Genomic DNA, 62,767 nt, shown 5'->3' with positions numbered 1-62,767 from the left:
CCCGGCTGGCCTCGAGTACTTGAGCTGTCAAAACAACCAGCACGTGAATCGCCTGCCTGAATGCGCACAGAATGGGTACAAACGGGTATGTACGTTTCCTACAATGCTCAGGTCGTTGTGGTGCTCCCTCCAGAAACATGCTCTTAATTTTCGGGATCATGCAATATGAGTTAGGCCAAAACCGCTGCTTGATCTCCATGTCCTCCACTGTGTTTCTTCAGGAGGAGTGGGAATGGCATTTTTAATGCAAGATTATTAGAGTTTGATGGCAGATTCACCTTTTCAAGATGAATGATGATGTTTTTTCATGGTAATTTCTGCAACAGAGGCCTTTCCATGGAGTCATATTTAAAACACTTGATAATTTTTTGTGGTTCTAATCTCAGAATCTAAAATGGGCTAATTGAAAACACCGCACTGTACACACTGTGTAATGCTTCCATACCCTTCTTAAAAAAACAAATTAAAAGTGCAACTGCACAGTGAAAGAATAAACACATGTAGAAAAAAATGTGAAAAGCAGAAAAGGAGAAAATGATTTTTTTGAAAGACCATGTCTAAACACAAAATGATTTGGCAACAGGGGAGATTTAGGTTAGATATAAGGAAGAAGTTCTTCACAGTGAGGGTGGTGAGGCAGTGGAACAGGTTGCCCAAGGAAGTTGTGAATGCTCCAACCCCGGAGGTGTTCAAGGCCAGGCTGGACAGAGCCTTGGGCGACATGGTTTAGTGCGAGGTGCCCCTGCTCATGGCAGGGGGGTTGGAACTAGATGATCTTAAGGTCCTTTCCAACCCAAACCATTCTATGATATATACTTGCAGAAGTTTCTTGGCAGTACAGCCTCCTGAAGAGAGGATGTTTCACCAGCAGAGATACCTTTTTTCCTGTTGTAGGAGTTCTGTGTAATAATGAGTACCTCTGTCTTATTAAGGATGGCAGGGCGGTAATGCAGGATTGCACTAGTGCCTCATACTGAGCTAGAGGAAGGAGAAGGTTTTTTGATAGACACAACTGCCTTTAAGGAAGAAAGTGTTCTTTGGTTTTGTTAAGTAGCTGTGAAGGAGGGGGAAGGTATGTGAGGAAGGACCCTTTCAGAAGAGAGAAGTTTATTGACTACAAAGAGGAAGAATCTTAATGTTTATGATAAAAGAAGAAAACTGAACACTGCTAGTGAGAACTGAGATAACTTTTGCCTTTTTGAAGTCTGTTCTTAGACAAAATTTAAGAACACAAGAGTTGATGCTTGTCTCTTCTTATCTCACATTTTAAATGAACAAAAGAAAATATGAGATTAGAAGGAAGAGACTGAGACGTAATTCCTATGGCACCCTTCTGTGCAAAATAGGGAGCTCCAGACCAGTACTTTAGCTGACTTCTTTACCATAGCCTCTAAATAGTTAAATACAGTTGCTGAGGCTAGCTACTACCTTCTGCCACATTTTTGTATTAGTCATCAGAATACCATAATTCTACCAATAAAAATGTGAAACTGGAAGTTTTGGCTGTTGTGCAGCTGTCCCTGGAGCCCTGTTGCATCAAGGAAATCCTGAGACACTTCAGTCTGCACAGTCAGAGCAGCAGCTGCATGACTCAGAGAGTTAGTGCAGACTCTGAATTTGCCAGAGTTTCAAAGGCTAACGCGAGGAAAGGAGCAGGAGTACTTCATGCCTCCTAGAATGATGTTTTCAGTCTGATTAATCACTGAAATACTTGTTTTTAAAAAACTATTTTCAGCTTGAAAGGTTACAAATTCAGTTCTACATTAAAAATAAGGACATGATTTCAGAACAGATTTATTAGTGGTGGGTAGAGAACTCATGCTGTAGTCACAGAATAATTACACTTGGACAGCAATATATCAATCAAGGTGATCTTTCTCCCAAAAATTTGTCTTAATCAATTTTTTTACATTCCCTCCAAACCTCTACCCGAAGAAAGTCTTTGCCTAAGCACCCGCAAGTGCTTGGATTTCTGTATGTTTGGGTATCTAAAAAGAACTTTGTGCGTTTAGTATTTTTGTGTATATGTATAGGTGAACAAATGCTTTGTTCGGAAGCATTTCTGATAGCATGATAGAGAAATGCATTTATAATGATAAGAACCTACGCCATGTGTGCTCAAACCCAACAAAGATGTGTTAGTCAGGGTGGTAGTGTCTATGAACATATGCCACCACCATCCGAATCTCCTTCAGCTAGATAAAAGCCTTGTGACTGCAACCTGAGAATGGCCACCTGCAGAATCTCTTTGCTCACTACCCATGCTGCAGAAGTCTCCTTCAGTTGCAACACACGATTTCACACAGGATTTTGCAAGATTTAAAAGAGAGGAAGGAATTCCCAGGGTAGAAATTCCTCTTCCAGCGAGAAATTTTCTACAATCTCATTTAGGTTTAGAGTTTTTGTCTCAGTATAATCAGAAGAGCCTTTCCATTTTGAATGTTTACACTAAGACAGTAGGGAGAAAGAGAGGAAGGGAGCAGAAAGAAAATACAAGAGAAACAGAACAACAGCTCTATACAGCCATCATTCTGAGGCTGGGGTTTTAGTTATATCACACTGATGAAAGACAATGATACAGTATGTTGACTTTTTTCCCACAACCTAAAGCAATGTATGTATTCGTAGGTAAGGGAAATAGTGTTTTTAAACTATTCCAATTAAAACATCATGCACTGTTAAGACAAATTAATGGCTTTTCTGATGTAACTACAGTGAGCGATGCTGTACTACTTAAGTTCCAATACGGTTTCAATACAAAAAGTTAAGAAAGGCTTCTAGGCAGCAGAAGCTGACCTTAGCCCACAAAATATTCCTTGCCTCAGGCTTTTGCCTCGCTCTTAAGTATTCGAAGCACTAGGAATTTGCAGAATTGCACGTGCCCTGTTGATCTCCATACCATTAAAAGATCAGCAGCCAAAGTCTTACTGAAGTGGCTGATGTACAAATGTCAGATTTCTCTATAACATCCATAGATGATGCATTTCTAAAGATTTTAAGAATACATCACTGAGTTCTAATAAAGGTTGATTAAACCATAGACATTTATTTTGCATTATGGCATTACAATCAAGGAGTAGGAAGTCAGTCTTTCCTACAGAGACTGTAGGTATAGTTCCTTGATCTTTCATTTCACTAGTTGGATCTCCAAACTGAGGACCAACTGAAACCATCTTACCCCTTGCACACTGCTACCCACACTCAGATTTTCAAAACAAAGAAGTACTTTGGTATCCAGAGAGTCTAAAGTGAATATAAATGTTTGATAGTGTTATCTACAGTGGAGGTGTGCCCCAGTTTCAGCCACTGGTGTAACTGCATCCCAGCAAACCCTAGAAGCAGCAGGAAAATCCACTCTTTTTGCTGGGCAAGTTTACCCTTAGCTCAAATCAGGTTGTTTTTCAGTCAAAATAGTGCTTACAATGGTGTACTTCAGTTGGACCAGCATTCATATGGTGCTCAACAGCTGTCCACTGACAGATAAATCAGGCCACATTTGCAGTACAGACAAGACCTTATTCAGCAGCGTTAGCATTGATAATAGTCTCTGCTCTCTGTGGACTGAGTAACATCTCAGAGGGAGACACATTCTTTTAGACACATGAGCTTTTAGAACTGCTCACCTTCCTTATCAAAAAAATGTGTATGAACATCAAAAAATATCCCTGAACACCAGAATTCATGAGTTTATTCTTTCTCAACCTCTGAAGTGTTTATGGCTTAGAAAGTGTGAATGCTGTCATCAGTCAGGTGTCAGAAGCACACACTGGAAAAAGAAAGGCATTTCTTTCAGCCTCTATGCTTCAAGTTCCTATCAGGTAATTGTTGACTAGGAATTTCTTCTGCAAGGAGACTTTTTTTATTGCTGTTACAATAAATACATTTGGAGGCTCATAAAACAGTCTTTTGGGCTGTGTTTGAGGGATACAAATACCAGCTCATTAAGGATAAGGGCTAAACACAAGTGACTGAAGGAACTGGTCTTTGTTTACTAGCATAGTAACATGTCAACAGGGGTTAACAATTGTCCAAAAAGAGGACAAACTGCTGATCACCTTATAAGCACAGTTCTTATTCCACTGATACCATGTTTTTTTCATGTGAGACCTGGAATAACTACTTGGCCATAAATTAAGTGGGCCAAATTCAAACGGGATGCACAGGATAAATGTGTTTTTCTTGGGTTCAGACTTTATGGAACAATAAGGAAGCAAACCTGACTGCGCTTACACAGTGGGGAGTCAGAAAGTGACATCTCACTTTTGAGTCACATGTTCATCCATCCTCCTAGAAGAAGGCTGTTACATCTCTTAGATTAGATTCTCTTACATGCAGAAGCTTCATCTACCTCTATAATACCAATTAAGATGTGTAAAAAATGTCTGGGTTTGCTGGAAACATGAGAAAAATCATCCCAACTGGAGTAAACCAGGAAAGCCTTAGAGTAGATATTTATGTTAACAAAATAGCCTTTATTCTGTAACAGAATGACCTGTAGAGAACTTCCATTGTTAACATATGTTGTTCCACACTGAAGAGAGAAATCTAGCTGGTATAAATGTCCCATTATAGTCATGTCAGGAAATACTCCTAAGCATAGAGGAGGCATTCCGTGATGCGGTCCTCTACAGAGCTGCACCTGATCTAAACACTTACATTGTGCAAAATGGCACCAGCACGTACAGATTAGGCCAACAGTGTTTTACAATCATGTTGCATCAATGTAAATGATGAGAGAAGGTGCAAGGTAGTGCAAAACCAGGCCCAGGTACTCTCTCTCAGAGCGATGTGACAGTGAGTCCAAGCATGGAATTAAATGAGCAGCTTTTCAGCAGTCTTGCTTTACATGAGTAGCCAGTTTGCTTGCTTGCAAGTATTTTTCAAATTTGGCTTGAATTTGTGTGATGTGAACAGTGGCGTATCAGAGAGCCATGTAAATTCCACCATTGTAGCCTCACTACAGAACATGGTCTGATGGTGCACTGCACCCACTGGCAGGAATATTAAAGCAAGGCTATCAAGACTACCTTAATTAAGTAAGAGGCAGCACATAGTCAACAGGAAGCTGATTTACCTCAGACACACAAAAGAAGATTATGTTTTCATGGCTTGGCTATGGTCAGCTGGACTATGGCAGAATAAATTTGAGCTACAGTAAGACGTTACTGTCCCTCTTTACTGCGGACTCTTGTCTTTCTGCTGGGGTTACTGCCTTCTGCAGGACAGTCATCAAAAGGTACCATTACGGTGTAAAGTGCAGCATTTCAGAACAAGCTATGTTTCATAAGCACTTAACTGACATGCAGAGAGTATAATCTTTACATCTGCCAACTCTAATGTACAGGCAATAATTTCTATCAGAGAAGACAGACAGTCTTGGAGAAGAGCAGCCTCCCAGGTGCAGAAACATTCCCCATAAACTACACTTATCCCACATATTTATAGCATTTGGGAGAAGTTTATGCCACTGTTCTGGCATGTAAAGCCATGCCTTTAGTGACTAATAGATACAGAAATGAAGACATTATAATTATTTATAACACTTTGAAAAAGAAAACATTCATTATAGGGTTTCTTTCAAAAAGCACATATACATCTAAGCTTTATAGCTTTTTTTCTTTTTAATGATGTGGGTTTTATATAGGTGAAGTTGATATAAAGTTGACATAGTGCAATTTTAAAACAAAAGTTAGTGCAGGAGTCAAACTACAACAACAATAAAAACCAAAACAGAAGTTATACTTTTCTTTTTGGTGGAAATACATTACTGCCTGGGTTCAAAGGAAAGCATCAGATCTGTTTTCAAAAACACTTTGGTGCTTTTGAAATATATACATCCTCCAGTTAGCTCTAGGTTTAAGAGATTTAGATTTTATTTTGGGAATGAAAGTAGGATGCTTTTGAAAATAATATAGGTAATCTTAGTGTGGTGTTTGGTTTTGATGTCAGATGACAATATCTAACAAGCTATTATCAATCAAACAAATACTATCAAATTAAAAAGTGCATTTCCTTTGTTAATGTTACAAGTAACAGCAATAAATATTGGAGAAATATTTTCTTCTCATGTACATTTTACAGCACTGGTAACTCTTAGAAGTGGGCAACATCCCATTGTTCAGTCTTTCAAACAGCAGCATGAAAGGCTGATGGCTTTAAAATGGAAAAATATGGCTACTAAAACATCAGTGTTATCAAGAAAACTTGGGAAGAACTTCAGTTGAAGTGAAATAATTTCTATTTTATGACAGTAATTTGTTTTAATTAATGCTATCCTGTTGCCATCAGTTTAATGCTGAGATAAAGGAATAGCAGATGCTTCTTACTAGAGTAGCAAAAAACTAAAAATACAAAAAGCACTAAGGTACACTGGCCACACTGAACACCATAAGCATTTTATGTTTGCACAGAGGCATCCACATCAGCTTCAAAAAAACAAACAAAACAAAGGCAGGAAACAGAAACAGCTATACCTTGGTAATGAATTGTAGACATGAGAGGAGGGATGATGAAGACAAATTAGCAGGTATACCTGTGCAGTGAGCAGTGATTGTTTTTCTGTGCCTGAGGTTTCATCTTTCTTTCTTTCCAAAGATCACTAACAGAAGGGTAGTAGGGCAGAATAGGGTATATGATGTGTGTGTTCCTGTGTCTGTTTTTTCTCGTACACAGATGCACACACACACACACACACACAAAATCTTTGCACTGGCTTTTAATTTTAGTAACTCATTTAACCCAACTGGAAGAGAATCTACAACTTCATGCCTTTAACATTATAAATACTCCAAATGTTATAAAATCTATTGTAAAAATGTACATTCTGTGGTTTTATGAGGCACAGGACCTGCTAATGTATTTTCAGGGAAGCTCGTGTGTACTCTGTTCTGTCCACTGCTGGACAATGGTGGAGAATCCAGAGGTTCACGCTTGATTGCTTGAACCAAGCAGGGGTTTTTAAATTCATATGGCATTTTAAACCCCTCATTATTCTGCTCTTTCTCCTCTCCTGGGCTGGGGCTGTAGAAGTGGCTGTAGCACGCTGTGTGCATCAGGTCAGGCATGCTTTCCAAACACCCGGAGGAGTTCTGAGGGTAAAATGGGGCCACCTCCTTGTTACGTGAACCCTTGCAAGATCTGTTCAGGTTTAGGTTGTTGGGATGATTTGCTACAATGCACTGCCAATTATGCGGTGTGTAAAGGCAGTGCCTTGGCTTCTGACAAGGTGAGGCTGGCTCACAGAGGTCCAGTTCTGTTTTGAGATGCACTCTATTGGGGTAGCTAAACACCTGCTTTCTCACCGAGCCGTTCTCATCCACCCAGGCTCGGTTTTGTGACATCAGGTAGTTATCAGCAATGTTTTCAGAATCAGAATCGTACTCTGTTTTGATAGGCATCTCCAAGGGAAAGGCTGTGTCATAGAGAGACTCTGAGGATATGAACGGTCTCTGCATTTTCAGATGGTCCGTTGCATAGTTCTCCGCACAACGCTGTTGTACACCTGAGTAAGACTGGCAGCTTTCTGCGCTCCCCCAGTGGGAAGGGCAAGTTGATACTAAATTTAAGCTTTGGTCTCTGTTGTAGAATGATGCAGCTCTCCTGTTTGAACATGTATTCATTCGCTGGTTCACAGAACAAGAGCTTGAGTTTCTTAAAGTCCAGCTATTATTTGTGGTGCAATTGTTTTGGACACCTAAAACTGATGTGTTGGAACTGAGAGGTTCCTCTTGCATAAAACACTCACCGTTTGTATGTGGCTCAAACTTCACTTTTACATTATCTGGTTCATTTTTTACTGCTGTCCAGTTAAGATGCTTCCACTGGCCCAGAGTTTCAATGGCACTGTTATAGGAAAGTCCCTCCAGGTTTCCCTTCAAACTGGCAAAACCACTTAGTATCTTCAGTTGTTCATCTTCTTCCCTTTCAATAGCAGTACAGAAAAATCAGTCAATCAGAGGTTTCTAAATTGATGTTTTATGGGGTACAAATGGAGTGGATCAACATATTACAAGCAATACTTTGTTGTTAACTTAATATGGGACCCTCACACTCTCATCCATATAACCTTTGCATTTGTTCAAGAGAAAAAAAGAGTGTGCATGCATCTGGGCATCAGTGTGTGCACAGCTACCTTTTCGGTGGCACTGTTTCATTTAAGTTTTGACATATACTTACTTTTCCATTTCAGGCACACAGTTCACAGAGACCTTAAATACCATAGTACACTATGGTAACTACCTTACACTTTCATTCTTCCCTTAAAATATATCTAAATATTTGTGTGTAGAAAAATCTAAAGATAAAATGCAGAGTGTCTTAAAGGAGACGCATTTTGTTAACAAAGAATTATTTGGACATATAAGAACTTTCTGATCAAAGTGATTTGAGGGAGGACCATGGGGGTCATTTTGAGAATGCAGAGTTAGAGGAGAGGAAATAAGATGCCTAAATTAACTGTCCAGAATAGACACAGATGATCATATTGAGAATAGATTTGTTTCACACGTCAAACTTAATTTATATTGCCTTTCGTTTTCTAAGATGGCCAGTGAATTTATTTTCCATGACTTCCAGCTGAAGTACTCAATATTACAAAAAAGCTCTGGCAGACAAAGTTGCCTGAGCATTTCCAGCCTGATGCAGATGGGGTTCAAATCTTCAGGTTCAGGATTTGTCTTGAATTCACTAACGTGCTGATTCCAGACCAGGCAGGATCAGTGCTACCAAACAAACCCCTCCCGCCCTGAACAATAAGTGGACGTCTCAATAAGAAACGAGCATGAAAACCTGGAGAGTTAGTAAGGGATTTAGAAGGCTTTTTCTCAGCTCTCTAATAAGAACTGCTGCCTTGGGTATGGACTCAATGTGCAAGTATAAGGTTTTCCTGTAGAGGGAGTCCCTGTTGTTACAAAGAGAGAATGTCCCAGTGGAATAAATACGCACCAAGAAAGGAGAATATTTTCTCTTTTTCCATGAGGCGTTAAATATTTTCAGTCCTTTAATAGATATTGTTATTTCTATTATCTACAGGCTTAATATGTGAATGGAACGATACAAGTTTGCTGCAGAACTAGCTTCTCAGGAAATGGACTAATTGGCAAGCAATGGACTGATGAAAATGCAATTGTCACAAAAACTGAGACCCCAAATGAAGAATTTTACAGTGAAATAGCATCTAGTGAAAATTCTCCAAAAGAATGTATGTATGTAGGCATGTTTCCAGGAAGGCAGCATACATTTTTACAAAAAAAACCCACAAAAACCAAACTCCAAGAGTAGTAGTCTAGAATAGATGAAGTCTATTGCAGGCTATCAGAAAGACAGAACTGAATATAATCTTCATGGCCAGATCTTGTAACACATCAGTGTGTAAGAACTGTCAAGCACAAAGGAAGGATTTTAACCACTCAGAGGGTAAAAATGACCCCACCCGGAGTACTGTGTTCAGCTCTGTGGCCCCCAACATAAGAAGGACGTAGACCTGTTAGAGCAGGTCCTGAGGAGGACCACAAAGATAATCAGAGGGCTGAAGCATCTCTCCTATGAAGAGAGGCTGAGAGAGTTGGGCTTGTTTGGCCTGGACAAGAGAAGGCTCAGGGGAGACCTTAGAGCAGCCTTTCAGTACCTAAAGGGGGCCTACAAGAAAGCTGGAGAAGGGCTTATTACAAGGCAGAATGGCTTTAAACTGAAATCGGGTAAGTTTAGATCAGACATTAGGAAGAAATTCTTTACTACAAAGGTGGTGAGGCACTGGAAGAAGTTGCCCAGAGAAGCTGTGGATCCTCCATCTGTGTAAGGGTTGGTGGGATGTGGAAGGCCAGGTGGGATGGGGCTTTGAGCAACCTGGTCTAGTGAGAAGTGTCCCTACTCATGGCAAGGGGGGTGGAACCGGATGAGCTTCAAGGTCCCTTCCAACCCAAACCATTCCATGATTCTGTGCTCAAAGAGCATGCTTAACTACACAAAAACAATTTAGAAGTAGATACTTGAATAGAAGAAACATCCACTTTTAATCTGTTCCTTATAGAAGTTCATTCCCTCACACAGCAAGATGATGTCTGTGCTGTCCCAGTAAAGTTGAAGAGTTCCACCATCCTCAGGTGGGAGCTCCTCTGCTGTTCATATGGATGCTGGGTGATATGCTGCCTGCAAGGGTAACTACTCTAGAAGTTCAAAGACTTCTTCATTTATTTTTTCCACCTGTGAGACATCCTAACAGAAAAAACCTAGTGATATCAGGCCACATTTTTTCCACTGAGCCAGATGGTGCCTATTTACAACTCCTGGCTCCTGCTCATTCAGTTCACTCTCTATCTCTTCCCTCATACTAACTTAAAGCGATGCCTCAACAAGGCCCACAGGAACTGGAACAGACAATCCCACGAGGAAGGAAGAAAAGCCGATTTGAGAGGGAAGGGTAAAACACACCGGGGAAGCCCTCTTTGAATGCAAATCTGTGAGATTAGCTTCCAATCCAAGGCTGAGCCTACAGCCAACCAGAGGTATCTATCTACAAAGGTACAATGAGTAGGAGCATCCCTGTTTAGGTTAGGTTGAACATCCACAACTAAAATCATGAGCTCAACTGTCATCCATAAAGACACACAAAAAACCCAATCTTAACATCATCAAATGCTTAACAGTAGAAAAACTAGGACACTGAGTCAGCAGAGTTTCAGCTGCAAAGTAAAACAAAACCACAGAACGCATTTTTGTGCAAGAAAGTAAAAACATATCAATAATCAAGCATTCTGGCTTTGAAGTATTCTGGTTTAGTGTGTGTGTACACTCAATTCCAGGAGAAAAAAAGACTGAAGAAAGGAAAAAAAATATTGTTTAGGATTATAACAGCCATTTCATACGATCCAAGATAAAAATGGATTCCCATTTCAAAAGTAAACTAAATCCTTCTCATTTAGCTCTTCTCTTAGGTCATGACAGGCCTTTGAAAGATCTCATACATGAAGAATACATTAATTTTGCTGAAATATAGAGGGTGTTTTAGTATTGGAAAACATACTTACTTTAACATTTGCTGTTGGGCAAGGACATATTCTGAACAACCACTCCGATACAGAAGTTGAGTGTTGGCTTGAACCCAGACCCAGTGGTCTTCACTTTTTTGTACTTTGACTAGAGAAATGCCGTTTTCTCCATTATTCTTTGCTATGCAATTTAAAAGAAAATCTGTTTTAATACAAGCAGTATTTAATATTTTTTCATACCTAAACTATCGGTGAATGCTCACAGGTTTGCTTGCTGCACTAGAATCATCAGCATAAGAAAGTACAAGCTAAAACATGTCACAAAATGGCAAATTACATTAAATAAATAATTGGAAAAGCCTAATGAGGCACTTTTAAACTGTAACCAAGGATTTTTCAGTATTATTAGTTCATTATAATTTTTCCTTCTCAGTAGTAGTACTAACTAAGCGACAAGAAAGTGTGTATTGAAAATCGGTGCTGTAACAGAGGAATGGTTTTAAAGAAGTTAAAGGTTTCCAGCAGGTATGACAGAAGGCTGAGCACAGCTCTACTCAAGAAGTTTCCCATTGGTGTAGACTCACTATCAAAATTTTATCCATTGTAAAAACTGAAATAGATCATAGACTCTCATAATATTGCCACAGCCAAACATTGGGAAAGCATGAGTCAAAGCTGCAAGCAAATCATGAGTTTTAAAGACAATACTTTCTGATTTTCCTTCTTTTATGATCTTTGGGAAAAACTAGCATGTGTAACACATCATCCAGTTTTCCTCATAGAGGGATAGATGTTGTCATTAATTATTAAGATTTTGTCATAATCTTATTAAATCAAGTGCTGCCATTTTTAGGAAAATATGAGTTAAGCATTTACTGTGTTGTTTCTGTATCTGTAAACTTGGCATCACAGTATTTCTTTCCACTATGAAACAGCAGACTGATTCAGTACTCTCTTTTGAGGCAGATAACCTTTTTTGCATTATTTCAATGAAGGGGTTTTAAAGAGAAGAAAAAAGATAGCACTTAGAACAAAACCTGAAAAACCTAGCAGGAGAAAAGAAAAGACAATGTTCTTTCTCCATACGCTGTATATAATCCAGGAGTACTTTGCAGACACACCTTTGATTTGGTTTTCAGCAATCTGTAATACATTAGTGAAAGCGGCACCTTCATGATGACTGTTTCTTCCATATAAATCTGCTGCTTCACACAGCCCTGAATTACTTTTGGAACTGGAGCTGTAGAGGACAGAAAATGTGGAAAATTCCTTGTCAGCGAATGACAACACAGCAGAATCAGAGACTCTGAAAGATGTGATCTTCAAGCTGTTGACCATTTGTAAGAACTTATGTTTGAAGTACATAGTCACCAGTACTAAATAATTACCCATGTTTCCTGCATTATTCGGTTGCTCAAACTAGTGTATGACTGGAATTCTGTATTCAATTAAGAACAGCTATGTTTAGGAATATTCCGCTCATGACTTATTATATCTGGAATAATAAATTTCAGCTTCAGCTGAAACAAATTCTGTGTATATTCTGCTCTGCCTGTTGAGGGTACATTCAAGGTACATACATCATGCTGACCAGCAATGCACTTAAGAGTTAGCATGACTTCAACTTCAAATAATCATCATATGATTTGAATGGATTTCTTTCAATCTTTACTTCAAAATGCATATGAAGGCTTAGAAACAGTCCATAACACTGCTTTACCAATTTATCCCCTTATTAAGACCATAATTTAAAAAATTACTATGCAAATTTGCCCACCATCCCTGGCTAGAATGCTTCAGGCCTGAACCAAAGGAAACTCTAAAGTTAAATGCCTGCTTCATTCTTGTCAAATCCCTGGCCACCATCCAGCTAGTTAGTAAAACTTAAGTTCAGCACCTCTGTTCTAGGAGCTGAATTCTGATCATCAATTTCACCTGGGCCACAGAAAAAACAGCACGTGGAAATGACATTCCAACTCTACTCCAAAAACCTGCATAGTCCATTATATCAGCCTTCCAGTAATTTAGTTCTTGTAAAAAGGATGTATGTGCTAGAACCACGCTACACATCTGGGCAGTAAATCCACACATACATGAGCATATTCTAATTAAAAGCCAAATGACGATGCTGTCAGTGACACTGACGAGAATTTTTCTCCATGCCCATGGACTTCATTGCTGTAAGGTTATATTTAAGCAAATAAGGGAAAGCATAATCCTAGCCCCAAAAAATTAACTAAAATTCCATCATAGAAAAGTAACAAAAATAAGTGTTAGAAAGGAAATAAGTCTGAACACAATCTGTCCTGATCTTCTGTGATTGCTACCAAGCGATCAGCCCCAGGCCATTTAATGCAATTGTAGACTTAAGTGTTCATAAGCCTTCTGTTGCAAGATAAATGTACACACCAAATACGTCTTGTTTGACAATGTGTGAACACACACACACACAGATTCACCTTTCTGAAGTTTTCCTTTTTTTGCTACCAAAATACCCAAGTCCACATAATTATGCCATCAGAAGATACTGAAATTTGAAAACTATTAGTAAAATACTTTTTCTTTTCCCCTTTTGCAACTAGTAGAATGAATTACTTCATTGGTAACTTCTGATGGTTGGGAAGATGTACCAACATTCCAATTTTTATATAAAATTATATATACAGTAATGTAATACTTAATGTGTTATATATAAGGTATATTAAGGCTATATATTATAACATAGTTATGTATTGTGTAGTTTAATCCAGATAAATTATCCACTTTTCTAAGAAAAAAGATTTAAAATGGAGAGCCATTTAGTCTAATTTGTGCTTTTTACATGCTTAATAAACATAAAGCTCATAGTATAATTTAATAACTGCTAAAAGACTAATTTGAAAATACTTTGTATTCACTGCTGCTGCATCATCAGCTTTGTGTTTTGCTTTCACAAGCAGGCTTTTCATCTTCATCTCTGTCACAGAAGGGAGCAGAAGTGGTACCACTATGCAGAATAATGACAGCTGAGGTGGCAATACTGTTCCTGATGAGGACTTCTTCCTTTGTCCAAAAAGAAACTTTAGTTTGCCTTGGAACTGCATTGTCTGTTATACAAAAAAACAATAGAATTATCTTAAGCATTTAGTGTATAAATATTTAAAGTGATAATACAACATATGGACCATGTTGTTTAACACCAAAACCAGTTTTGAAACAGGGAGAAAAACTAGGAATCTCATTTTCTTCATACAATTTAAATCATGACATTTCAGAGGCATGGTGAGTGGAGGTACTATCAACAGTAAAATGAGACATTTGAGGCTGGTTTTTGTTTTTGCCTCTCCTGTGTATTTAAAGTAGAAGTTCTGTGTTATGTTCTGTACAGGCAGCATATGGTGGTGCAAACAGCTATTTCCTCTGTGCCTCACACTGAAGCTGGAACTTTAAGTTTTCCATGCTCTGTTCTCTCCAGTGAGATGGTTCCAGAGTTTCTTTCTTCTTGCCCTGCACTTTCTCTGGGAAGCATATGGACTGGCACAACCCAAGGGCTGTGCAGGCAGATGCCAATGGAAAAGATATGCCCAAGACAGCCAGATACAAAGTACATAGCTTGGAAGAAGCTATCCATCCCTGCCTCAAATCTCTATAGAATCAGAAGGCAGAGCTCAAGTTACTAACTTGAGCATCAAGCTGCTGCCTCTCTGGGAAAAAAAACTACCTACAAGAAAATGAACAGAGAAAAATCAGTCCGTTTGAGTTGGGCTTTTTCCAGAGCTCCAAGATTAAAACAGGGATGCAGAAATGACTAACTGAATTGCTCTTCAGACCTACAGCAAATAAGCTCATCTTCCAGCAAATGAGCATCTGAAACAAAAGTTGCATTTTGCTGTCTCGTGCTGATAGTCTCATTTTTGTTCCATGTGCCATTCTTTGTCATAAGAAACAACATTGGTCTTTACTAAGAAAATGAGGGAGCCATTCCTAGTAACGATACTTGAGGAGCATGAGAGAGACTTCCTAACTCTGTTTTTTATCATTTAGGGACCCTTCACAAAAGGGGAAAATGTATCATTCATTATTATTCCCGCTTCTTAAAGAAAACACTTTGTTCTTACATGTTAATCGTTGAAACTCAGGCTTGCCATCCTTGTGCTAGGCCTAGTATGAACTGAGGACAGATATTGTCCGGAAGAGCTTAAAACACAGAAGTTTATAGATTCTTTCAATTTCAAATATTACAACTTCTCATCTCCCATCACTCTTTATATGCATTAATAAATGTCTTTAGGTGTTTCTTGTTAGTGCACAGCAAATGAGAAATGTATCTTGTCCATGGCTCTCCACAATATTCATGTTCAATATTTATGTTAAAGTATTTTTCATATGAAGTGATTAGTATGTCATAACAACAGTTCTCTAAGTGAAATTATACTTACAAGGAAACCAGAAGTACTGTCCAACAAGCAGCGAACTCGACAGATGAAACAACGAGTTAAAAAGGAAGAATAATCTGTTGTCATGCTGTCATTCTCTTGTGCTTTAAACAATTTACTGAGAATATATTCTTCTCCTAGGAACAACAGTGGAAGCAATATATATCAGATAACACTAAGAACGAACGAAAATGTTCTGTAGCCAGTTGAAGAAACTGTTATGGAAATTTCTAAAACTTACTTTATGAAAGGGTGAATATTAGATTGCATCAGGTATAGATACATCTGCACATGCTTTTACCAAAAGAAAAATAAAATTAAAAAAAAAAAAAAAAAAAAAAGAGAAAAGCTCAACAATGGGATTCAGGTGAGTTTCTTCAGAAACTTTGTCTTATTTTATTTCCTGAGTTTTTGTGATTTTTCATGATGCAAAGCAGGGTAACAGATGTTGCTGGCTTTGAGATCACAGATTACAAAAAATACATTAGGAAGTGGAACAAAATGAAAGGAAAAATGCTAATGCAAGTTAAAGGCAAACAGATTAACAATGACTGATTAGCTAGTGTTCACCTGTTGCCTACTTGATTTTTAATGAAGCATTTTCCAGTTTTTGACTACAAGTTGTCCTGGTTTCAGCTATAACAGTTATTTTTCTTCCTAGTAGCTGGGGCCGTGTTGTGTTTTGGCTTTAGCCTGCGGACAATGCTGATAACACACTGATGTTTTAGTTGTTGCCAAGTAATGCTTACCCTGATAAAGGAGTTTCCAGTCTCTCCTGCTCTGCCAGTGAGGAGGGGCACAAGAAGATGGCAGGAAGCAGAGACAGGACACCTGACCCGAACTGGCCAAAGGGATATTCCACACCACAGCACATCATGCCCAGTATATAAACTGGGGAGAATCACTGCTCGGGGTAGGGTGGGGTATTGGTCAGCGGGTGGTGAGCAATTGTATTGTGTTCACTTGTGTTTATTGGGGGTTTTTTTCCTTTCCCCTTTTATCTTTTTATTCTCTCCTCTCGTTATTTCCCCTATCATTATTATCATTATTATTATTAGCACTAGTTTTATATTATACTTTAGTTATTGGATTGTTCTTATCTCAACCCATGGGTTTACATTCTTTCGATTTTCCTCCCTATCCTGCCCAGAGAGGGAGAGGGATGCAAACGGCTGCATGGTGCTGAGTTACTGGCTAGGTTTAAACCACAACACATGTGCAAAGCTTTTGAAATACTTATTTCCCAAAAGACAGAAGTATTTATTTGTACAGAAGTATGAACTCAGGAACTGAATTCTCCACTGTATTATGACAAAAATTCCAAATATTTGTAATTTTTTAGAGTTTGAAATATTCATGCATGTTTTTTAGTTTGTTTTCTGTGTACCCCCTATAAAATCTTGCAAAGTTCCTCAGATATCTGCAAAAATATAAACTGCAAGAAATTCTGCCGAAGTTTTCTGACTGTATTCCTCAGAACTTCATAAAGGCTGCTGTAGGATTTCTTGCAAATTTCTCCTCCCCCCATTTGGAGACTGTGCTTCCTCAGTTTCTTTCCTCAATTACTTCCTCACCTTCTGGTGAAATGCATACATTTTTCTGTGATCAATAATTCTTTATAAAGTTAACAGCTTCAAACCCACTGTATGTTCTCTAGTCATGATTTCAGCTTCAAGCCTCATACAGGAGAAACCTTGAGCACATGTATCCACCTGCCATTCTAGGGAAACACAGGCTCAGGGGAAAAAGTACACTGCTAAACTTTCTAGTTCTTCTGCTGACTCCTGTCTGCATAATTTTGCAGAGGAAAATATATGGCAGAAAGTGGTGTTGCCATTGTGGTACTGTACAGAAATGCTTTGCATGGGACATTTTTGTATTAATGAGAGGAATGCTGATGTCCTGATCAGTGTGAACAAAAGCTTGCTGGGATGGACATTGATGCTGTTCATTTTGCATGGGTAAGAATATCTGTAAGTACATTAGTCAAAGAAAAATAAAGGAAACATCAACTTTGTAGCCTTAATGGCACACACTACCTTAGAAATGTGAAGGATCAGGAAGAAACATCATGTATGGGACAATTACATTATAAACGGCCACTATGCAGCTTTCCAGTGAAGAATGTGACTTTACATGGAATCGACATGGGCATAAGCAGAGTGCAATTCTACCTTAATACAGTGGTGACTATGTTTCCTGTCAACATATACAATCCCACCTGTTTCTGTCTGTAGTTGCTGTCCAGATAACATCTGGGGAGGATTCATGGCCCAGTGCAGTTGTCTACAGAAATCCTGGCGATCATCCACATGAATGTAATCATATATGTTTTGGTGCATTACGTCAGTCTGAAATAATTACAACAAAAAAAGTTTAATTTGTAAGTGTAGTGCAGCAAACACTTATCTTCAGGTTGATATTTTACTTAATGTCTGGTGTAGAATATCTTCAGAGCAAAGACTGATTGAGGAAAGTTGTTTCAGGGGCCCCTGTTTTACAGCATCTGCTTTCTGACTTCACGTCCTAAGATGATTCTTTTTGTTCATAACTCTTTTGTGCATATACAAATGTGAATCATTAAAAAGTCCAACTGGCAGCTGGTGGCTAGTGGCATGCCCCAGGGATTAATGCTGGGATCGACCCTGTTTAATTTCTTGTTTAGTGAACAATGGGATAGAGTGCACTCTCTGCAGGCGTGCAGAGGGTACCAACTGGGGGGAGCAGGATGGCTACTCTGAGCTTGACAGGCTGTAAAAATGGACCGAGGAAGTTCACATAGGCAAAGTTCTAATTTTGGATATCCCAGGAAAAGAAAGATATTGGTATACAAAAGTGAGCCCAGGAGAGTGCTACCAAGGCACTAATAGGGCTGGAGCCATACATATCAAGAGAGGAGAGAAGGGTTTGTTCAGCCTTAAGAGAAAACTTCAGGAAGAACTTACTGCTGCCTGTATCACCCAAATAAGCAGGTGTAGAGAAGACAATGCCCAACTCTTCTCAAAGGAACAAAGTGAAAGGACAAAAAGCAACAGACACAAGCTGCAACATGGGAAACTGGGACTTGCTATAAGCAGGGGGAAAATAATTACGGTCAGGGTGGTTAAACACTGGAACACATCTTCCAGAGGGGTCATAGAAACTCTAAACTTGACCAGATGAGTCCCAGATCAACCTGCACTATCTGATCTCTTTGAGGAGGAGGTTGGACTAGAAGACCTCCAGAGGTCCTTTCCAATTACATGCTTCTGTTATTCTGTACCTTTATGATGTATTTATTATACATAGGCAACCAGTCTATATGTCTGTATGTCTATGTATACCAGCATTTTATACTGAAATTGAGAAAAAACTTTCAGCTAAATCTTATTTTTATGATGGATCACATTTCTGTTAACAAAAACTTTACAAAAGGAACAACATTACAAGAAATTCATCTTTACCTGTCTGATTAAAAAAGAAATTTAGTCTGAAATGGCACAGTAAAAGAACTTAATTTCAGTACTATTGTATGTCTAATCAGCAGAAGGATAAGGTGGAACAATGTAAGTGCTGCATTTTAGAAAGCCAGTTAGCAGGAGTAACCACAAGAAAGTCATTACAATGAGACTGACTATATAGTGTAAATATTAGTTAATATATTTACCTGATGAAACCCTAGATAGTCCACAATCGTTGATGACGCATAAAATATCATTCCATCTGCACTCACCACCAATGCAAAACCGTTCAGTGACTAAAGGGAAAACAATATTAAAAATAATCAGAAAGTAAAGAGTAAAATGGGTGTAAAATGTAATAATTTGAAGAATATTCTAGATCTGAAAGAAAACACTCTGCAAAAAAGCTGGACATCAAATTTTGCAGAAAGGCCTTTTTTCCTAACATGAAAAATGAATAACAATATGGAACATACTTTTTTCCTTTTTTAATAAAGTTACGATAAGTAATGTCAGTGTAACTACCATATTACATTACTGGTTTGTTATCTACTTTAAATTTTATCATTAATTCATATAATTAAAAGCTTAATAGCAAGTGTCAACTACTCTTTTTTGCTTTTAATTTAAACCATCACATTCCATAATAATTGCTTTGAATGTACATGCATTGATACATATAGATAGTACAATAATCTCCTATATGACTAGTGTAAATGCAATGAATATATAAAGTAGGAAATAGATACTTCACTGATATAAACCCATGTTTAGTCTAAAAAGAAAATCTGAATGAATTCTTATAGAGTCAATGATGCAAGGAAAGCAACCAGGAAAAACCACAAATAAAAATAAGGATTAAAGGAAATAGATGACGTAAACATTAAGGTCATCACGCTGCATGCAGACTGACTAATTTTGCCTCTCTTCCCTTGCTAAAGATGCAGTAACATATCTTGACTCCAGCAGACTTGTATTCCAAGGTTGTTCAGATGATCCTTTCATGTTTTGAGGGCTTTTGAGATGACAGTTCAAACAGCAGCTGATGAAATACTGCTATATTATTACTATCCTTGCTTCACCTTTCTCTCAATTTACTGTTGTAGCAATGTCCCTATTAATCCTGAGTTAATCCTGAAGCACAATGAGGGCAGATTTTCAATTGCCCAGTAACCAGATACACTGACATATTTTTGTGAGCTTGGTTCTCTTTTTGGTTCCTAAATAAGGACCAGATTTCCAAGACTGCTTGAAGCCTGTTCCCACTGTGACAATGGTGGGCAGAATTTCAAGAGTTCAGTGCACAATAGACTGACCTCCTCAGATTCGTCCCCAATCATAAACATGGAGCACCTTTGGAAATGAGGCCCAGTGGGACCACAGATGGTCTGGGGCTCTATTCCTCAAAGAACCTGTGAAATGATGACTGGAGAAATGTAGTGGAGAGACTGCAATGGCTCACCTACCTTTGGAAAGAGCTGTAGCAGCAACAGATTCAATCAAATCAGTGCTAACCATGACTCATGGCTAAGAACAGTCAAGTGCAAATCATGGCTAGTTCCAGGTCAGCTCTAAAGATACCTCTCCTTTCCGGAATAAGCGTTATCTCTCAAAACTAGTTGGGTTTGTGTTTAACAATAGTTATCCCTGTCGACTCTCCAAGTGCAAGGAGTTGCTGGACTGCTGCTATTTTCTGCTCTAAATAATGCCCAAATTCATCTTAGCGCCTCACCAACCAGAAGACAATGTGTCAAGATTCCTACATATTCACATCTGTGCCTTTCACTACACTGAGAGGAGCCTCCATAGATGGTATTTGTCATATCCATGTCCAATGTCAAGTGGAGACAAGAAAGCATGTTTGGCATCTTGTCTGTTTGGACTCATCTTCACAGCAATGAAACCATCAGTGATGTGATGTCATGAATGTTATTACATTTTGAACATCTGGCAGGCCTTTTAATTTGAACAGAATAAAAACGTCCACAAAGACAACAACAGGACATTTAAGGGAGCTCCTTCATGTCTGTGGCTGCTATTATGCATGTCCCAAAAGATGTTCAGTCCTGCCTGTGCATCTGGGGCAGGTAGAACTTAGGAATATTAAAGAAAGGTTCTTCATTTAAGAAATGTTCTTAACCTATGCAAATTAATGCAACAAGTTCTATCTGGGAAGGCTTAAAAAAATTACCACAAGATCTGAATAAGATCAAAGACTCTCACATGTATCATGCTGAACAACCTTAAAATGTGGTTTGTCCTGCAGGTAAGCTGGAGTTTTCCAGCCCCTTTATGAAATAGCTGGGGAGCACCTTCCTTTGCCAAAGATTGCTTTTATGAATCAAGAAATAAATACCTCTGTCTGAAAATGAACCTTCTTCATCCAGCATATTGGTACGTATTGTTTAGGCTTAGACACGTACCCTAAGAGATGAGTCTCTACTTTTCAAACGTAAAACCTGCTTCCACACAGTGGAGGATGGGCAGGTTTTTCTTTATACAAGTTTTTCTTTCACAGAGTCAGTTGGGCTGGACCAGGTGCAGCAATTTTTAGAACGGGAAAGGGAAATGGGACCATGTGTCCCATTTCTAGCCGTTTCTAAGGGTTCAGATCAGTGGACTGGCAGCTATGTCTGTGAGGTTGTGAGGTATAAGGAGGGCAGGAGGGAGCAAGAGGAAAGAAGAAGCGAAGGGAAATTTCAAGGAGGCATGTGTTTAGGTTAAGAGAAATAAGTATGGATTTGAGGGATGTATGTAAATGAAGAGAATTCCAAACTTTCCCCACTTTGTTTTTGTTCTGTTCTCAAAATGTTGATGTCCTCTCCTGAGTTAAGATCTCTTGAGTAAGCATTGACTGGTTTTCATGACCCCAAACGCAGACATCAGATGCTCTACCCTGCAGGCAGGAAAAGCAAAACCCACTTTGGTGCAACAACAACTTTTATGGAGCCGCATGAGGCTGTTGAGGCTTAACACAAATTCCATGTGTCTAAACCTCATTTTAGCTGGGAAACCTGCTGCTTCAGACACACTAAAAAGAGACAAGCTGGACATGGAGTAAAACTTCCTAACCAGTGAGTCTTACCCATGACTGCAAATTTTTCAGTTTTCTCAACATTACCCTAAAGTAAATACCCTGAGGCAGTTCAGTGTGAAACCTGACATCTGTAGGACAGAGGACTCTGAAAACAGAATCAGAGTTGTGCTGAGATTTATACTTTTCTTACCGCAGATGGGAGGATGGAGTGTGTTTGCTAACACAGGTCTGGTACCCCAGGAGTGAACAATAGTGACTGTAGATTAGTAGGAAAAGACCTCTTCTGACCTCTCAGATAAATCTCTCAGGTATCATGTACAAATTCATACTCAAGCCCTTTACAGTAATTCTGCATAGAGATTTTCCATTATTCTGGCCAGAATCCTAGTGATTTGTTAGACTGAGTGGAAGAGAGACAGCTTCAGTCCATGAGAATGAACAAAAACTATTCCCAGCTTTTTTGTTCTAAGTTACACATTACACAGGACAACAAAGTATATGGCTCCACATATGACTTTAAACATTTTCAGTTACTTAAATGGAATTCTCAACAATAGCTTTCTCTCATTCCCAGTGAACAGGAGGCTGCACTCTTGTGCTGTGTCAGAACCACAGCAGTCATCTGCCTGGGTAATCCATAACCTGGAGGGACGAAAAGAGAAAGGGGATGTGGACCAGCTTCATACCTGTGCAGGTTACACTCCCTAGTGTAGACATGTGTCTGCCCAAAACACAGAGGGGACAGCACAGAGAAATAAAGGCAGCTTTCCTCAGTAGAAATAATGTGAAGGCAGCTTTCAGTAGAAATAATGGAAACCCTGAAACAGGGCTCTTGGATTTAGAGGAGGAAATAACTGAACTCCACGGCTCAATGTTGATGTTATTTGCCTTATTTTCAACTGGTGTGTTTTAATCAATAAAGTCTACTTGCATCCTATTACAGTTACTAGCAATTTTGCATATACTGACACATGCAGAGGGGGACACATCCAACACATAGAAACATACGCACATAAACAAAGACATGAGCGTGGACATTAGAACTTTTGCAACAAAACACAACTAACTTCAAATCTGCAAAAAATACGTGGTTATAAACTGCCATTTGGTAAACCATATGGATTCAATGACAGATGGAATTTCTAATGCAGGATAATAGCTGAAATATGTGAGACAGCCTTAAGTATGTATTGTGAACATTTGTTTGTTTGTATTTGGCCTTTTAAAAAAACTTACATGAGTTTCCTACATTGTACTTTAAAAATGAAATCATGTGGGTATTTTTTTTCCCAAATGGAAAAAAAAAAAAGAAGAAAAAAAAAGAGCTTGGCACCAGACAGGGGCCTGTGTTCTTTTGAAAGAACATGTACATCCAATTATGTACTCACGAAAAGCTGCACCTGCTACTGAAACAAAAAACAATTAGTCTATCAGTTCAAAGAATGTACAACATTATTCTGGTGCCCACAGTAGCCGGGAGATGAAAGTTATCAGTTCCTTCCATTAAGAAGTTTTTGAAACATTATTAGTCAAGAGGTTCTCTTTGGGAATGAAGCTAAATATTTTGAGGAAGGTAGGACTTCCTTTGGCAAGATCCTTTATATATCCTGATTTTTTTTCTGATCCCATAGCAGAAAATCAGCCAGCAAATACTTCAAAGATATTTTGGTCAAGGTCATGGCATAGTAAAAATGGGGGGGGGGGGGGGGGGGAAGAGACAGAAAACAAGTTCCAATACACATTTCTCTTATTACTCTTCCTTGAAATAAAGGAAAATTCACTAGCATTAGGTCTCCAGAGACCATGTTACTATGGTTACTAAAGTACAACAGTCAAGGCCTGCAGCCATGCCTTGCTTTGAACAGATTTTCGAGTCACGCAACTTGGGTACTAAATTTCCAGGGTCAGTTGGCTCGCAGTTTATCTGGAACAGCTTCACTTAACAGTGGATCGCTGAGGTTTTGCATCCTATGTGGGATGGGGCCATTTTCTGGTGATCTAAGTAAGCAGCAATTTAAAAACTTGGGAAATACTTGTTCTCGTCTTATGAACATTAGGAGGAAAATGCAGACAGTTAATGTGTCTTCCGTCTTTAACTGTATTGTTTAGTGAATCAGTATTTCTTTCCACTGGTGTTTTTAGGATTCATAATTGACCTTCTCAAAAATCCCTCTGAAATCCCTGAGGTTCTCTTTATAAACTGAATAAAAAAGAAAAACAAGAAAAACAAGAAACTCTTACAGAACCCTGAAATAAAACCCACATAAAAGACCATTCAGAAATACTGTATTTGGTGACATCAGAATATGGCTTTTACTCAACGAGTACAGTATCTCTTAGCCCTCCGGACTCATACATTTCTCTGATATCTACAAAGCAACTTCAAAAGGAATATTTCTGTGAGTAAGCACTATTTCGTGCAAAGGGGGAGTGGCAGGATTGTTTTCAGCATTCAGTTTTGATCAAAGCCTTGCATGTACTGCTTAGTTTTCAGGCGAAAGAAACAAAACAGAAGATGAATTTCCATGATTTGAGCCAAGGGAGGAAGTAAATCCTACAGGCTGAAGCCTACAGCTGTGGGTTTATATGGGAAGCCTGTAAGAAGGAAAGTGCTCAATGTGATTGATTTGATTTCATAGCCAGCAGAAATGTTTCTTTTCAAATACGAAGAAATACGTACATATGATCAGCATGCCCCTTTCACTGTTTTTGTCTTCCCAATTAAAATAAAGTTCATGTTCCTGCATGTCTCTCTGAGCCTGCATGTCACTTCAGCTCCCTTAAAGACAGTATGGAAACTCAGCATCTAGTGCTGTGCTACCCAGAGCAGGGCCTGGCAATATTTTCTAAGATTGTTCACGTTGCCAGAAGAATTTGAGCCTGGTACTCCCATTTACTGTTGGAGGGAAGAGCTGTGCCATCGAAAAGCATGGACGATTGTAAAACATTCAGCTGGTGAAATGTCTCTTAATTCCATTTTTCAGTATCCCATCACTTCCACCAAGGAATTAGGGCCACTTTGGACATTCTTGTTTATGTATGTGTCTTCAGTCTAACAAGGGAACTGGAACACTGTGGCTCGTCAAGAGGCAGCAGACAAAACTGGCCTCCTGGAAATCAGTTAGGAAAATGTAAGTCATTGGGCTCTGGTAAGTGTGAGCTATAAACTTTCAAGAAAACACCCTGGAGGGTGAGATTTTAATGTGTGCACACATGTAAATGAATTTTACCCCATGGTGATGTTGCTTTTTATACACTTGATATGTAATAAGTATTGGACGCAACCAAGAACAACTTTTGCCTTTAAAGTTGTTTTGATTGCATAATGCAAAATTGTAAATGTAGCTTTTCTTCCCTTATACTTTCATTCTAAGCTAAGTTTTTGTAACAAAACTTGCTTAGTCTGTGTCAAGTCCTTGGGTTAGGACTTCTCTTCATTACGATATGCATGAACCACCGGGCTCTGATGAGCCTAGCACTTTGAAACTAACTACTCTGCCCAAGATGGTACTGAGAAATGATAGTTGAAGCATCGTTTGATTTTGTGTGTGCGGAAAGCTGCTGTGGTGCACACTAGAAAGAGATACATCCCAATGGAATCCCATTGTTTTCAGAAGTACCAAACACTGGAAATGAGAATGCAAGATTGTATGCTTCCAGAGCAGAGCAGCGCTAATGACTTACAGCTTAAAGACAGGTTAGAGAAGGTTTTGTTGCTGCAAAAGTGAATTTATGGGTGACATCATCCACTTCAGTACAAATCTGTTACATGGCATATTTGCTTAGATATGATATGTTTGCTGAGTTAAAATTACTAACACCAACAATGCTTTCTATTGATGGCAAGGTTGGTGGATTTTTTTCATGTTTAATTTTAAAAAAGCCATGATTCTTTTCTTTGCATTACCAATTAGGATTTCATATGGGAATTGAGTATATGAATACTACCTGAGATTAATGGACATTATACACGTTCTGGAGACTATTTATAGTAATCTAAAGAGAATAATATTAAAATCATTAATTCCAAATTTGTCAGGAAAAAGGACATTTTATTTATTAATACATAGATATATGTATTGTGATTATTGGATATGCTAGTGGGCACTTGGATAAGTAATGTGCAATTTACTTTAGCAATTATCATGAAAGAATACTAATGTAGGAGATAACTTCTTATATCTTTTCCTTTGTCCTCCTCAATTAATCATGATGTTGAATTTAAAATTGCGCTCTACTAGTAATGGAACCCTCCTGCCGATGTTCTTTCACAAATACCGTGCCCTGGACTGCACTTGGAAATAGAAACAATCTTTATATTGATTTAAGCAGTTTCTCATTTCACTTCCTCAAAAGCAGATGTTGTATTCACAGATGGAAGCAAAGCTGGGGCAATATCGTATCTTCAGTGCAAGTTCAGCCCTTTCTTCTTTCTGAGTTCTGCAGCTGCTCTGAGCTTTTCAGTCTTCTCTTCAACAATTTCAATATAGAAAATGCAAGCCTGATTAATTTCATTTGAGAAGACTCAAAATGAAGCATTAATTGCTCACTACTCTGCACTTGCAATAACAAATTTAGTTAGGTAGACTTTGCAGTAACAAATGTAGTAAGATTACCCTTTATCTTCCACAGAAATAACTTACTGAAAAGAGTCTCAAATAATATTTATCCAACATGCTGGACAATTAGACATATGTAAGTACCAAATGTCTGGATTTTTTTTCAGTGTTATTTACATGTAAGTGCATCATGTCCTGAAAAGAAGAAGCCGTCATAATATTCCATCCGCAGCTGACTTTCATTTGTACTTGCAAACTGTTAGCGAGTATGAATGGCAGACGTCTCTTTCTGTAAGGAATCAAAACCTAAAAGAGACAATGTTGCAGCCTGTGTATTGTAAACAGATTGTGATGTCCTAATTTCATAGCACTATTTTTCTGAGTATTTACTGCTATATATCACATTTTCTAACACAGAACTATTTCAGGGGTGGGGAGAAGAGCAAAACAATCTGTATTTCACATTCTGTTCCATAATACATGCTAAACCAGCTTTTTTTAAACACCATTTCAGGTCAGTGGATTTTTTAAGGAGTGTGGAATTCCTGAATTTAACTCTGGAAACTGTCTAACTGTACACGTTACCATCTTATGCATGTTTTATATCCTGTATAAAACACACCCTGTCCCACACTGGCAGCAAGGGTGAATTCTGCTACTAATGTGTTACATTGCCCCAGAGCAGCAAGCAATACTTTCTTTAAGCTAGATATCAAGTGGATGACAGTGCATCAATTGTCTAGAAAGAGATAAGGATGGAAAGTTACAGACAACTCATCTAACCAGCAGCAATGACTGCAAATCTTAAGCTGAGTTCTAAACTAGATTAAGCCTTCCCCAAGGGTTCCCCTTCTGTAAGCCCCTGCTTTAGTCTGAGAGTACATTTCTTTTCTTCTTGCTAAAAGAAGCCCAATCTCAGTTACTGGAGAATTCTGGGAGCATTGCAGTGCTTGAAGGAGGGGTGAAAGGTGTAGAACACATTGGGTAAAATGCCTGCTGTTGGCCACCATCAACTTTTGCAGCTAGGAATTCCTGGAAGAACTGCAATTATAGTGGGATATAAAAACTATCTCATTTTTCTTTTTTGTACTCATAAAATGTCAGGGACAGTTAAAATCAGAATGATGGTGATTTCTCTTGAAGTTCTTGGAACAGGAACAGAACTATTTTAAGGGTGCCTATCTGTCCTCCTGTCTCCAAATCAATACTGTATCTGTGTTAACAGGAAACAGTGTATTTAATGGTCAGCATAATGCTTTTTAACAGCAGTTTTCTTTTCACTTCAAACCCATCAAATAGCATACTTAAGTTTTATTAACTGGGGTAGGCAAAAAATAAAATTGAAATGTACTCGGTATTTCTCATAAGAAATGTGTGTTTTTCTTTTGAAACTTTCATTAGCACAAAACAAAATCACCGCAAATTTGCAAAAAGTCTTAAGACAACACACAGTCTCTCCTGGACCTGCTTTCTTGCTCATCACTTCATCTTACTGGGAAGATAGCATGGCTGCAGCTCGTTAGCTTTTGAGTTGAGAATGAGGAATATACTGGAAGTGTCAGCTGTAAGTACAGATTAAGCTACTAATTACTAATTTCACTTCAAACAGTTGAAGAGCAGTTAAGCAATGTAAGGTTGCAATGATCTGTGGTAAGAGACAGGTATTATTTAAATTGTACTTTTACTTCATTAGTTTTTTTCTTTTTTACAATATATGACCTGGCCATCTTCAAAAACAGGGCACTTCCTCAAAAGCAAATGATCCTGCAGAAATTTGTGTGGAAGGAACAGTGTGTTACCATTGCCTTCATTAGTTGAATGCAAGAATTCCAGTTCTAGTAGCAGACTAAATCCTGGTGCATCTATACGACGCAGAGCTTACATACAGATATTGAACCTATTGATTGGTGAGACTAGTTGCCAAGGATTAGCTCTGAAGTCTGTGAGAGAAAAAAAAAATACCCTAATCAAGCTGAAATGGGAGAATATGTTTTGTTGGGGAGGAAGTCATGGGGCCTCTGGACTGTCTCCAGAGGCACCAAAATAGCCTCAGCAGAAACAGAGGAAATGGCTGTGAAAAGTGAGCTCGGGTGGAGTTGGCTGTGATAAACAGTCTGGAGACAGCAACAGCGGCCTGAAATTCAGATCCACATCTGGTCTGTGCCCAAAGCTTGTTCAATCTTTACCTCAATGCTGCTGATGGACAGCTTCCCTATCCACCGGTACACCTAAAATTCTCAGCTAGGCCTCCTTATACGACAGCAAGTTTGCCTCTGCTCTCCCAAACGGAAGGCACTTATCTGATGCCAGTGCAAAGCAGAGAGGATGCTGTCTTTCCTCTCTGCGCACCTGTGCTGGCTGCCTGCTTCCCCTGCTCTATCACATTAAACATAATCTGCTTGCCCTGATTTTCCAACCTGCTCACAGCTTGCTTTCCCCTCAGTTATAACCTGTCATTTCATGTTGGAGAAGCCAAGTGCTAACTCTCATCAGTCCAATGTGTTACCCTTACCCATAGGCAAGCTTTGAAAACAAGCACTTTATGGTGTTTCCCATTTTGCTAAAAGGCTCCACACAAGCCTCTGTAGAGGTACCTGATTTTTCTCCTTCAAACCCATCCTTAAAACTCTTGCAAAAGTCCTGGCAAAGGTCAAGCTGCTTATACACTATGAGTACTGTCAACTATGGTTACCATTTTGGTCGTTATTCACCAACCGTATGCTGAGCTGCACCAAAAGGAGCATGGCCAGCAGGTGGAGGGAGGTGATTCTTCCCCTCTAATCCACTCCCATGGAGCCCCACCTGCATCCAGCTCTGGGGCCCCCAACACAAGAAGGACATGGACCTGTTAGAGCAAGTCCAGAGGAGGCCACAAAGATAGATAAGAGGGACTTTTTACAAGGGCAGGTAGTGACAGGGCAAGGGCTTTAAGCTGACAGAGTGGAGATTTAGATTAGACATTAGGAAGAAATTCTTCACTATGAGGGTGGTGAGGCACTGGCACAGGTTGCCCAGAGAAGCTGTGGCTGCCCCATCCCTGGCAGTGTTCAAGGCCAGGCTGGATGGGGCTTGGAGCAACCTGGTCTAGTGGAAGGTGCCCCTGACGGTGGCAGGGGGGTTGAGACTAGATAATCTTCAGGTTCCTTCCAACCCAAACCTTTCTGTGATTCTATGCTTATTTCCACACACCGTGTTGCCCATTGAAATGCACTTTCATCACTTGTCTCATATTTAGGCTGCAAATCTGAAGGGAGAGGATCACATATTTTTGTTTTGCTCTGCCCCACTGTTTAGTGCCACCATCTGTATTTCAAAAACCTCAGCACTATGGCATCATCATGATCATTATGGTCATAACAGTAGCATTAAGGACTGGAGAAGAGAGTAGATGGTGTTTAGAGGTCACAGGCTTTTCTGTCCAGATTTGTTTGAGAAGAAAAAAAAATAATAAAAAAAGGAATAAGCAAGAACATTAGTTATTGGTTTAAAGGGTAACACAAAGGATGTGTTTTGCACAAAGTTGTGGCCATGCCAAATTTCAAGTCTGGATTTTAGTAATATGCCTATTTGCAAAGGAAAAATAGAGGGACCAGGGCCTCTGGAATGTTTCTTTGTGTTTTGCCTGGCTGTGGCAAGGAGAAAGTGAAGGTACACATGTGATAAAACAGCAAGTTACTCCTGACCCCATTTATGGTGCTTTTTTTTTCATGGATAAATTCTTTGTAAGTCATCCCAAGTGACTAATGTCAGCTTAAATCATGTCATCTGAATTACTGGAAGAAGGTTCATGTTTAAAAACAAAGGAAAGCAAAAGGGTTATTTGGGTAATTTTTAAAAGTTGTATGAACTTGAAAAGAGACTGGGAGAGAATTTCCTATTTTGATGGCTCCATTTTAAACCAGCAGATTAAAAGGTGATCATGAGCTAATGTGATTTACTTTTGAAGGACTGTGCTAAGAAAGTCAGCACTGTTGGAAGCTGAAAAGGAATTCAAGACCAGGTAAATCAAAAAGTCTTTCTCTACCAGTTTTTGATTTCTGAAGTCCATGTCTCAGTCATAGCTCTGTTTAACAACCATGCACTTTTGTTTGACTCCCAATTTTCCTTTTCAAGTTTAACTAAAAAATAACAGGAAGAATAAGGTCTCTTGCTCTCACACTGAAATTCAAACTGCAGTACCTTTTTCAAGAACACAGTTTTATGAAGTACTGATTACATAAATCAGTTTGGAAAGAGGAAGTAGGATTACACCAACAAGTTCAAAAAAATTACAGGAAACCAAGTAGGAAAAGGGTTTCCTATGTTATTTCCTTATTCAGAGTGAAGAACAGCACCAATAGGATGTCTTCTAATGTATCATTTTCCAAACCCTTTGGAATGAAACTTGAACTCTAGTTCAAGCCGCTGGGAAACACCTTTTGATGCCAAAATGTGCACATATATCTCTCTGTTCAAAGTAACTCCCAGAAAGCTTATTATGTGCAGCCTCTTCTAAGGTAACGACGTAATGTTAAATAATATGCTTCAAGTTTGCATTGTATCACATCCTGTATCCTTTACTTAGATAAAAAGACTGACTTTCATTGCTTTTGATTAAGAAGCCTTGGGCTCTATTTGGTATTTAAGTTAATGAAAAAATCCTCACTGACTTCAACAGGAACTACCAAGACATGATTTTGAAGAAGGTTTTGGGTTTGTTTTGGGTTTTGCTGGTTTTTTGGTTCGGGTTTTTTTTTTTTTTTGTTAGGCTTTTTAGTTTTGGTTGGTTTGGGTTTCTTTTTTAATAAAAGACCATATGTCTCTGATTTTAAGATTTTTTTTTAGGATGCCAGGCATCTGACAGTCTTTGTCTAAAAGTTTAAATAAGTGAGTTGTAAGCCTGTCCAGATCCCTTTGGAGAGTCTTCCTACCCTCCAGCACGTCAACACTCCCGCCCAATTTGCTGTCATCTGCAAACTTACTTAGGGTGCACTCTGTGTCCTTGTCCACATCATAAAGATAGTAAACAGAACGTACAGTGTTACTGAGTAAGAAACACCAGGATAGTACGATGACTGGCACTGTCAGTGCAGCCATAAAGAAAAACATGAGACAAAACCACAGAAATGTGATTCTTGTGCCCCAAAGCCTTAAGAGTAGAGGACGCATGTGGAAATCTGTCTCTGAACTGGGCAAAAGAGAGCCTTGGAACATCCTGAAAATAACATGGACCTTTCCTGAAAGATTGTGAGCTGCTGGTAAGCACGAAAATGACAAAACAGGTCAGGTCTGGCCTTCATCAGTGTTCATCAGTGAGATGGGGCATGAGAGAACCAGGCAGTCTTACTCCATTAGCACCTGTTTGGGAGCTGCCTGGATCATCCGTGTTTCTTTAAAATATTGTGACATTTTGGATTTAAAGCACTATTTTCAGACCTGAAAAGAAGTATGTCCAGTACATCTGGAGGCAGAGATACAATAAATCTTCGGCTGCTACCTCCAGGAGTGGAACAGAAGACCAGCAGACATAACAAAGAAGGAAAGGAAGCCCATCAAGCCATCTTCTTAGCAGCAAGGGTTGAGATAGAAATTTGAGCATCAGTGACTTCTATAAGGAGCAAAACAACCTGCAGGAGCAACTGTGAGGTGGTGAATAAAGTCCAAGTGACAATTATAGGAGGGTACCACTTAGTACATGGGTAATGATTACACAAGAAGGAGTGTCAGTGGTGATGATGGGGCCACTGCCTCACTGCGTGTCATTGAGAAAACAAGTCCAGATAGGGCCTTCCTCTCAACAACAGAGATTTAATTCTTCCAGTAGATAGTATTACACACGAAAATTACACATGCATTTGGGATGAGGAATTACCTGCACAACGGTGTAGACTCTGAGTCTGGACTTGAGACTGTGAGTGCAGCATAGCTGGGGGGAAGAGTAGGAGGTGGCTAACAGCCACTAGATGATTATTGCACTCGAGATTATTGCACTCGAGGCTATTGCCTAGATACCCACCAGTGATTCATTCTTATTTTTCCAAGACACCGTTTTATTGTGTTTCTCCACCCCATCACCCCATAAATTCTTTCTGGATTTATTGACTGCCAATACTATTTATTTTCACAGTTTTCTGGATACGGGTTTGGCCCAGTGTTCCTTAAGTATTCAGTAACAAGCTTCAGAAACTGAATGTGGCCCTTTTCTGCCAGAAGGCATGTGGCACAAAGGCTGCAATGCCACCTGTCTTGGAAAATACTTTAAAGCATAAAGTTAAAAGCCATTACTGCAGTCAAACAGAGTCTGAAGTCTCCAAGGAGAGCAAAAATTGCAAGAATGGGGTACACTCAGAAAGACCATTAACAAAATCGAACTGTCTTCCCTCCAAAGGGAAACAAAGATGGCAAGGAAAGACTCTCTTATCCAGAAGAAGTGATCTTAAAACACTGAAAGAAATTATTTATTTAGATACCTGCTGTGCTCCACTAAAAAGTCTTTGATAAACTGGTATCATTGTTTATTCTGTTAATGCTGATGAAAGCTATTTGATTATGGCTGTAAAAAACGCCTATAAAATGTTAAACAAAAAACACATGTTGTGGCAGAGGCCTTTAGAAATAAAAGACATTTTAAACATACTTTGAAGACAGCCTAATTCCATTATTTTCTTTCAAGCTGAAAGGGGAAGTACTGCATTGTTCCAAGACTCAAGAATCACAGATACGTTATTTACCAGTAATTAGGGTACTTCTTGTACCATATTTCTACCTATACATAGAGCAGAGGGATCATACTAACTAGGGAAATAAAAAAAAAGGCAAAAGGCAAAGGCAATTATCCCTGTTTTTCCATTAAATTGTGTTCACAGACAGTATTATTCATACATATTTTGGTGATTCATATTATTCTGGTTTGTATTATGGAAAGCATCTAGGAGAGTTTGCACAGTGCGAGGCAAAGTCACAAGAAGGAAAGTGCCTTTTGACAGCAGAAAAATGTCTTTAGAGAGCCAGAAAAGTGGCCACATTTACAAGTCAATATATAAAGCACAGCAACCAGCACCAAGACTGTTTGCTTCTCCTTGGAAGGAAGCACAGATGTGACTATTTAGTTAAACCCCACAGTCCCTGATAACCAGCATGGTGAATTTGGTGGAAGAACAAAAAACCCCATTTTTTTCACATGCCTTAGCCACTGAATGAGCGTATAAGCCAAATTCAGGCCCCAGGGAATGTTCCCAGAAAAGTCACCCTCTTATTCTAGGTCAGACATGCCCACAAATGAAGCCTGGTGAATACATTCATATTAACATGCTCTTAATCATCTCGTTAATGATCCACATTAAGTGTAATCCGGGATAAAATATCTCCCACATATTCATTGTGAATGTGACTCCTATGTATGCTGTAGTTAGCAGACCATTATCATATTCAGTAATATTAGTCTTGTGTAACCTACCTGAAATTATGTATCAGTGTTCTTTCCCTGTGCCAGTAGCTCTGAAGATCCTTAATGATTGTAACTTGTAGGCATGTCATATACACCCAAAAAAGCATAGACTAAAGATAGGAGACCCTCATTAAAAACTACACACTCACCATAGACATCCTTTATAGTATGTCCTGTGCTCCCTAATCATTGAGAACGGAAATGACTGTGAGGGTGGTGAGGCACTGGAATGGGTTGCCCAGAGAAGTTGTGGCTGCCCCATCCCTGGCAGTGTTCAAGGCCAGGTTGGACGGGGCTTGGAGCAACCTGATCTAGTGGAAGAGGTCCCTGCCTGTGGCAGGAGGGTTGGAATGAGATGATCTTTAAGGTCTCTTGCAATCCAAACCATTCTATGATTCTATGATTGCACATAATACCTGACAGCCAAACTTCTCTTTCTGGTGCTAACACTAACTAATCAGGTGACTGTGTTACTTGCTTTGAAATACAAAATTAAAATCTTCTTAAGTAATATGAGGAAGGAAAGCAGGGTGTCAGTTTTTCCATTCCATACCATTTATGAACAACTTGTGATATTGGATCCCATGATAAATTGCCTTTTTTCTTTAATAGTATACTGCATTTATTTGCTAGAGGCTACTATTTCATTTACATTTATATATATCTCAGAGCTGTTATTAAAATACAATTTTTCTACCACAAATATTATCCTATCCAAAGCAACTATACATATGTAGTCTTAATCACACAGGAATTTCCAAGGACCTCAATGTATAAAAGGCATTATTACATCATGTGTTTGAAATGCAGATGTATCTGGGATGGACTGCTGTGATCTATCTGGTTCAGTAGTTCACAGCAGTATTTATTCTTCCTCCAGATTAATGGATCCAATTCTCACTAAAGTATGGCCCCTTTATCCTCCTCTGCCACTATAAAGTCCCTAAGAAAAATGTTTATGGAAATCCAGGGATAAAAATGCATAGAAGAAATAACTTCTTAACACACAGCTTCCCTCAGAGCACAGACTTGAGGAAGCAGGATTAATTAAAATATCCCAGAATAATCTAAACTCAGATCAGAAACAAGGAAAGCTCCTGTTGGCACTCTAAATTTTGCCAAGTAAAATAAACCTCTTCTATCATCCCAAGTGAAAAAGAACTGTAAACTGGCCTGCTGGAGTTCACGAGTAATTTCAAGGATGTAAGGGTGCAAGGTACAACTGCCAAATGGAGACTGACCAGGACTATCACAACTGCCAGAAAGCACTCACATGTGTGATTTTTGAATGACCCACACCAAGTTTGACCATTTGTTCAAAGCTGCCACAAAGCATTAAACTGAATATGGCATCAAACTGAATAACCTAAAGCCAGAAAAGAGAGCGTTTTTCCACTCACTTCTAGTAGAAGTCCACCTTCTTGTACAGCAGTCTTGTTAGATATATTGTCTTCTTTTATCGTTTGGCCAACTTGCTTCTTAAAGTGCTTTTCTTGAATGGCTGTTGAAAAGAGTTATTATTAATTTAGAAATCATAATGATTAGGGTTTCTAGACTAAAATTCTTATTTAGGCACTTAAGATGCATTGATTTAATTGGGAGTTACTGCCTTTGTCATCCGTTACTCACATCCCAGTTACTCATAACTTTCTTTTGCTGTGAGGGAGATAGATACATATTTGGCAGTCCAGATGTTTTTTATATGAAATATCTATCACGTTTTTTATTGAACATATTTTTTCCATTATTGTACTCTACATAAAGCAACAACCAGAACCCATGGGAAAGAAACAAAAGAAAGTTAGCAAGTTGTTTTGTTTATAAAAATATGTATTATGACAATATAAAGAAATGTCTATATAGCTCAGAAGACAAGGGACTGAAATGAGTTCCTTATTTTCAGTGCTGACCTTCGTGGTGTCAGATTATTTTCAGTCTCACTTTACCCTACTCACTTCTACAAGTCTGAGAATGAATGTAAGATTCAAGGGAATGTTCTTAAACTGTTTCATTTTTAAACAGCGGTTTAGAGTTTGTTTTTTGCAGGTCACTTACTACATGAAATTCATTAAAATCTCTCACTATAGATTAAAATTGCATATACTTTTCCTCGTAATAATGAAAACCTTCACGGGAGTTGAAACTGGTGAGTGCTTCCTGCACGTGAGTATCATTGCTTGATCTGAAATGTCTTTTAATACTCCAATTACGGTCTCGATATTGATATATACCACAAAAATATTCCTGAAATACAATCCCATTTCTGGGGATAATGAAAGAATCTCTGAGAAGGCTGACATCCCTTGATACATTGGGCTCCTGCATCATCTAGGGAGCATGACATGAACCTGTCTTTACCGTTTGCTCAGTAAAAATTGAGTCAGCTTCACTCCTGCTGCCCCATCCCAGAGATGGTCATACAAATATACAGGTAGCAAACAGCGATTCAGCTTTCTGTTTGTTCTCCTTTCCCCGGAGAGAATGAGAGAGGAGAAAATACCAATGAGATTAGCTGGGACATTTGATACACATTATCCCTTACATCTAAAAGAGAGCTGGAGCAGCCACAGACAGAGATGGTTAATAATCCAAAAAAGAAGGGTTGACACAAAGAGGAGTAGTTTACACCAAATCAGAACACGAAGAGGAGACAGCCAGCAATCCTTTAACACTCTTGAGCTTGCAGCTAAAATTCATGACATTTAATGGGATTTAAATTTTAGTAAGATATCAAATTAAGAAAAAGGTATATATTTTTAAATAGTTTGAATAATATTTGTTGATCTAAATGGAATCACAAAGGGCTGTGACTCAATTTAACAGCCTAGTGAGGGACTGTTGCAAGACCCATCAGCATTTCACAACAGATCATGGCAACGCAGAACCACACTGACTGAGTATTCGTGCTGGTTTTTAGCTTACGTTGTAAATATTTGCCGCCAGTGATAATGTTGGTCATTACCCCAAAGCAATCATCTCAAATGTATAATTAGATGTAATAAATCCCTCCCCTGGGCATGGGAAAACACATCAGGAAAATCCCAAGCTGCCTAAAACAGATCCCTACCCATGTTTTCCAGCCAAAACAACGTTGTGATTTCAGACTTGTAAGCTAGGCTGCTATGAACGGGACACACAGGCTCTTCAATCTGCATTTTCACTTTCGGATACCTTTAGAACTAATTGGAAACGGTTGTGCTTTTTTCCCCCAGATCAGCCAAGCCTTCTGCTATGCCCGTCCCTAAGAACAGACATACGGACACTTGTGAGAATAATTCTTAAGAGCCCAGCCCCTATTCCAGTGGCATCTTCCAGCGTTTTCTCCCTCCGAAGGGATGGTTTTGTGGTTACTGCCACGGCGGTTTGCAGTCTTTGTGCAGGTTAAAGGACAGACAGGGAGGGGTGCGAGGAAACGAAGGTTTATTTTTTTGATGCGCTCTTCTGGCGTTGTGAAAATTCCACCAGTTCAGACTTCATCGTTAGTGGAAACTATTATTCTACCCGACTGAGCGGGCCAGAGCTCCCTGCCTGTTTGTTAGCCTTCAGGCTCACACAAACACAGCAGCAGAAGCACAAGAGATGTTTGTTCCACAGCTTGTCTGGCTACTATAAATTCCATCTCCAAATGGAAAGTATTTTAATGTTATTTTGCCAGCTAGAGTTACCCATATGTTCGGCCACACACATCCGTTTCATAACATACCCTACTCGCTGGCCTAGACCACAGGGAGACCCGTTGCACCATCAAAGACGAATGACACCCCTCATGGCAAGCAGCAAGAGCTCCTCGGAGACAGCGACATTTGTTTGCTCCTTGCACCTGAGGCGGCAGAGCCGTGGCTCACTGTTCACTCTTGTTCTGCCTCCCTGCGCTGGAAACACGTATTAATCCACCCAGGGCTGGCTGATATGGCAGGAACAGCTCAGGAGAGATACTACTGCTGGTGATAGCCTGTCACCTGGAGAAAGCGGAGCAAGACAGGCAGAAAACCACACGGACCGCCCGGATGAAGGAGGAGGAGGAAAAGCACAACATGACAGGGTGAGGAGGGAGAACTGCAAGGTGTTACCTGACTAGGCAGAAAAATGGGGAAAAGAAAGCAGAGCAGCCTAACTATACCCCTGTCACCACCAAGAATCCAGAGAGAGAACTGACGGCAAGTATTGGTTATGGCAGGCGGCTTGATAGCAAAAGCCCTGGATGCCAGGAGGGCTGTGATCAAGCTTAGACATTACATAAAATGGTGGCCCTCTGGAGCAACGGTAAAGCCTACGATGCCGAAGACAAATGAAAGTCTGGAGAACGCCGGAGGGCTGTCTCTAGTAGGCAGGGAGGAGCAAACTGTGGAGAGCTAAAAAATAACAAGCAGCAAACGATGACTCAGTGACCTGAGGGGAAAACTGGCTGCTGGTGTTCCCACGTATCAGGAATGGGGCACGGAAGTAACTGACATTGCAGGCAGTGTGGTGCATGCTGCTGGCTGTAAATAAGTCAATAAATATATTGGAAAGTTTTAGTTTTATGGAGCCTTGGACTGCTTTTGATGGGAGTGGCAACTCTTTAGACTGGATTATCAGCAATTCAGCGCAGAGTGCTCACCTACTAGGTTCCAAACTGGCAGACTGAAGAAATGTGAAGCTGGAACAAGAGAGACCTGTTTCTGAGCACTTATCTAGCCTGCACTTCCAGAACACAAAATGAAACAGAAGATGGAGCTGTTCTGCCAAAGAAGATGAATGAGCAAATTGATACCACAGGGTGGTAAACACGACATATACATGTACCAGGGCTGACGGTTTTGCAGGTTCACGAGATCTAGCGAGCATGGTGCAATCCCAGGCAACATTAAAAGGCCACAAGTTGGGACACACTGGGTCCTACAGAAGGACAACACTGTGGAAATGTACAAAGAGGAGGAGAGGGCAAAGAGGAGGAGGAAGAGGAAGAAGAAGAAAGTAAAGAAAAATGGCCAGTGCAACTTCCTGGAGGAAAGGTACCAGATGTGAGGCCGTTGGTCCAGGTTCGGAGCTAAAAAAGGTGAAAAGAGTGGAAATAAAAAAATAATGTAGAGTTAGAACTGACAGTTAATTGACAGAGGAAAAAATGTCCACAAAAGGGATGGTAAGTCTGGCTGAAGGAGTATGGGACTGTCTCAGGCAGTACTGCTGAGCTTGTCACAGCTGCACTGTCTGTCCCCAAAGCACTGTAAAAGCCTGAGATCTCTTTTGAGCCTCTAGCTCTGATACGATCATCGCTATCTGCATTTGCAAACCCCTTGGCTTGAAAACCAAATCTGGAATATTGTAAAGAAGGGAAAAGCTGCCTGACACTTTAAAGTCTGTAAAAGCATTCTGAAACCAGACGTTCCATTTCCCCCAGAAATAACAGAACATTTATTTGTTGCAGAATACTCTTTTTGTTCAGAGGGATGGAAATTTCTCTACTTTCCAAATCCATGGGATTACATTCTCCAGAGTGTTTCTATACCTCTTCCTGAACAAGCACAACCTTCTTTCTCCAGCAAATAAATGGCAAAATTACCTGCCACCTAAGCTCTGTAACCAACTGATGTGTGGTCAAACCATAACCCAACCAACCCAGGAGCCTTGCACTGCTCAGGCTACCTGCATCAAGCAGCAGCACAGGCAAGAAATGAGCAGTGAGAGGATGCTGCTTCTTATCTGAACACCTTGCCTGGTTTCATCTGAGGCATAAGAAAGGGACAGCACTGTCTTCTTCAGACTCAGTATGATGCAGGCATAACAGTTTCAAGCCCTTCAGTGAGGAGTACCTGTGAGACCATTTCTCTCCAGTGATGCCCAAGGGATAAATTGTTTGGCTGGGTTTTTTTACATGGACTGATGAAAATACCTGAATGTAGCTTGCAGCTTGCAGGTTCAGAGACACTGCTTTATGCATACAAGTCTTACTTTTAGTAACTGTTACTTGAAAGGAAGTGAAAACAGGGTCTTTCTTCCTGGATCTTTTAGCCGCAGGAAGAATCAGCTATGCATGTTACCCTGAATGCTAAGAAAACAAAACAAAACAACTAGGAAACACTTGGTGTGAGCAATTCTGCTTAACAAACCCACAGCCATGAACTGAAATGGTCTGTTTCCTCTTGCTGCAGAGAACACTGAGTGACAATAAGGACAGGGCTTATTAGATGTACGCTGAAATTAAACAATATACGCCATAAAGAATGGCTATTATACATTGCCAAACAATATGAAAGGGATGTTTGCACTCTGGAATGCAACAACATATAGGTCGCATGAACACTTTAGGAAAGAAATCAGCACCAAAATGCACCCTCTGAATAGAAGATGTATGGTGCTCAGTCCTGTTGCGGAGGCTACCAGAGTGCCAGATGAAATTATGCTAGCAATAATGCAAAGTTACTCTTCCCAACTTAGCGGTTTTCCCAGTCTGCTTCTTTTTAAGGGATGCTTTGAAATCTGACTGCCCTTTGAAGTTTCCCGAGTACAGCATGACATTTATTTAAGGTACAAACCGAACTGTTTGTTTTCCAGATCCCGTCCCCTCTTTCTTTCAGAACCACTTTGCCCCTTTCCCTCATCCATTTTTCCCCGTGCGAGAGGGGCATCAAAGAGATGCCCCCGCCGGGCAGCTCTCCTCTCCCCACACCCCTGGCGTGGAGCTGGTGGGGTCACATCACCCCCCTGAGACCCCAGCCCGTGTCCGGAGGAGCCCTTTTGAAGGGGAGGCAGAGGGGAGGAGAAGTCCCTGCTGCGGAGGAGGCAGACTGCTGACTAACCTCAGCCCCGCTGTCACGCAAGCCTCGCCGCCTGTCAATCTCCCCGTGGCTCTGACAGGGGCCTGGCGCCTGTTCAAACCCTTGCGTGCGAGCAGACGAGCCGCATTACCCTATGAAGTATTTCATAATAACAACAGCTGTTAAATATTGATGACTCCTGGCAAGAGCTGAATGCTTTTCGAGAAGGTTAAGCCTTCGTGTAATGGAACCTAATTCACATATACTGTATCAGATGTCTGGAAGTTGCCTAAAAAAAGCAGAGGGGCTTAAAGGAACGGATCAGAAAAATAACTCTCGTGCAACAGGGAGAGGGGAGAAAACCCACAGCGTGAAAGGTGAGGAGTGTTTCCTCGGAGTCAAATCCTTTTGTAAAGAGAAAAAATGCTGCTGGAGCGATCATCAGAATGGCTGGTTTCATTATGTTCCACTGGACAGTTTTGTTTCTTTAGGAATTATTGCAGAGGAGATAAACTTTCTAAAACAGCGATCCAGCTGCCACTGCTGTCTCTCTATGTAGAAGTACACATGGAAATTATTTCTACAGAAAAACATAGAAAAGAGAGAGAAAGCTTGCATTCCTGAAGCTTTTCTGCAGACATCAGCCCTGAGAGATCTGGCTTGTTAGAAGATTTAGTAGTGATCAGACAAGATATTAAGGATGAGATCTGAGAAGAGTTTCCAGCAGGCAAGAAAGGGGGGAGGGCAAGTCCCTTGCCTTAGGCAAGTCCTGATGTGCTCTTCTCCAGTTCCCAGAAGAAAACCCCCCTCATCCCCACGCTGCCCTCTAAAACTCGTCAGTCCAATCTTTTCCCTCTTGACCTAACTGTTGAGCAAGGTTGTATCAGGAAGGGAATCAGTTTGGGGCAGGAGTTCATGATCTGCAGACAGAGTCTTTGGGATGGAGCTGATGTGATTCCAGGGCAGGCAGTACCACGCACTCCAGCGAAATGGCAGCGCCAGAGTCAGGGTGTGGTGAAAGAGAAGAAACACAAACTGAACTCTTCTCAGGGAGGTGACCAAGTCCGGGTACTTTTTTCTTGCACATGAAAAAGAGGTCTGTGTGCCTTTGCAGAGTACAATTTAGGTAAGGCAAGCTGAGAACCTGAAAACAACTACCTGCTTATGTCCAGTTGTGCTGTGGAGTTCTGTGAAGCTTTATGAAAGTATTTTACCTGTGGGAAACCCACATCTATTGATTGAGTCAGGATAGAGAACCATGGGAACTTAGGAAGTCATAGGTTGGAAGAGACCTTTGAAGGTCATCTGGTCTACCCCACCCTCATCAAAAGTAACTTCAGGCAGGTTGCGCAGGGATTTTGTTGTATCCTCAGTGATGGACGTTTCACATTCGCTCCAGGAAAACTTTCATTATATAATCACAAACAAGATTAATTTTGCAAGATAAGAGCTGCTTGTGGTTTTATGTGAATGAGCATCAGGATGAGTTCTGGCTGGACACTTCCTGCTTCCACAATTCTTAGTCTGTAAAATGTGTAGAGTAACTTAAGAAATACTGAGAATGGTTAAGTGGTTGTCATGAAAAGTGTGGTACATGGAGAATATGTGAATCAAGTTATTAACTATTATTATAATGGGTTTTGATGGTTTATTCTGTATCTTCACGACTGGCTCACAAGAAACCACACCTGTATGTCATGTTTTTGTATAGTCTGGGACTGTAATATCTCACTTCTCCCATAATTTCTGAGGTATCACAGACCCAAAGAAAAGTTGTGCCTCCACAAGAAACCAAATAATGTGCTAACTACACAAGCAACAGACACAAAAGAACTTGTCTAGAAAGCGCACTTCCTTTCTGCAGCTTACTATTGCAGCCTTTCTCTCTTCGTATGACTCAACAGATGATCTCCCCAACAGACAACCCCATGTTGTGCATTGGCAAAGAAGATATATGAGAGTTCTGTTTGCATCACTGTGAGTAAACGTTCGAGTTATCAGTTAGTCGGATAGACTATATTGGCTATAAGACTGCCAAAGACATGTAGTCCTCCTAAATTATCCCAAGATATAAGACTTATTCCAAGTAATTGTCTTCAGCTTCATCTTCATAATTCCATTTGATCACCTGCTAATTTAAATATAATGATTTGATGATGTGAACTTACTGATTTTTAAGTTCAGTCCTGGGGCCTTAATTTCATCCCTGTTTTATTCCATTCTCAGTGTAATTAAGCTGTAATCAGCTTGTCTGAGTGTGTATTTGCTTGCACAACCTTTTGAATAAATCCATAAAAGATAAATGGGTTATTCTGTCAAACTACAAAATGGATCACAAGCCTTAGTTATCAGCAACTCTGAGTAAGAAATCTACAAACCACTTAGTCCATTTTCAAATCAATACCCACATCCCTCATCAAAATTAAGATGATTTCAACAAATTCCTTGTCCCTTAAGTCATGAGTTTGTAATTTGCATGTTCATTATTCAGAATCAAGTTATACAGCAAAAGTTTAGTGTAGAAAAAAATAAATTTAAGAAAACTATTCTGTATTTAGAAAACTTGCTCAACATTGGTAAGTTTAAGAGTTAAGGACCACCTAATACACAGTCAATGTAGTTTTATGTTTGTTTTAGTCTAGATTCCATTTTATTCTGTACTACACTCTAACAGACTGCATGTTAACTCTCCGTATAGCAATTCAGACTTCACCAAACTAATCCACATTAGCACCAAGTGTACTGCAGTGTGTTCTGACCTGCCATATCCTGATTGCTTTGAGTGTGATCTCTGCAAATCTCACTGATCATGATACATATACCTCCATATTCAGAGGAAGAGAACATCAAGACACATTAATTCTAGGATCTATGGAGCAGATGACCTATCAAAACAACTTGCAGAGTTTCCCTGTTCTTCTAAGTGTCCTTCATGATGGCTTGTTGGCTGAATAGCTGTTTATCTTTTCCCTTGTCCAGATATTTTAGAAAATCTCTACAGGGGAAAAAAAAATTAGTTTCTCTATATTCTTTGAATTCCCAGCACTTTGTCTCTCTATGGTCCAAAGATGTAATTCTCTTGATATGGCTCATATTATTTCACTGTCCTGAGGCCATTTTTTCACTGGTTTGATTCTCCCAACAAAAACAATACAACGATGGACACTGGGGTCCACAGAAGAGGCAGCTACCCTTTGAGGAGAAGCTAAAATGCCTGCGACTGTTTACTGAGGAGACAAGGATGAGGGGACATGAAACAGAGGTTTACAAAAGTTTAAAAGCAATGCATAAACTGAATGAAGAACCGCTGTTCACCCAACCCCACAATATGAGGGCTGTTAAGTGCTCAGTGACAGCAATACAAGAATGCTTTAAAGCAGACAAAAGACAACAATTTTGGAGATGAGAATGCAGGCTAGATGGACCACTGGTGTGACACAGTAGTGCATTTCTTATGTTGTTATATTGTCACTGCAATGCCATGACCTTGTCCACGAAATCTGTTGCAGACAGAAAATAAACAACAGATGAACAAGAGCAGCGTCTGTGACGCGAAACAAAGTATATCACAGAAGTGACAATAAGAAAAATTAGAACCTTATGAGAATGCTTGTATGTGACTAAATTTAAGCATATGATGAGACCAGCTTGTGACTAATCATTGCATCCAAACAAACAAACAAACAAATTTCTTTTATGATAAATAGCCTATTGAAATAAATTTGAGCCTGAAATATTTTTCAGAAACATAAGTAAGGAGACCAAACTCCATTTCTACTGTAAGGACAGCTAAGAGAAAAGTTGTGTGTGCTCATAAGTAAGAAACTACAGTCTACTGGACTCTTCCCCACTTTAAAACAGGAGACTGTAAGAATTGCATTTTACAGAAGAAATGGAATGAAGTCCTGATGAAAGACTTATCTTGAGACTATCTGAACATTTTTAGTCTTTATTGGCTGCAGAAGATGTGCACCATTTTACTCTCTTCAACTTAGACCTGCAGTTTAGAACATTTAGTAGATCAGTCCCTGAAGAATGAAATCAAATCCAAGACCAAACGTGAAAAAACATGCAACTAGGAGTGTATGAGAAAGCATTTCTCCCCCTTCCTGATTAAATCAACCTGGCAGTGACTGACTTATGTGATATTTACATGACCTTTGCCAGCCTTTTTGGATTTGATAATCTCTTCTCCAGGCCTGTGTTTCAAACAGACTGTTTCTTGAGCTTCCACTCCTCAAATTCTACCGCTTTTATAGAATTATTGTCCCTTTATAGTTTCATTTACACCAGTCTGCATGGAAAGGCATGGGCTAAATTCATACCTGCTATCTCCAACAGTGAATTTAAGTCACTATCTCTTAGGAGCGAGTTGAAAGAGCATGTGTCAGTAGGCCAGTATATCACCCAAGAGACTGTTTAAAAATAGACAAAGCACACGATCTGGAGAGGATAAAGGAAACCTTTAAGATGAAATAAACATTGCATCTAAAATATTCATGCTGAGACCTTAGTGCACAGGATGTGCATATGTTACCCAGAAAACCAAATCTGGCTTCATTAGTTTCAGCGGCAGAAATATCATCAGAGCAATTCCTTAATATCTGCTTTACATAGCAGCCATACTGTGGCCAGTATTAGAGGCAAAGACACATTTGCTTTCCAGTGTATTTTAAATAAGCAAAAATAACACACTTGACAGAAGAAATGCAAGATTCTCCGTCTTTAAGTCAGCTGAATACCACAGCATACTGCCACACAACCACTGGTAAATACACACCCCACAGAACACAGCACTCTCTTTCTACGGCAGAGCAGCTTTGCTCTGGTCTTTTCTGCTGTCTGTGGAGACTACCATGATGAAATTGACTGTATGAAGCCTTGAGAGGTTAAATGAACCTAAGAAACTGTGGGAAAAATATGGCTGAGAGGAGGTCCTTGAGCTTTGGCTTTTCTACTTCAGGAAGTATAAGAACATGCTGAGACAAGACACAGGCAAATACACCATCAGGACAGTATCAGAAAGTTCAAAGTATTCTTTCAGAATCATTTTTCAGGGCAATTGTAAAACACTGAACTATATCCCAGAACTTTTTAGAATGCTCAAGAAAATCAGAAGCATGAAAATCTTACCTAAAAGCTCAGAATGAAGAGCAATACAGCAACAGAAGTCAAAAGTTGAACTACCAGAACCCTAAATTGATAATGCTGCAATCCCTGGATATGTTCAATGTGGTTTATACACATTAAGGTTTAGTGTATGCATTTAAAGACTAGTCTTGAACAGCTATCCAAATAGATGGACCTTGCTCTCAACTGGAGTCCCTTGTAAGTCAGAGGGCCTGCAGAGAAGACATTATGGTAGGTCCAAAAATAAACTGCTTTGCAGAACAGGAACCTTCTGCGGAAGTAGCGAATGCATACACATTATGTGTTCAATTACTACAAGAACCTTCATTTTTCACTTCCTCACAGACGTTTTGCTTTGCCTTTTCATGCAGCCAAGTTCCACGCTTAGGAGAAGATCCCAAGCAGATCCTAAAGACCCTAAGCAAGCCAGCAGTGGGCTTACATGTTCTCTCCTCATTAGTGCTAGAGAAATCAAGGTTTTTAAAAACGCCACAATCTCAAAGTCAATGACCAGAATTAGGACCTTTAATTTTAATAAGCGTAATAAAAAATACTACCTTTTAAAAAGGCAGGAAAGGTAATATTTGAATGCCATACAGAGAGAGAGTACTATGTATGTAGTGGCTCTGCTTTGATTTGCTTTTTAATTTTTAAAAACAGAGATGACTTAGATGTAGTGATAAAATCAAAAGGCACCCACAGACTTCTTATCAGACTTGTCCCATATGAAAACAAGGAGCAACCAATGTTCTGTATTTCAGAAACAAAGTTCTAGCTAATAAAATATAACCTTTTCTCCAGTTTCAGATCTTCTGCATATGTGTCATTGACTTGAACAGGCAAGTCTGATGGCTGTGAAGGTGCCTGCTACCTTGACTCATAGCAAGCTACCAAAGAAATAATGAGTATTCCTTCTGGGATAAGGACAGGAAACTTGTCTCTCACTCATAAAACATACAGGATTTCAGTCTCAACTTTCAAGGCAATTACAGTTAATTACAGCTTTCACTGAGTGATCAATGCTAGGTGAATAGTATGTGTAAAGAGAATTAGGATACACAAATTACTTCTTGTGCTTCTTACTCTGTCAAGGTCTTCTGGATGAAAATTGGTGATTTCTTACTTACTGACTCATCCGATCTATACTACACTCATTATCTGACATAAACATCAATTTATATTGTTTTTTCATCAGTAATAATAGGATGTTCTTTGGATAAACACTGCAACTTGCTGTCAGCGTCAGTCCAATAACCATTGAAACAAAACTTCCTAGTGCTATGCTAGGGAAAATAAGGATAGTTTTAAGGCAGAAAATAAAATTTGCAAACTGCAAAAAGCAAAAGCAAAATCAAAGATGCTGCTGCACACATTCTTAAAAAATGTGACAGTTAGCTGGAGAAAACGTACACTCTAGAGCCTAGTTTGTTTTAAGCCGCGTATTTTTCAGAGGAATCATTCCACTGCATCTAAAAGAGGAACATTTTTTCTCCTGCCGGGGCAGATCTGCAGGGAGGAGGCTCATTTCTGCCTTGCTGGTCTGGCAGGCAGCAGAGCTCTATTCCTCTGATCAAGAGATCACTTTCATAACCACTTTTCTGAGGTCACAAATGAGTCTGCTGCAGTCACGCAACCCCTCGCCTACCAGAGCTTACTACAACAATACAGGTTCACGGAAACCTTTTAAAGAGGCAGCCCATCCTTTCGACCCACGCAGATATAAGGCACATGCAGATTATCATAGGGGCTTCCCCTAAAGATGTCATAGCACTATTCAACTTCAGTTTGAGCAGGGAAGAAATGTATAGCTTGGAGTTTCATCTCGATGGAGTCACGTTGCCAGAGTAGAATTAAATAAAGGGTATATAGCTCTACAATTCTTTTAAACTATACTGGCACCTTTTTCAAATATTTATTCAGCCTGTTCCTTTTTATTATCTTCAGGGTCCGTGTCTGACAACCATGTGCTACTGCGAATTATGCTAATTAAGGTACTAAAAACCCATGGTAAACAGTCGACCAAACATTAGGTTCAATAAATAACAGATAGGATTGCTCTGAACTAAACACTGCCCTGCTGCAGTGTTAGAAACACCAATGCAAAAGAAAGGGTAGATCAGGAAACAGGCTTGCTATCAAAACTTGATTCTGAAGAAATACTGTGAAAATACGAGTACGAGTTAGAGCTTGTTTCTAGGACAGAAAAGCCTATTTTATATGTTAACAGACGGAGTCCCACAAATGACCAATACCATAATCTGCTGTATGGACATGCCTGTAGGTGGTAGCTGAAATGGCCTTTGGGTGATGGGGCAGGTGGGAATTTAAAGAAATAAGTTAAAAATATGTTTCCTGTTACGGTAAATCAGCTTTATCCAATTGGGGGGGGGGGGGGGGGTGTTTCTTTTTTTAAAAAAGCCGTTAGCACTATGAAAGCCACTGTTGTTGTTGCGTCATGAATTATTTGCGCTAATTACCTGAAATAAAGTTTTCAAAAGCTGTTAAATTACTTTGGACCCTACAATTTAAAAAATTAAATTGGATGTATTGCTCATTGACATTTTATGAGGATTAGTATACAGACACATTTCATCTGAAAGGCAGCACAAACAGGCGTGCCCAAACCAGTTTTACAATCCAGCTTAAATAAGTAACAATAGCAATGAGGGCACAGCATTAAACCTATTGAGGACTCACCGTGTGGGCCCAGATGACTCATTTGCACACTGTCCCGCAAGTTCATTGCTATTATTAGCCATGTCAGCCAGGTGAAAGCTTGTTCAGGTGAGCCCACACATGTTACAGACAGCTTCAAGGACAGTGGGGATGGACCCACAGGTCGTGATGTGCCCTTAGCTTCATCCAAAGTGATATTCAGGCTTGACCCTGCTGTGTCTCTTCACCCAGCTGAAGCAGTGGGAGATGTTCCCTCCCATCTGCACTGCAGCTTGTCATTTACACAGAAGATGACCTCCCAGTCTAGCTTTGATAGGAAAATAATGACAGCCTGAAATCAGCCTTGTCACTGCCCCAGGTCTCATCTGGAGGCGAATTAGGCTGAAAACTGGATGGGGGATTGTGAGGTTACTGCTGTGGACCTCACTGTCAGACCCTGGCACACTCATGTCATGGATGGGAAGTCTGGGCAGCAAGGCAGACACTGAGATCACCACAGTTTCTCAGACCAAAGTGCTAGTGGAGGTGATGAGACGAAGCCACTAAAGGGAGGGTGTTGACAGCCTCCAGAGTGACCTCGAGGGTAACAGTAGCAGTGCAGACAAGGCCACAGGCATTTCTGAAGATAGGACACAGACTTCTGAAACTTCTGAAGGTGTTGCACTGAGTCTGATGTTACTCATCTGTGCCCATTCACTTACCACTGCAACAACTTCCCATGGAAATGAAAAATACACAGGGTCAGCTCCCACCTAAACAAAGAGATGTGACTTTGTCCCTGTTTATGAACTTTGGCTAAACCACAAGAAGTTTATCTAAAGTGAAAGAGCGCTGGATACTAATGCAAGTATTGCATTGACACGACAATTTTTCCTTTCTAGTTATGGAAAGAGATACATGAGAATACTGTTGTGCTACTTTACCTTCCCAAACAAATTATACTGTTCTTCTGGAGGCAGTTGGCGAAAAAATCATTGGTAACAGCAGGCATGAGTTTACATATGGGTATTTCAGGGTAAACAGCTGCTAGAACACTTGCAGCTCAGCTTTGTTCTGCACGGCAGTCTGGCCACAGAGATGGTACCTAAGAAGTCTTGCCTTACTGAAGGTCCTTTTTATATTCCTTATTACATATATGAAAATAAAACATTTGCAAACTTTTTTTTGAGACTATGACCTCTTCTACTCAAAGACAGTATGGTCAATTGCTCCATTTTCTAAGGAGATGCAAGAAGGTGTCTACTACATGTGGCTAAATTCCATTGAATCAGCAATTCTAGAGAAAGAATTGGTCAGTAATTTAGTATGATGAAATCACAATGAACAATGACCTCTGATATGCTCATTTCTAAATAATTACTGCAAGCTTTCCGCATTCCCTCCACAGCTCTAAGAACCTGAACCTGACAAAGATCTGGACACCACTAATATATATGAGAGAACATGCAGACAGATTTAGATTAGCTGCAAATCTGCCTTCACACTTTTTTAGTCCTTTTTGGAAGTTTATTTAGTTTGAAAATTATCCATAGAAATGTAATCCAGCTCACTTACACTCCAACTAATAATCCAAAATCAAGCGATTTCAGATTAGTGTAACATAAATCACTATTTAATAAATAAATTAACTTTAAATAGCTACTAAGAGGCTTTCTTTCATTAGAAATAAGTTTAAGTACTATGAGAAATTACAGTAATTACAATCAAGCTTTAAGGATTTCTGAGTAACTCAGTTACAAAAATTATAGCAAGCATGCTCTAAACAAAGTTTCTACCCTCACCCTCTTCCTGCTGCCCCAACATACTGTACATATTTGATACCCAGCTACCTTTCTACCATGGCCCAGTGATTTCCAGCCAGTTTTAGTCTTCAAGTGGAGGAAAATAAGTGATCTGTTACTGTAACATAAATGAAGTTCTACCTTGGTCAGGACGGCTGAAGGATACCTGGCACTATCCAAGTAGATTAAAGAGGGTGGCAGATAGCTGCAGAAATGAGTTTAAAGCAAGTGTTTGTGGCTGAGCCCTCCGCACATGCTGGTCCATACAACCTGTCCTAGCATGGTGTAGCCTTTGCCTGACGTGTGGGACAAAAAAGGGAGCTGGAATGCCTAAGCGTCGCGCCCTAGCCAAGGCAACACAGCTGGGAGTCGATGGAGTCAAGGCAGGACGGGGCAGGCTGGGAACGGGGCAGCTGGAACATTCTTATGCCTGATGTATTTTCCATTGCCCAGATGTTCCCCAGTTGACACGAGCTGTGAGACACTGCATGCGCCAGTCCCGGAGGGTGTTCTGACCCCTGGGGAAGCACTAAAGAGGCCCAGGCCTGCCCGGCATTGAGGAGGCACAAAGGTATTTTGAAGCTCTGATCGTCTCTTCTCCCACTCCATCCCTGTGCCAATTTCAGCTGCAGTGCAGAAACTCAGCTGTGGCGTAAGATTCATTTTGTACATTAACCCAACGAGCTAAAATACCATCTGAGACCAACATGCAGTTAATTGCTGTGAGAACAAAACTTTGAATTTCCTGACTTATTCAGAGTTTGAATTTCCCATTAACTCCACGCTCCCATACTAACAGATGGTACACAGGGCGCAGTTTCAAAACTCCCCGCATCAAGAGCGTACGCGAAGAGAACAAGATGAGCTCAACTGCACACCCCTGGAAACCTGCTCTTTACATGCTGAACGGTAAACTTCTACATCGATCAACGAATGCGCCCAGATAATGCTGGCTCGAACTCTTGCACCAAAACTACCCCTGCCACGGGGAGCTGGAAGAGCACTGGTTAGCAGGGCTGACTCATCAGCTGACTAGCCCACAGCACCAGCCACAAAGGACCGAGAATGCTGGTGGTGGCATGAAGCGTGTGGGTGGGAGCAAGGAATAAGCAATCATCTGGCAGCCTAATGCAGTAGGGAGGGCTGACAACAATTCATTATTTATTGCCCCCTCCCGCCCTAAGGCTTCATCCCTCTGCTGCAGTGATTCTCATCATCTTGACGCTGTGGTAGGGCTCTGTGTAGGGGAGGGAATGAGAGGTACATCCCCTGCCTGTGGCCCATGCAATGACAGGATCAGCAGGCTATCTGAGCTCACCACACCCAGACCACATAGGGCAAAATGGTCTCATGGAGGAGAATGGAAAAGTGGTTTGCTTGGTCCCTCTTTCACCCAACAGGAGACGAGAACAATATCTTACTAGCAAATAAAACCCCAAGAGCATTGCTTTCCCACTACAGTCAGTCTGTTAGCAGAGAGAAGAGATGGAGATCCAATTCTGGAATGGCAGAGGGCAGATATAAGAAAAAGCTCTTAGGGACAAAGCAAGGAATACAGGGGAAAGGGACAATGTTGTAGCAAAGATGGGAAAATTGGAGAAAAAGCCTATTTGAAGAAAACAAGAAAGTCTGCAGATGAAGAAGATGCAAAAAAGGGAAAAGCATCCAAAAGAGGTGAGGTGGGCTATCTCTAGAAAGGCTGCTAGAGAAAAAGAGATGGAAAATATTTCTTAAAAATTTTGAAAGAGAACAGGTTAACAAACTACAGACACTGAAACAGGGAAGGAAAGTCACCAAGGTAAATAGCAAAATAAAATTGACAGAATTAATGAAAAGCTTGACATAAAAGTACATAGATAAAAAACCCCAAATTGTTCACATGTAACCCATTATCTTCATGTAGATCTGAGTTCCCTTTCCAGTCTTCTTTCCCTCCAGTGGCCTGATACCACTGTGAATCTGGCTGCAATATCTCTAGCTGCTCCCCAGTTTACCTAGCATGAAACACTCTCTAGCCCAGCTACTGGACTGGTGAAGGTGTGAGCTCACCCCTCGCAGGCTGCGACCTTTTCAGTGTCATTTTTGCTTCGATTCCTTAAAATACATTTAACTTCAGGCAATGCAGTTTTCAAAATGCTGGGCCAGATTTTGAAGGCGTGACTTGTATTACTCCACTAATGCCAAAGTTAAGCAAAACATAATAAGGAATTAAGGACTTGACCAGTTGTCTTTGTTTCCTCCTCAACCAAACTTGTTTTCTGAGAAAAGTCTTATTTGCCCAAATTTTGCCTGTAGTAGGTCTTTCCTGGCAGATTGCCTCAGTGGGAAGGAGATTAGGTTTCTCAGTGTCCTCTTCATCCCTGGAAACTTTCTGTTACATTTCCCAGTCTCCATTTTAGGCGTTTCACGGCACATGAATATACAGCTTAAAAGTCTTTCCCAACATGTTTTTTACATGCTGCTGTATGTATCATTTGGCAAGAGGGTAATGGAGAGTCACAAAATTGCAGTTTGCCATTGTAGCTTTCCTCTGGATGGAGAAACCTTTCCATTTTATTTCCTGAACTAAAACCAAGCTAGTTGAACATTGTCTTTAGAGATTCAGACAGTGGAGTATCTGTTGAAGCTAGAATATCTAAAGCAAGCAGGTTGACCTCTGTCTGAAGACGGTGACTTGATTTGACTAAAGACAAGAAACAATAAAGAAATTCCTCTTTTCCAAATGACCTCTTGGAATTTAGTGCCCCTGCAGTGTTGCTGCAAGAAGCATGACTTCTGTCCAGAAACTGATCTCTCTTTCCACCTCATTCTGCCAGCAGTGACTATCTCAGTCAAACTACCGGTTTTAAAGACATTATCAGTTACCACCATGACACTTACAGGGTGTGACCACAAAGCAAACCTTCAAACTGACATTATCTTTGCTTTCGACAACAGCAGAGTTGTCAGCAACAAATACAGGGTGGATCACCGTCCCCAAATAACATGACACTTACTACCAAATTTATTGAATATTTCTAAAGTGCTTGCTAGCATTGATAAGAATAAAAACTGGATACCTCAATGTGCAATACCTTCAAACTGTCTGACATGTTGAAAGGTATATATTTGGCTCTCAAGAAAGAACTGTTAAACAGGTACATAGAGCTATATTGCTCATGGTTAATTATGATACAGTTCTGATGGTTCTGAAGAAGTGTTGGAAGCAATTAACTCCAGTTGAACACATAGTAATTTGAGAGCACTCTGCACCTTGCATGACTGAGCCTTTAATAACTATTAAACTGACTCCTGTGATTTTAAACATCTCTGATTTCCTCACACAATTATTACTGTTTTGAGAGGTACAGTTTTTTTCAAAATGCAACAACGTAGATGAAGACATTAAAAAGTATGGAAAGAAGAAATGCAATTCCATTTTTCTCCTCTTACTGTCTTAGCCCTCGTAATTGCATATTGGAATATTTTCCCACATAAATTCTTACATTCATCAGTTCAAGATGTATTATCTAGGTTAGATTACTTCTCTCAATAAGTGTTTCATAAAGTGTTATTTATGGGGCCATTTTTCCACATGAGGTTTATAGAGGTCATTTGATGGCAGAATTTCATTTTAATAAATTATTTGGAACAAAATACAGAGGTTTTGTGACAAGTTTTCAGTGATATACAACATAATACTAATACACAGAAGACAGCATTTTCTCTACAGATGTTGAAACACTCAGGGGAATATATAAGGTTAATACACATACATGGTTTGCAACTACGCAATTAGTAAAATGGTTATGAAGTTGTTAATGGACTAGAAAGAGAAAACTTAAAATATGTTTTGATTTAGATCTGACCTTTGCTTATTTTCAATCCTCTTCTCTCAATTTATTTCAGCTGTTTCCAATATGTAAGTAGCCAATTCATGTTGCAGATTCAGAGGTAAAAGGCAATAGCAGACACTTTATTTATTATAACAAAAAACTACAGGCAGAGATTAACTTCCTATATATACCTTCAACTTGATCCATTCCATGCAGATGTAAAAAGGGAATGCATTGAGGGGATTTCAGTGGAATTTTAGGGACACGATAAATCCATGTGATATGTGTTTGGCAAGACTGGTACACAGCTTCGAACCTCCACAAAAGAAATTATGAGCTGCTTTGAAGGAAGTTTTAAAGTCTCTTTGTAAATTCTCTTAGTAAGCATTTAATTCGTTTTACTGACATGCTTTCTGTTTCCCCTTCTATAGATGTCAAGATGTCAGAAAATTTCTCAGATGCATTATCTACATGATTGCACCAAAAAGTATAATCAAATTAAAACTGGATTTATAAAGGGAGATCTGCTGTGCCTCATCTGAAAAAATTACTTCATCATGAAGAATGTTCAGAGCATTGACTAATTAATACATTAGTACTACATTAGAAAAGCATCTGTGATAGTCACTTAGGATTTTCTTTCCAACAACATAAAAAGACAGTAGACCAAATACAATTAAATGAACACAAGCCCTTCAGTGTAATCCATTGAGCCAAATTGTAAGACTAATCACACAGCAAAATGAGGTAAGCTTTGCAGAAACCAGCTCCCACCGCATGTTTTATGATTTCCAAACATCTAAATAAGATCTAATTGCAGCTTAGCAAGGCAGGTGTCTTTGTACAGATTCTGCTGTGTAAATCACATTATAAATCATAAACTTTTGTGTTTGACTAAATAGTCAATTTATTTATTTGCTTTCATACTTGTATAAACCTCACAGCCACCTGTAGCTCTGCTTATAACTATGAAGATTTCTGTGCAGGAGCAATTGGTGGGTGGCCTGGGCGTGATTTCAGGAAGGGTATTTCATCCATAAAGGGCAACGTGAAGAAAATTATCAATGGCTGTAAGACAAAGAGACAAAGCTGTGGAAAGAGAGAGGGTTGATAAGAATAAAGACTTGGTATGCAAGGATTATTACGATTACATGGCTTCAGTGGGAAAAAGCCAGACATAGAGATGCCCATAGATGTGGCAGAGCAAGTTGCTCTGAGAAATAGGCATGAAGGAGAAATTACTAGCTATGAATTCTGTGGGGCATAAACAGGAAGGCCTGCAACAGAAAGGTTACATAGTGAGAAGGATACAAGATTAGGAGAATAGTCTTTGCATCATGTTCAGAAAGGAAGTTACAGTCCAGTAATGTTGGAAAGGGACAAGATTCCCCAGGACATAGAGACAAGATGAAGAAAGAGAGAATGCAGTGTGGCCTTGGCTGGTCCCCAGGGAGGTGCCTAATGCCCAGGACTAGGGCTGTCCCTCGTGCCCCTCCAGCTGCCCTGGTACTAGCTGTTGTGGTGGGATGGGCTCTGGTGGGGAGCTCCTGATGGGACACCATGAGGACCCTCCATCCCTTAGGGAGCAGCCAGCCCTCATGGCACCCTGGTAGGTGCTTCTGACAGTGGATGCTGGAACAGCAGTGATGTTGGCAACCAAACAGGCAGGGGTTTAGGAGAAAAGAAAGAAAGCACCAGTCTTGTCCATGGACAGCATTCACACAAAGATACCCCAAACTGTTTTGGAAATTACACAAGGAAGACCGAAAGGCATGAACTGAAGAGACTCTGGTCTTCTCCAAGGCTGTGAGGACTGTTCAGAATGCAGAAAAACAATTATTAAAGAAACCCTGGAAAACAGTGTCTGCCAGTCACATGATAGTGTCCTTTCTATGTCAACACTGAGCAAATGCCTCAAGCTGCTACTCAGAGAAGATGTCACCGTTGAGTGTTGCATGACATAAAATAAGAGTTTCCAGTCATTGGCACATATTTTCTGAAGCAGTAAGTAAGTTAACTGATGCTGCCTATCTGAAATCTAGTAAGGTGTTTTGTTTATTGCTGGCATTTAATTTAGGTTTCATTTGCTCATATTAAATGCATTTAAAACTCCAAGTACAGTATGCAAAAAAACCCACACACCCCTGAAGTACGTTCAAAAAAAGTCAATAAAATGCTATCAGTAAACAAAATTTAAATTTAATTTATCAGAGACTAAATAAAATCTTGAATAGACATAATGAATTACAGAAAACCCTCAGGCCACTTAGCCCTGCCTTTTTCCACATCTTGGTATCCTGTTGTCCCAGCGTTGAGTCATTCTAGTGGATCTTTAGCAGTATTAGAAATGGCACCAGAGAATAAAAAACTAGTTGCTCACTGACAAAGCATGCACACACCTATTACAAGACAGGAAACAACAGACACATACCGACAATGCAAACGGAGCAATACAAATCCCCTATGAGACATGGCAGGCAATGGTCTCAGCACTCCAGTGGCCTAACAATTAGCAGGGCTTTTGGGATTAGAAGAACAAAGGTGTTTTTTTAATAAAACTCTTTAAAGTAGTTAATAAAACACATCTGAGTGTGAGTCGTTAACAGGTAAAAGCAACACAGCATTTGTATGAAAATCTAGTAAGTAGATGACGGAAGTCAGTTAAGAACCTGACTATTTCTTTCCCCTCCAGTCTACCCTGCACCTCCCTACCCTCTCCACTCACCCAGCTTGACTGCAACCAGTAAATCTGTCTTTACATGTGACTTGATCTATATTAGGCAAGAATTCCAGTTGAAAATCGTAATAGAGAAAAGTGCTGGTAAGTACAATTTAAAATCATGTAATTTTGTTCAGTCTTCACACTTCTTTGCAACCTCCAACTTTCCCTTGTCCCCATGTTTAGCCTTCAGACTCCACCTCATTAAATTCTTGGGTCCCAGAAGCCACCATGCACTGCTAGTGAGGCATATGAGACAGCATTTCAGAACTTTATGAACTGACTCTGTAAGAGTACTACAAAGTCCAAAAGATAAGTGGTAGCCTTGTAATTAAAATTATGTTTCAAAAGTATTAGAAAGACAGTAGTGTTTTAGATTTACATCTGAATGGCAGGGTCTTAATTGAAGATATTGATGGGTTTGCCTTCCCAAAAGTCTCATCTGAAACAATTCCTGACTATAAGCTGTGCCTCTCAGAAGGACTAATTCACATGGGCTAATCCCCAAAGTGACATAGCCCCTCTGCTTCTTGCCACAGGACTCGCTCTAACGTCGCATTGTTTCAGAGTTCTCTCAGAGAGCTTCACCATGTGCTGTAATCCAAAAGTGAGGCAGTAGCAAAGTGAGAAAAGAAACTAGGAGGACAGTCTCCACACTGTTCTCTAGCCTAAAACTATTTATCCTGTTTGTCTTCAAGGCCCTATGTGATTATAATATGCCAAGCTAAATTGTTATTCTGTTGGATAAGAGGTATTATCTTTCCTTTAAAACATATCTATATGTAACATAAAAAACAAAGTAAATCATTTTCTTGACAGTAGAGAAACATGTTTCCTGTCAGAGATAGTAATAACTCACTAAGCTAGAACAAGTGTAAACCAAGCCAATATTCCCTCCTGAGGGAATGCTTTCCTACCTCCCATCCACTGCAGCAGCGATTAGAACAAAATTATTGCTAGTAACTTCTATAGTCACTGCAATTGCTAGCAGCTTCTGGAGTAACAATGCCATCTTTCCTATGATGAAAACCAATCTCCAATTTCCATATCCAAGGAAAACTTGAGTTACAGTGGAACTAAATTTACACTAAGTTCCTTCTCAGTCTCCAACATCCAAACACAATTTAACTCAAGAAAATGAGGTCGATGAAAGTCCATTCATTATAGCTTAGGATAATAGAATTTGATCCATGGGGGACTATGAGGGTATTTCAACATCTGGTACCAGGCTGGGCCAAGGAGGGTCTTAGCTGCAGAGGAAGGATTAAGCAAGCACAGGGAGGATGAACATCACTGAATGCAAAAGACAATGTGTCTATCAGCCTACCGAATTCAATGGGCCTAGGTTTTTTCCTTGCCACATGCCTACATTTATTTATATCAATGCTATGTGAGATGCATAGTTTGAGCTAACCAAATGCAATCAAACATAGAAGCCTACCAAATCAGAGTGGTTAAAAATTACTAAGCAAGCTGGGAAAAGATGAAGGCATGCACTTAATGTCTTAAAGTATTTTTGGGACTTCCCCTAGCACTGGACCCATATAGCAGCTGTGGTTTGCTGCAACACCTATAAAACCAGCTGTTGTGTGTCTGTGACCATGTTGTCTGGTTCTGAGTGTACTACTATCACTAGAAACAGTAGAACTCTTCCAGCGCCAAATGCCCTTAGGAGAAATCTAGCAAAGATTCCCCTTATGTAGCTGTCATTTCCAGCTCCCTGTTTTTCTAGTCAGTCTTGCTAATACCAGGAGAAACACTGATGCCTACAGGAATGCTCACTTGAATGGCATCCAGCAATAGAAAAGTGGTATAAGATATAGATCCAGAATCACAAGAAGAAGTCCTGCAAGAAGAATCGTAATGGTGGTGCATTTCCTGAGGACAGCACAAAGTCTATGGAGTCCAGCCCCCTTTGTGCAGATGACTGACTTGCCCTAACAGCTCTGAGCTTGTGAGGTCTGACAATATAAACAAGCCACAGCACGTGACACAAGTACCCAAGGAGTACCTGAAAAGATCTGAAATTTGTTTATAACTTAGGTCTTCATTTGCCATTACTCAAAAAATCAGGTATGGAATCTATAGCCAGTCTCAGAATGTGACACTTAAATGTTGTACTAACAGGTTCACCTTGATCTTCAAAGGTGCCAGGAATTCAAGCAGTTTAAGAGTCTTCCTGTTCTTCCTGAAAATAGGCTTATTCTGAAGTAAATCCTACTTGCAGATTTCTCCTTCTGCTACAAAACCTGTCTCGTTTGCATGAAACAGAAAGCTAGCTAGCACAGGGAGGGCCATCCTCTTACAACAAGGCACAAAGAGGAGATGCAGTCCTTCTCCAAGAGTCAGCAAAGGTCTTCCAAGGGTCAGAGAGATCTCCAGGTTATCCAAGAGGACATGTAATACAAAACAGCCTCAAGTATTTGTTACATAGAATGAAAGGTGTCCCCATGAAACAAGGGGAAAAGAAAAAGTGAAGCACTGGTATAAACAATATGTTGCAATAAAATGGTCTCTCTGGCAATCAAAAATGTCAAATAACCCAGTCCACTGTTTGAAAATGTGTAATGTGGGTGAGAGTCAATGTGCAGCTACTTCTCCAGAAATGAGTCCTGCCAAATCTCAGGAATTAATATATGCAGCTAGCCTGTTTAAGGCTTGATGCTTCTACTAAAATTTCACTGATGTAGTATTTTAGCACTTGTTGAGATAATGACTTGCAGACCATAGGTCTTCCTTCAACCATTTACTTATGTACCGCTTGTGCAGCTGAACACTTTTTCCTTTTTTCAATTACTGTATTGTTACGAAGATGGTAAAATTATAGAGCAGCAGAGAGTGCAAAATGTTCTTTCACAAACAAGCCATAGTCTCTGGCTGAAACACTCTAAATGCTGGCATAATTTTAATCTGACAGTTCAATACCCACTCTGACCACGAAGGTTCCTTCTCTGTGCAAGCCACTGAATATGCTGCGCTAAGAAACCTGAACAACCCAAATGCTTATAGACAATCTAATAATCTTTTAGACTGTGGACTACAAAAATAGATACCCTAAAGACATTTTGTACGTGAGCAAAAAAAGAAAACTCCTTATTTCTCTTTCAAGAAAGAAATCATTCAGGCATACGGTTTCAGAGGACAAGACTAGGAGTGCTCTAAACCAGTAGAATATGTATTTAAAACTCAATCTTGTAATTGTTAAAGTATTCAAATATGTTGGGCATTTCTAGACTCAAGATATCAGCTGCAATCCTCACTAAGCAGAGAACCACAACTGAAATCCTAGATTTGTAACTCAAAGTACAGGTTTCATCAAAAACTAGATAATCTGAAAGCCTCTCATTATTTCCATAGTGGAAATCAATATATAAATCATACCAAGAAAAGATTAGTGGGAGTGAAGAGATGGAGTCATGTTTGTTTGGGCACTTTATCTGGTTGTCAGTGTAGCCTCTCTTATAATATTTATTTGTATTTCAGATCTTTTATTATTTTACTTCCTACATCTGTTCTAAATATATCCAGTACAAAGGACCTGGAGAGAGTCCAATGAAAGGACACAAAGATGATGAAGGGACTATAAGGAAAGGCTGAGAGAGTTGAAACTGTTCGACCTAGAGAAAAGGAAGCTCAAGAGTGATCTCATCAGCATGTGTAAAAACCTGAAGGTAGGGTGCAAAGATGGAGCCAGGCTCCCTTCATTGGCATCCAGTGGCAGGATCAGAGGCAACATGGACAAATTGAAATGCAGGAGGTTCTGCCTGAACATCAGGAAACATTTTCTCACTGTGAGGATGACAGAGCACTGGCACAGGTTGCCTGGAGAAGTCATGGACTCTCCATCCTTTAAGATATTCAGAAGCTGTCTGGACATGGTCCAGGGCAACTAGTTTTCAGTGACTCTGCTTATGCAGGGGTGTTGGACCAGATGACCTCCAGAATCCCTTCCAGCTTCAACCCTTCTGTGATTGTGTGATTCACTAAAACTATGGTTTAAAATTTAAAGCTTCAGGCTACTGGAACCAGCTAACAAATGAAAAAAAGAAATTTTCCCATGGAAATGTATCCATTATAGGCCATAATTGTAACAGTAAACTCAAACGTATGAGTCTAGTTTCAAAATCATTAAATGTTGTTGTGGAAAAATTTTCCTTGCTTATGTAAAGTAAAATCTAAAAAACATATTTACACCAAAAGACCAGACAGAACCTGTTGATCCAGGAAAAAAGGAAAAAGAAAACCTAAAACACTTTAGCTGAGAGATTTTGAAAAGAATACTCTAGGAAAATAGAAATTTTGGAGACAGTGGAGAGAAAAGGGATGTTTGAGAACCCCTGTATATGCACTGCAGTGGAATCTTGAATCCTCAGACCAAAGAGCTTCGGTTCAGGTAAGCAGCACTCATACAGCAGTGCTGAATAGCAGCACTACAGAACAGATAATGCACAGAAAGCAATCGTTCTTTGCGTCCTCACCCATCTCAGGTTTTAATTTCTTATTTTTCTGCAGCGTCACTGGAGTGACACGTGTGTCACATCAGAAACAGGTCTGTAAGCTATGCAGTGAGGACCACGGCACTAAACAGTCAAATACTACAGTAAGTAACACCCTAATCTAAAGAATCTAATGAATGAACCTAAGGAATCTGAATTAAAGTATAAGAAGTCCATGTATATTTTTGAACTAGGAGATCAACGGCCATGGACATATGAGGAGGAGAAGAAAGCTGGAACAGACTGTGAGTAATTGAGGATACTGAAAATCTGGCCAGCTGGAAGGAATTCTTTGTTGCTTTTTGCTTTAAAGGGATTAATTGAATTTCCATTAAAGATAAACATTAGTGGGAACTGGATCACACCAAACACATAAATGAGTAAAAGGAAATGACCCACTATTACAAAAGCTAAATCAGAAGAAAGACAGAAACCACACAGTGTGTGCTATCCTGCCAGAACTGGCAAAAAGAAAAAAAATATAAAATATATATATATATTCAAAGAGATTTAACTGAAGGGGAGAAATGGGTTAGAAGAAGGAAAGACAGCTTAGTGAAAGTGACCAAGACATCTTGGAAGTGATGGTTCTTCCAGCAGCAGCACTCCAAGGCACAGCAACATGAAGACACTGGATCTAAAGAAATGAGACTTCAGCACACCTGGAGAACTGGAGGGAAAAATCTCAGAGGACATATCTAAGGGAAGTAGGAGCAGGATGTTCTTTCAGCAAACCAATGTGTAAGGGATAAGTGTAAACTATCTCAGTTGCAGTGAAAAGTGGGAAATACAAGAAACAACCATCCTAAAATCCTGAGTTATTCAATGACTGGAAGCTCACAGAAATATTTAATTTTTTTTTAAATGAATAAAATAAAACATACAGGTATAAGAAGATAAACAGAAAAGCCAATGCAGAAAATAAGATGTAGCAAGAAAGGAAAGGTTATAAAAAGCATGCTGGAAGTCCTTTAACCATACAAGGTTGGGAAAAGAGTTTTCTGCTACTCAGCAGAAGGGAAACTACAGACAATGGGGGGAAAAAGGAATAAAAAGAAAGTTTAAGTGTTTACTGCATCTTTTTGCTTTCATCAGCTAGGATCAGACAGATACTGCCACTAAAGACCAGCAAAAAGACTAGTACCTTGGGTGCTTGGGTAAGTTTAGTTGCATCTGGTGAGACTCATTGCAACATATGAGCTGGAGCATACTCAGAACTATTAGCTATTAGTCTATGAGAAATCATGATAGAAAGGGGATTCTGAAGAGGACAAACATGGAGCTTATCTTCAGAAAGCATGGGAAGAAGAAAACAAAAGATGGTAGGAATACTAAACTGACTTTCAATTCCTAGAAAAATACTGGAGAAAAATTATCAAACAACCTCGTAGGAAAGACTCAGAGATAATAAGAAGCAGAAATCAACAAATCTGCCAAGGATAGGTTGCCATGCTACACTAAATTAATTACCTTCTACAATTGGACACATGGATGGGAAGAATAGGTATTACACTACTTACAGAATCATAGAATCACAGAATAATTAGGGTT

The 62,767-nt window shown here is 39.7% G+C and overlaps 1 protein-coding gene across 1 annotated transcript; it reads right to left on the bottom strand.

The window, feature by feature from the left end:
- Positions 1–6,803: 6,803 nt before the first annotated feature.
- On the bottom strand, positions 6,804–36,821 carry AHRR (aryl-hydrocarbon receptor repressor). Its single transcript, XM_010016298.1, has 9 exons — positions 36,785–36,821; positions 35,263–35,363; positions 19,047–19,136; positions 17,622–17,751; positions 15,404–15,537; positions 13,872–14,071; positions 12,107–12,225; positions 11,025–11,166; positions 6,804–7,920 (listed from the first exon to the last, which is right to left on the bottom strand). The coding sequence occupies exons 1-9, from the start codon at positions 36,819–36,821 to the stop codon at positions 6,804–6,806; spliced, it is 2,070 nt and encodes a 689-aa protein (XP_010014600.1).
- Positions 36,822–62,767: the final 25,946 nt, after the last annotated feature.

The sequence above is a fragment of the Nestor notabilis genome, unplaced genomic scaffold (assembly GCF_000696875.1).
Source record: "Nestor notabilis isolate BGI_N333 unplaced genomic scaffold, ASM69687v1 scaffold5786, whole genome shotgun sequence".
Taxonomy (NCBI): domain Eukaryota; kingdom Metazoa; phylum Chordata; class Aves; order Psittaciformes; family Psittacidae; genus Nestor; species Nestor notabilis.
This window is presented reverse-complemented; position numbering and strand designations above follow the sequence as displayed.

Coding starts and splice junctions, on each gene's coding strand:
- AHRR (XM_010016298.1), bottom strand. CDS start 36,821: ATGACCAACATTATCACTGGCGGCAAATATTTACAAC. Junction 12,226..13,871: donor GCAGCAGCAGTGAATACAAA/GTATTTTCAAAT, acceptor TGTCCTCTACAG/CTCCAGTTCCAAAAGTAATT. Junction 7,921..11,024: donor GCCCAACAGCAAATGTTAAA/GTAAGTATGTTT, acceptor TGCTATTGAAAG/GGAAGAAGATGAACAACTGA.